Raw genomic sequence first — 71,281 nt, 5'->3', positions numbered from 1 at the left:
CTCAGCAATTTCCTCTCCAGCCTCCTTCAGTATTCTGGGGTAGATCCCATCAGGCCCTGGGGACTTATCTACCTTAATATTTTTTAAGACGCCCAACACCTCGTCTTTTTGGATCTCAATGTGACCCAGGCTATCTACACACCCTTCTCCAGACTCAACATCTACCAATTCCTTCTCTTTGGTGAATACTGATGCAAAGTATTCATTTAGTACCTCGCCCATTTCCTCTGGCTCCACACATAGATTCCCTTGCCTATCCTTCAGTGGGCCAACCCTTTCCCTGGCTGCCCTCTTGCTTTTTATGTACGTGTAAAAAGCCTTGGGATTTTCCTTAACCCTATTTGCCAATGACTTTTCGTGACCCCTTCTAGCTCTCCTGACTCCTTGCTTAAGTTCCTTCCTACTTTCCTTATATTCCACACAGGCTTCGTCTGTTCCCAGCCTTTTAGCCCTGACAAATGCCTCCTTTTTCTTTTTGACGAGGCCTACAATATCTCTCGTTATCCAAGGTTCCCGAAAATTGCCGTATTTATCCTTCTTCCTCACAGGAACATGCCGGTCCTGTATTTCTTTCAACTGCCACTTGAAAGCCTCCCACATGTCAGATGTTGATTTGCCCTCAAACATCCGCCCCCAATCTATGTTCTTCAGTTCCCACCTAATATTGTTATAATTAGCCTTCCCCCAATTTAGCACATTCATCCTCGGACCACTCTTATCCTTGTCCACCAGTACTTTAAAACTTACTGAATTGTGGTCACTGTTCCCGAAATGCTCCCCTACTGAAACTTCTACCACCTGGCTGGGCTCATTCCCCAATACCAGGTCCAGTACCGCCCCTTCCCTAGTTGGAATGTCTACATATTGTTTTAAGAAGCCCTCCTGGATGCTCCTTACAAACTCTTTCCCATCTAATCCCCTGGCACTAAGTGAGTCCCAGTCAATATTGGGGAAGTTGAAGTCTCCCATCACCACAACCCTGTTGTTTTTACTCTTTTCCAAAATCTGTCTACCGATCTGCTCCTCTATCTCCCGTTGGCTGTTGGCAGGCCTGTAGTAAACCCCCAACATTGTGACTGCACCCTTCTTATTCCTTATCTCTACCCATATAGCCTCACTGCCCTCTGAGGTGTCCTCCCGCAATACAGCTGTGATATTCTCCCTAACCAGTAGTGCAACTCCTCCACCCATTTTACATCCCCCTCTATCCCGCCTGAAACATCTAAATCCTGGAACGTTTAGCTGCCAATTCTGCCCTTCCCTCAACCAGGTCTCTGTAATGGCAACAACATCATAGTTCCAAGTACTAATCCAAGCTCTAAGTTCATCTGCCTTACCCGTAATACTTCATGCGTTAAAACATATGCACTTCAGGCCACCAGACCCGCTGTGTTCAGCAACTTCTCCCTGTCTGCTCTGCCTCAGAGCCCCACTGTCCCTATTCCCTAGTTCTCCCTCAATGCTCTCACCTTCTGACCTATTGCTCCCGTGCCCAGTGCTAACCCACTGCGCCGCTGTGCTGCCCCTTGGATCGCCATCCCTGACTGTCAGCGCTGAGGGTGTACCTACACCACAGTGACTGCTGCGGTTCAAGAAGGCAGCTCACCACCACCTCCCCAAGGGTAATCACAGATGGGCAAAGCATGCTGGCCGAGCCAACAACGCCCACGTTGCTTGAATGAATAAAAGAAGACACAAATCCTTTGAAGAGTTTTAAGTCCTGCCAAAAACAGGGGTCATCCAGATGCTAAGAGCGAACCGTCAGCCTGGCTTGGACGGTTGTTGTTTTAAAATGCCATAGGCATCCAACGCAAAGAGTGAGGATGTCTTAAACTCCCCTATCAGCCTGAATCACCTGTTTTGCCCCTTGAACCTGATTATATGGTATTTGGCGGCACAGTGGTTAGCACTGCTGCCTCACAACACCAAGGACCCGGGTTTAATTCTGGCCTTGGGTCACTGTCTGTGCGGAGTCTGCACGTTCTCCCCCTGTGTGCGTGGGTTTCCTCCGGGTGCTCCGGTTTCCTCCCACAGTCCAAAGATGGGCAGCTTAGGTGGATTGGCCATGGATAAATTGCCCACTAGTGTCCGACAAAGTGGGACTATGGGATAGGGCGTAGAATTGGGCCTGGGCGGGTGTTCTTTCAGAGGGTCGGTGCAGACTCAATAGGTTTCTCAGTAACCCACCCAGGCGTCAGTGACCACAGTGAGTCACAAAGTCACGTTAAAATTCTGCCTCCCTCAGGAAGAGTTTTGATTATTCACTTCTGAAAGTATAGTCTGCCTGGTCCCTTGCACCCGATTTTCTCCCACAGTCCAAAGACCCCTGTAGGTACAGTTGATTGGGGAAAATGGCCTCCTTCTGCACTGTAGGGATTAAACGGATTCTGTGGTACCATCAAGTAAAACATCCATTTTTGGGACGGGAAATTAAGGCTGACTTCTAATGTAAGTATCAGCGTATCGTGACTAAAAAGAAGGGGTCAGCTTATACAGTAAGTCCATATTTTCAATGTCACAATGAGGACTTGTCTTATATGCTGTGTGAAGAATACCTACGTCATCATTCATGTTAAAATTTTAGAGCCAATGTTTACTTCTGAGAAGATTAAACTTTTTCTGTAGAAAATGGTATCAATGCAACTAAAGCAGCTTGGAGTCTCTTACACTTAAAGGTTGGGGCCATTGTCGACTTAAAGGGTTAACAGCTAGACAGGTAAGAGCCATGAAACAGCAGATACGCTTACTTTGCTGCAAACATGGGGCTGGGTTCTCCCAAAATGAGACTATGTCCCCATGCCGGCGTAACAACGGTGGAGTTTTACTCCTGAATTTCCTTGGAAAAGGTTAGATGAATTCCTAGCCCTGCAGGGGGCTAGCAGGGACCTCGAGTGGGAATCTCGCAGATTTTGCTGCAGATACGGGTCTTCCAGGTCAGAGGCCGCGCATGTGTGCGGCGACGACCTCCAGCGGCCGCACCGTGCTCCACGGCGGACTCGGACCGCGGAGCCGGACAAAATAAATAAACCCCCCCCCCCCGATCGGCTGCGCGCCCGAGCATCTAACCCCGCACATTTAATTGGCAGCCGGCCACAAGGCCTCCCCTGGTCTCCGATTCGCCCGCCCCCGATCAGGGCGGCAGAGGACCGAGTCCGCAGCCGCCACGCCAGCATCCTGACCGGCAATAAATGGTTAGTTCCACGCCGGTCGGCAGCGGGGGTTTGCTGGACGGGCCACTGCCGTACTCCGCGGCGAAGCCGATTCCGGCGTGAAATTGGATTCTCCGTCCCGATGCCGGCCGCAATTTCGGAGCGGGGCTGCAGGGAATCCAACCCATGATGTCTACACTGATTGCAGAGGATCGCAGTCCAGAGAGATGTTTTGCTTTGGGAGTTAGGGTGAAATTAGTTTAAAAGCATTCAGTGAACCTTGAAGGCCACAACATCATGGGGATGGGTGGAGCTTCAGAAGGTTCTCTGGTTTAAATTTATGTTTGCTGGGAGAGGGAGTTGGTTGCACTATGGACCTTGTGTGGTTGGCAGCTCACAGAGAAGCCTGGAAACTGTTAGCAGGCACCAAGCACTGAGGGCTCAGAGAGGTTCATGGAGCTGTGAAGGTGATGGAAGGTTACTGGTTCTGTCCCAGGCAGTAAGGGCTCAGAAGAAGCCCTGGGAGCCATTTATAGTTCAGTGTACCAGGGAGAATGGAGTTCAGGGATACTTTGAGGCGGTGTCAGCTTAGTGAAGCTAGAGGTCTGCAAAAGAGTTGGAAGTGTGCCAGTAACTAGAGGCAAAGTGTTCCTGTTTGTACATCTCGCGGAACAGTCTCAGAAGAAGAGATTGAACCATTGGGTGGTGAGCAATCATTGAGACAGTCTAGGTCAAAGCATCTTTTGAGGTATTTCAGAGGCTATACCATCAAAAGTGAAGAATCAGACCCTTCCTGAGGGAGGCAGAATTTTAACCCGACTTTGTGACTCCCAGTGGTCACTGACATCTGGCTGGGTTACTGAGAAACCTATTGGATCTGTCTTGGTTGCATCTGCCATTTCATGTGCAGTGTGGTGTGTTCAACCACAGTTTTCCTGCAAATCCATATTGACATCATGTTTATTCTGAATGTTAGGAGAGAGAGGTAGCGTGGAATGTTTTACATTTCTGAATTTCTAAGTGATGCACGATCAATGACCACTAAAGCGAGGTTGTAGTCCAACTGAAGGCTTTAATAAGCTAGATGTTTCCCCCAGCAGCTCAGGTACAGAATGAAGGCTGCTGGGGCGGCACGGGCTCTTATACCCCGCCTAGCAGGGCGGCGCTACCATACATCTTGACCAATAGGAAGCATACAGTTTCTATCAATGGTGTTCCAGCATTACTAGGTACCGTAATACCTCTACTACCACATTCACCCCCTGTTAAAAAAGAGTCCGGCGGGGGTGGTGGCCTGATACTACAAACATGGCAACGTGGTATAATTAGTTATGGAGGTACCGTAATACCTCCATACAGCGTTTTGTAACTATTTACAATTCTAATAACTATTTACAATTTATGATTTAAATTTACAATTTAAAATGAAGCAATCAGTTGATCGGGGGCCCAGGTCGTCCTCTGTGATCGTCGAACCTTCGGTGGTGACTCCAGTGGAGGCTCGGGCGTCTGTGACTCCGGGAGCGTGGGTTCGATCTCCATGGCAGCTTCATCACCCCTAGACGCCGCTGGTGGGGAAAACGGCTGACCTAGGATGTGGTCAGAAAACGGCCTGCGGGGTGTGTCGGTGGGTGGGGGGGCCTAGACGGGGCCGGCGGAAGGACCGATCTTCCTGTAAGGTGCCCTGGTGGAGGGGAGGGTGGGACTGGTGGCTGGGGTGTGCGTGGGGCTCCGGCGGGCACCAGGTCTCGTAGGGAAACCGTATCTTGTCGGCCGTCGGGGTACGCCACGTAGGCATACTGGGGGTGAGCGTGGAGAAGATGGACCCACTCGACCAACGGGTCCGACTTGTGCGCCCGCACGTGTTTACGGAGCAGGATGGGTCCGGGAGCTGCCAGCCAGGTCGGGAGCGAGGTCCCAGAGGAGGACTTCCTGGGGAAGACAAGGAGACGTTTGTGAGGTGTCTGGTTGGTTGTGGTAGAAAGCAGTGACCGGATGGAGTGGAGGGCATCCAGAAGGACTTCCTGCCAGTGGGAGACTGGGAGGTTCCTCGACTGTAGGGCCAGTGGGACGGTCTTCCAGACCGTTCCGTTCTCCCTCTCTACCTGTCCGTTACCCCGGGGATTGTAACTGGTCGTCCTGCTTGAGGCGATGCCCTTGCTGAGCAGGAATGCTGTTGGACAGCGTCTCCCGGCTGCTGCGGCCTGGGGAGGGAGACGGGGGCCCGCAGCCGGCCCAGCAACAGCACCTGGCCGAGCTGGTCAGGCAGCTGAGGGGCCAAAGGCTGTTGAAGGCCGAGAATTTGTCAGATCTTGGAGGCTTGATTGGCATCAGCAACTCCAATCTCCGGTCTGTCAAAACCAGACTTGTAGGGGTTTGCCTGCTGGCTCTGCTGGTAGCCAACAGTCCCACGGGTACGTTCCAGGACCAGCGCATCTCGTGGCTGCGGACTGTGCAACACATAATCCAGTCCCAGGACCCCCAGACGACGATAGAGGTGGCCATCTGGGCGCTGCGCGACCTGGTGGAGCAGCTGTACGAAGAGGCAGAAACCCGACCCGGTCCGTTATGAGTGCCCCGGCGTCGGCCTGCCCCCTGCCCCTGCTGAGCGACAGCGACCCCCTTCTGCGTACTGCGTCTGAGGCAGAGGTTTGCCGCGCTGAGCAAGTGCCTCGCGCTGCTTCTCAGTTCGGGTTTCCCGGTGCCCCTGGAGCTGCCGCTACAGGATGTCTTGATAGAGGTGGCCACGTGGGTGAAGGTCTGTGGGGCTTCGTCCGGAGTCCTGCTAGGATCATTCCACCATTCTGATATCTTATTGGCCAACTTGATCGCTGACGTCACTCCGGCGGCGGGCACGATGAAGCTGCGAGCGGGCAAGCCAGCAGGGGAATGGGGCCCAGCCCCTCAGTTGCAGCAAACGCAGCAACAAGAAGCAGAAGCTGATGGACCCTGAATGACGCTGCGGTGACGGCAGGCCACAAGAATCAAGGCCGTGACCGCCAACAGCCACGTCCGCCTGGCGGCATTGAAAGTCTGCAGCGATGTGCTCCTGTCCTGTGGAAGCTTGGTGAAGGAGGAAACACACAAGAAGCTCCATGAGCTGGTGCTGCCCCTCCTGATCCGTCTGCAGCAGGGCGTGGGCAAGGCGAGCCCCTACCTCCGCGCGGTCTGCCGGAGGGAACTCTGCCGCTGCTCTTCCTGCTGCTGGTTCCCAATTCAAAATGGCCGCCGCCGCTGCATTGCGCCGTCAGAATATTCAGCCGGGGTCAGAACGATGGAGACACCGAGGTCTTGGCTTTTTGCTCAGAAGCATTAGTCATGTGCAACTGCTTGATACACCCGCGGGTTCTGTCTCCTCAATTGCCCCTTAACACCGCGAGCCTGATCGCCGCAGCTTTCAAACCGTCGGCGCCCGACTTGCAGGCGTCCAGCAGGCAACCTCAAGGGCCCACCTTCCACCTGCCTGCCCCTCCTGTCCGGCCGCAGTCTGACCCCCCTGGCGGGCCTGACCTCGCAGGGGCGCTTTGCCAGCCTGCCGGCGCCCGCCCGCTTCCCCTTACCGCTGGCGGCAGCTGGATCGGCGGAAAACCACGCCCCCGAGGGGGAAATGGAGACTGGGGTAGACGCGCAGCAGGACGACGACGACCTGTTCGGGAACGGCGGCCACCGCCCGGTCTCTGTGCGTTACGACAAGGAGGAGGAGTCCGACGTCGAGATCTCCCTCGAGAGCGACTCGGATGACAGCGTCATGATCGTCCCAGAGGGGCTCCTGCTCGAGCGCGGGGACACCCCCGACGCCAAGAAAGAGGAGGTGGAGGAGATCGAGAAGGTGGTGGTCACTTCGCCCCCTCAAAGCCAGGTGCCGAGCGCAGTCCCCGATCAGGCCCAGGCTCCGGCTCCCGCTCCATCTCCAGCACAACCCGTAGCCCAACTTGCGGCCGTCGAAGAGCCGAAGGTGGAACCCCAGGACGGGGACGAAGAGCTAACAGTCCCTCAAGATCAACAGCAGCGAGGATAAAGAAGGGTAGAAATATCCCGAGGATGAGGACGACTATTACGATGATGAAGTGGAGGACTTCCTGGGGAAGACAAGGAGACATTCGTGAGGTGTCTGGTTGGTTGTGGTACAAAGCAGTGACCGGGTGGAGTGGAGGGCATCCGGGAGGACTTCCTGCCAGCGGGAGACTGGGAAATTCCTGGACTGTAGGGCCAGTAGGACGGTCTTCCAGATCGTTCCGTTCTCCCTCTCTACATGTCCGTTACCCCGGGAGTTGTAACTGGTCGTCCTTGAAGTGTTGGGTACTCTGTTACACAAACGAACCAACACGGTTGCGAATGGTACAACGGAGTTTTATTTCAATCATCTATTTACATGGTAAACTGTTGTACTCAGCACATGGTGGATGTCTGAGTGGCCTGCAATGAGCTCTGTGCCCTGAGCCGTCTCCTGCTCCAGTGCCCAGGAAGTGTTGTGTTCCCTGTTTTGTACTGTGTATGCTCTTGCCTGTGATTGGCTGTCGTGTTGTGTGTGTTGATTGGTCCGTTGATCTGTCCATCAGTATGTATGTATGTATGTGCTATGATGTTTACCTGAATATCATGACAGTCCTACTCGAGGCGATGCCCTTGCTGAGCAGGAATTGACGCAGTTCGTCGCTCATAAAGGAGGACCCCCTATCACTGTGTATGTAGGTGGGGAACCCGAACAGTGCAAAGATGCTATGGAGGGCCTTGATGACGGTGGTTGCGGTCATGTCGGGGTAGGGGATGGCGAATGGGAGCTGGGAGTACTCGTCAATCACATTCAGGAAGTACGTGTTGCGGTCGATGGAGGGGAGGGGGCCTTTGAAGTCCATGCTGAGGCGTTCAAAGGGACGGGAAGCCTTTATCAGGTGCGCTCTCTCTGGCTGGTAGAAGTGCGGTTTGCACTCTGCGCAGATTTAGCAGTCCCTGGTGGCTGTCCTGACCTCCTCGATGGAGTAGGGTAGGTTGCAGGTCTTGACAAAGTGGAAAAAGCGAGTGACCCCCGGTGGCAGAGGTCCTCATGGAGGGCTCGGAGGAGGTCTACTTGTGCGGTGGCACATGTGCCGCGGGACAGGGCGTCAGGAGGCTAGTTTAGCTTCCCAGGACGATACAAGATCTCGTAGTTGTAGGTGGAGAGTTCGATCCTCCACCGCAAGATCTTATCGTTTTTTATCTTGCCCCCCTGTGCATTATCGAACATGAAAGCAACCGACCGTCTGTCAGTGAGGAGAGTGAATCTCCTGCCGGCCAGGTAATGCCTCCAATGTCGCACAGCTTCTACTATGGCCTGGGCCTCCTTTTCGAATGAGGAGTGGCGGATTTCGGAAGCATGGAGGGTACGGGAGAAGAAGGCCACGGGTCTGCCCGCTTGGTTGAGAGTGGCCGCCAGAGCTACGTCAGACGCGTCGCTCTCGACCTGTAAGGGGAGGGACTCGTCGATGGCGTGCATCGTGGCCTTTGCAATGTCTGCTTTGATGCGGCTGAAGGCCTGGCGGGCCTCTGGTTGGATCAGGGGACGGGCCTTGTCCGCATAGTTGGGGACCCACTGGGCGTAGTAACTGAAAAACCCTAGGCAGCGCTTCAGGGCCTTGGGGCTGTGAGGGAGGGGGAACTCCATAAGGGGGCGCATGCGCCCAGGGTCGGGGCCTATAACACCATTTCGCACTGCGTAGCCAAGGATGGCTAGGCGGCCGGTGCTAAACACGCATTTATCCTTGTTGTATGTAAGGTTAAGGATCTTTGCGGTCTGGAGGAATTTTCGGAGGTTGGTGTCGTGGTCCTGCTGGTCGTGGCCGCAGATGGTGACATTATCGAGATACGGGAATGTTGCCCGTAAACCGTACCGGTCAACCATTCGGTCATCTCGCGCTGGAAGACCGAGAACCCGTTGGTGACACTGAAGGGAACCCTTAAAAAGTGGTAGAGCCGTCCATCTGCCTCGAAGGCAGTGTATTTGCGGTCACTAGTGCGGATGGGGAGCTGGTGGTAGGCGGACGTAAGATCCACCGTGGAGAAGACCTTGTAATGCGCGATCCTGTTTACCAGGTCGGATATGCGGGGGAGAGGGTACGCGTCCAGCTGCGTAAACCTGTTGATGGTCTAACTGTAGTCGATGACCATCCTATGTTTCTCCCCGGTCTTTACCACCACTACCTGGGCTCTCCAGGGACTGTTGCCAAAATCAATGACCCCTTCCCTCAGTAGCCTTTGGACCTCTGACCTAATAAAGATCCGATCCTGGACACTGTACCGTCTGCTCCTGGTGGCGACGGGTTTGCAATCCGGGGTGAGGTTCGCAAACAGGGAAGGCGGGTCGACCTTGAGGGTCGCGAGGCCGCAGACAGTGAAGGAGGGTATAGGGCTTTGGAGATTACACTGGAAGTCTAAACCCAGGAGTGCGGCCACGAAGAGGTGGGGAAGGATGTAGAGCCGGTAATTTTTAAACTCCCGTCCCTGGACTGTGAGGTTTGCTACACAAAACCCCTTTATCTCTACTGAGTGGGAACCGGAGGCCAGGAGGACTTTTTGATTTACGGGGTGGACGAGGAGAGAACAGCGCCTTAACGTGTCGGGGTGTATGAAGCTCTCCAAGCTCCCAGAGACGATTAGGCAGGACATCTTGTGCCAGTTGATAAATACAGTCGTTGTAGCAGTTGAGAGTGTTCGCGGCCGGGACTGATCCAGAGTCACCGAGGCTAATCTCAGCAGTTGAGTGTTCTCTTCGGGCGGTGTGCGGTCAGCCGAGCTGGGGTCCTGGGGGTTCATCCAAAATGGTGGCTCCCATTGGTTGCACATGGCTTGGGGTGCACAAAATGGCGGCGCCCTACCTTATAACGTGGCATCCACGGGACAAGATGGCGGCGCCTGGGGGCCGCACCATGGCCCTGGAGTAGGAAGATGGCGGCGCCCGCTGGCCGCAGGGGTACCGTGGAGAGGTTTGTGCAGCGCCGTTTTCGCGATGCTCCGCCCCATCCAAAGCAGCATACCCTCCGAGTACGTCGCGCCACGTATCGACGGCCTCAGGACGTTGCCTGAGGCCCGCCCCCCCGATGCTCCGCCCCCGACCGGCCGAGTTCCCGACGGCGCGGGACACGTGTGGTCTCATCCGTCGGGAACGCGGCGTGGCGGCTGCGGACTCAGTCCAGCGTCCCCACAGTCAGGGGAGGGCCGATCGGCGGGCAAGGGGGGGCTTCATCAGGGGCTGGGGCACTGTGGTGGGGTGGTCCGGGGCGCGCGAGCCGGTCGAAGGGGCGGCACTATTTCGCGGGCCGGGTCCGTGGGTGGCCGCCCCCATGTTGCACGGCGCGTTGCTCATGCGTGGCCGTGGACCCGACAATTCTCCGGGGTGTATCGGCAGCTAGAGCCAGGTGCTCTAGGCTGCCTTCTGGCTAGCCCTCAGCAAAACGGGGAATTGGTGGCCATTTTACGCCATTTGTTCTGCCGTAAATCACGCCGTTCCCACGACGGCGTGGGGGACAGAGCCCCAGAATGGGAGAATCCAGCCCCTGGTACCTGATCCTGTAATCTGCAACCTAGTTAATTTCAGTCACCCCAACCATTTAATAATTTCGCACAAGACGCTCACCAATTAAGACAAAAGCAGAATCTTGGACAGTAAATTTCAAATGTAGTTTATTAAAAGGGAAAGGTTTACTCAACAGCTTTAAGACGTTGACGCTTCACAGAAACAAGCTTCTTCTTTGACAGTAATTCTGTTAGCAATTCTGCCTCAGGAGGTTTTTACGAAGTGACTAGCTAGCAAGGAAGAACCCCAGATCCTCTGCTTTTAACCCCTAAAGTACCATGACCTCGTCTTTAATTAGGCTCACTGTAACTTGGTCAATTTTATTACCAAATTAATCCGATTGGGGTCTGTGATGAATGATAACTGTATAACTTTATGTGATGATCCCTTTAAGACCGGGTTTGGAACCCTAGGGGACTCCGCCTCTGGCTCCGCCCCCCCCCCAGGGAACTGTAAATAAGGTAATGTTCAGTGGGCAGCGTGCAGTGAGCACACTTCTCGGCAGCTGTCTGGTTCTCTGCTAATTAAAGCCTTTGAATTATCAATCTTGTCTCTCGAGTCGTAATTGAGGGTATCTCAGGGTCCCAATTGTTATGGTAACCTGCACTCATTATCCCAGGCAAGAGTACATTGGAGCATCACAGGATCCTTAGATCCGATTTTGACCAATTCTCTTTTCATGCAACGGGAGCTTATCTGATTCTGTCTAATCAAGGTGTGGAGGATTCACTGTCAGCACACTTTATCTGCTCATGCATTCCTTTCATAGGCACAACAGCTACAATGGTTAATTAGTGACTTTAAAACAGCTTGACAGATTTTTGAAAATAACCGCTGATTGATTGCCGACTAATTGTCACTCAGTTGATGCTCATTTAACCATTTGTTTCCCACTGGTGACTAATTAATGCAGCAATTCTGATTAATACATTTGATAACTGCCAGTTACAGAATACAAAATGGCTTCTTTGGCCTAATGTTAGTCTCAAAATGGCTTCCTTGACTGTGCCGGTTTGCTGCAATGAATATAAAATGGAAATAACCTCAAAGTAGTCAAGATGTATTTAAACTCACTGCCCAGACCTATTCACACCTCTTGAAAAGAAAATGAAGCCGGCAAAAAAAAAGACAGTTTGTTACAGAAAACAGGCCAGGATTTTATGGCCCCTCCGTGGAGTGCCTCTCCACCCCCACCCCCTCAGCACATATGGCGAACCATTTAAATCTCCATTCAGTCCGGTGGGACAGTAATATTGTCTGGTGGGAGGGGCCATGATCATAAAATTCCACCACCAGAAATATTTTTTAACAAGACTGTTTGTACTCTGTTACTCTGACAGTAAGAGTGAGAATTTAGGTCAGTTGGAAATGGGGTTCTCCTAAAAATTTGAATTTTTGGCAAATTCTCTAGGATATAGATTGGGTTGGGATTAGAATTTGGATTTCACTGGGAGAGATCTCTTTGGAGGTACTGGGAACTAATCTGATATTATAGATTCGAGATCCGAGTCCACACGTGAGTGAGGAAAAAAAATCCTGGACTGGATTCTCCAGTTCCCGAGCTGCGGGTCCACGACAGTGTGCCATTCGCTGGCAACGGGATTCTTCAAGGTTCTACACAGGGCGCATATGACTGGAGCAAGGCTGAGTAGATTTTTTGGAGTGGAGGATAGGTGCGGGAGATGCGCGGGAAGCCCGGCGAACCACACCCACATGTTTTGGTCATGTCTGGTATTGCATGGGTTCTGGGTGGGTGTGGCAAAAGTGATTTCAAAGGTGGTGGGGGTCCGGGTCGAACCAGGCTGGGGGTTGGCTATATTTGGGGTTGCAGATGAGCCGGGAGTGCAGGAGGCGAGAGAGGCCGATGTTTTGGCCTTTGCGTCCCTAGTAGCCCGGCGAAGGATTCTACTTATGTGGAAAGAAGCTAAGCCCCCGGGCGTGGAGGCCTGGATAAACGACATGGCAGGGTTCATAAAATTGGAGCGGATAAAGTACGCACTAAGAGGTTCGGCTCAAGGGTTCACCAGGCGGTGGCAACCGTTCCTCGACTATCTCGCAGAGCGATAAGGGAAAATAGGAAAGGTAGCAGCAGCAACCCAGGGGGGAGGGGGGGGGGGGACTCATTTGGGTCCTCAGGGGTTTTAAGTGTGTGTTTATATATTAGTTATTTATATTTGATTTCACAAAGTTACTATTTTAGTTATTATTTCTGTTGTTTCTTATTTTGTTGTTAGCAGTTGCCGTTAGTTAGCATATTATTTATTTAAAAAACGATCAATGTATATATTATTACAAAGTTGTAAAATGGGAAATTTTTGTTTTTGTTTGATCGAAAAACTTTAATAAAATATATATTTTTTTAAAAAGCAGTAAACCGTGGTTATAATTAGCTTGCAACTGAGCCTGCCTGTGACCGGTACAACAATGAATGCGGCCCCACAGGTCAGCTGCCTTTATACTTCCTGTAAGGGGTGGAGCCATGGGCGAACCCGTACATGCCCCGACATATCCCCCTGTGGGTGAAGCCGTACAATGGCCCATAGGTGGAGCCCACAGGGTTAAACACATAACGTAACACGATATAGCAGTGACATGGCATCACAGTGCACTGGTGAATTAACAGTAGTTCCATTTACCACATTCACCCCCTGTTTAAAAAAAATGAGGTCCGGCGGGGGTGACGGGTTTACAGATTCAGTCGGTCTGGTGCCCGGATCGTACGTTGCAACCGCCGAAGCACTGGTGTTGCAGCCGTTTCGGGTGGCTCTGGAGCTAGGCGTGGACTCCTGGAGCGGCTCTTCCGGAGCTTCATTCCTGTGGACCGGTGCGGCGGGTGGGAGCGAGCCATATCGGGGTAGGGGCGCTGAACATGGGAGGTTGCATAGGGGTAGGGCGCTGAACATGGGAGGTTGGACGGGACCTAGTGTGGGGGATGCAGTAGTGGTCGTGGTGTCGGAGCCTGCGGGCGCCAGGTCCCGGAGGGAGACGGTATCCTGCCGGCCATCGGGGTGTCTGATATACGCATAGTGTGGGTTGGAGTGCAGGAGCTGGACCCTCCCTACCAGGGGGTCGGTCTTATGGCTCCGAACAGGTTTTCGGAGGAGGACTGGGCCCGGTGTCATCAGCCAGGGCGGAAGCGAGGCCCTTGTGGTAGCTCCCCGAGGGAAAACGAACAAGCGGTCATGAGGGGTCTGGTTTGTGGCCGTGCAAAGGTGGGACCTAATAGAGTGGAGCGCATTGGGGAGGACCTCCTGCTAGTGAGAAACCGGGAGATTCCTGGACCGTAGGGTCAGTAGGACGGTCTTCCAGACCGTCGCGTTCTCCCTCTCCACCTGTCCATTTCCCCTGGGGTTATAGCTGGTAGTCCTGCTCGAGGCGATGCCCTTATGAGCAGGTACTGACGCAGTTCGTCGCTCATGAACGACGAGCCCCTGTCGCTGTGGACATAGTTGGGGAAACCGAACAGGGTGAAGACACTGTGCAGGTCTCTGATAACAGTGGGAGTGGTCATATCGGGGCAGGGGATGGCAAACGGGAGAACTCATCTATGATGTTCAGGAAGTACGTGTTGCGATTATTGGAGGGGAGGGGCCCTTTGAAATCGATACGAAGGCGTTCAAAGGGCCGGACGCCTTTACCAGGTGGGCCTTATCTGGTCAATAGAAGTGCGGTTTACACTCCGCACAGATTTGGCAGTCTCTGACTATAGCTTTGACCACCTCGGTGGAGTAGGGGAGGTTGTGGGCCTTGATGTAGTGGGCGAGCCGGGTGGCAGAGGTCATCGCGGATAGCCCGTAGTCGCACATCTTGCGCGCTGGCGCACATGCCGCGGGACAGGGCACCTGGGGGCTGGTTGAGCTTCCCAGGACGATATACTATATCGTAGTTATAGGTGGAGAGTTCGATCCTCCACCTCAAGATCTTGTCATTCTTGATCTTGCCCCACTGCGTATTATCAAACATAAAAGCAACCGATCGTTGGTCGGTGATGAATGTAAACCTCCTACCAGCGGGGTAGTGCCTCCAGTGCCGTACGGCTTCCATGATGGCTTGGGCTTCTTTTTCGACCGAGGAGTGTCGAATTTCAGAGGTGGTGAGGGTGCGGGAAAAGAACGTTCCGATCTGACTGCTTGGTTGAGAGTGGCGGCGAGAGCGACCTCTGAGGCATCGCTCTCCACCTGGAAGGGGGCGGACTCATCCACCGCGCGCATCGCAGCTTTGGCAATGTCCGCCTTGATGCAGTTGAAGGCCTGACAAGCCTCGGCTGCCAGTGGAAAAATGGTGGCCTTAGACAGTGGGCGGGCTTTGTCCGCACACTGGGGGACCCACTGGGCGTAAGGAGAAAAATCCAAGGCCTTGGGACAGTGAGGGAGAGGGAATTGGAGGAGGGGGCGCATACGGTCAGGGTCGGGCCCTAGGACCCCGTTTCCACGATGTAGCCGAGGATGGCTAGCCTGGTTGTGCGGAAAACGCATTTCTCCTTGTAGGTGAGGTTGAGTTTTTGGGCGGTTTGGAGAAATCGGTGGAGGTTGGCGTCGTGGTCCTGCTGATCATGGCCGCAGATGGTTACATTGTCCAAGTACGGAAACGTGGCCCACAGCCCGTACTGGTCCACCATTGCTCGTTGGAACACCGAAACCCCATTCGTGACGCCAACGGGGACCCGGAGGAAATGAAAAAGGCGGCCACCTGCCTCAAACGCCGTGTAGTGGTGATCCTCCGGACGGATTGGGAGCTGGTGGCATGCAGACTTCAGATCTACCGAAGAGAACACGGGGTAGTGAGCGATCTGATTTACCATGTCTGCAATCCGGGGAAGGGGGTACGCATCGAGTTGCGTAAAGCGGTTAATGGTCTGGCTGTAATCAACCACCATCCCGGTCTTGACGACCACCACCTGAGCTCTCCAGGGCTATTGCTGGCTTCTACGACCCCCTCCCGCAAGAGACGCTGGACCTCGGACCTAATGAACGTCCTGTCCTGCATACTATACCGCCTGCTTCTGGTGGCTATTGGCTTACAATCGGCGGTGAGGTTCGCAAAGAGGGAGGGAGGGTCGATTTTTAGGGTCGCGAGGCTGCATATGGTGAGCGGGGGCAGGGGCCCCCCGAATTTAAGAGTTAGGCTTGCACTGAAAATCGAGTCCTAAGAGGAGAGGAGTGCAGAGGTCTGGGAGCACATTTAGTTTAAAATTAGCGTACTCAGCGCACTGGATCGCTAGGGTTGCAGTAGTGCACCCTTGGATTTGCACCGAGTGCGACCCAGAGGCAAGGGAGATAGTTTGTCGCGTCGGGAATATTGGGAGCGAACAACGTCTTACCATGTCCAGGTGAATGAAGCTCTCTGTGCTCCCGGAGTCAAAAAGGTAAGGTGTCTCGTACCCGTTTACCCGGACGGCCATCATGGATCTCCGGAGGTGCTTCGGTCGCGACTGGTCCAGGGTGACCGCGCTGAGCTGGGGGTAGCCGGCGGCGTGATGGGAGGTGCTGGGGCGGCCCCGTGATGGCTGCTGTCCATGTCGTTCGTACATCTCGGGCGGTGTAGCAGATGGCGGCCAAGATGGCGGCCCCATGGGTCGCACGTGGCCGGCCGCGTGGGGGAGGATGGCCAAGATGGCGGCCCCCATGAGTCGCACATGTTGTGCGGAGGCGGATTCGGCAGACACGCTGCCACTTTGCGGGGTCTGCGGGCCTGTGGGTCTGTGGATTGGGTCTGTGAGTTCGAGTTTTTAGACCTGGCCAGGCAGACCTTGGCGAAGTTACTCCAGTTCGCGTTGCGGGCCGGGCAGTGCTGTCGGGCGTGTTGGGACTGGCCGCAAAAATAGCAGGGCAGCCCCCCATGATGGGTGGGTGGCCGCGCAGCACAAACCTGGGGTAGTCTCTGGTCGGAGGCCCACGAGGGGGGTCGCGTGGTCGGCGGGGATCGCAGTAAGGCTCTGAAATGCGACCTCCAGAGAGGTAGTTAGTGTTACCGTGTCCTCTAGGTCCTGGGCCCCTTTTTTGAGCAGGCGCTGTCTTACATAATTCGATCGGACCCCCGCCACGTAAACGTCTCGGATAGCGAGCTCCATATGCTGAGGGGCTGTAACGGCCTGGTAGTTACAGTTGCGCGCGAGGGCTTTGAGGTCGCGTAGGTAGTCATCTAGCGACTCCCCGGGACACTGGCGGCGAGTGGTGAAGATGTGTCACGCGTAGACCTCGTTCACAGGCCGCACGTAGAGGCGTTCGAGTAGTGCGAGGGCCTCTGTATAGGACGCAGCGCCGTCGAGCTGGACAGAAATACGATGGCTCACCCGTGCGTGGAGAAGACTCAGTTTCTGTTCGTCCGTGACGGATGGCGTAGACGACGCGGCGAGATAGGCCTTGAAGCATCGAAGCCAATGTAAAAAAAATTATTTCGCCTCTGCGGCCTGTGGATCGAGTCTATCAGGTTTGAGGGCTGATTCCATCGTAGTATTTTAAGCTGATTAAATTGATGCGACCATCAATTCACTGAGAGACACGTTGAGAAGTAAACCGTGGTTTTAATCAGCTTGCAACTGAGCCTGTCTGTGACCGGTACAACAATGAATGCGGCCCCGCAGGTCAGCTGCCTTTATACTTCCTGTAAGGGGTGGAGCCATGGGCGAGCCCGTACATGCCCCGACATATCCCCCTGTGGGTGAAGCTGTACAATGGCCCATAGGTGGAGCCCACAGGGTTAAACACATAACGTAACACGATACAGCAGTAACATGATATCACAGTGCACTGGTAAATTAACAGTAGTTCCATTTACCACATGTTCATTACAATGTGGTCAACAAATAATGTTGTGCAGGTTAGCACAAATCGTCAGGAGGTGGCTGACTCAGTCAGCGAATGGACACCAGGAAACTCTTCAGGAGTCTTGAGAAATAATGTCAGGAAATTGGTGAGTGGTTTAATAACCAACAGTCACAGCAGAACATTGACAGATTAAACATGCGGAACAGTAGCAGACAGCGTTCGGCATGGGGAAGTGTGAAGCTTGTTAGCGAAGTCTGTTAGCACTGTTGCCTCACAGCGCCAGGGACCCGAGTTCAATTTTGGCCTCGAGTGATTGTCTGTGTGGAGTTTCTCCCCGTGTCTGCGGGGGTTTCCTCCGGGTGCTCCGGTTTCCTCCCACAGTCCAAAGATGCGCAGGTTAGGGGGATTGGCCATGTCACATTGCCCTTAGTGTCCAAGGATGTCTCGGTTAGGTTAAGGGGTTACTGGAATAGGGCAGGAGAGTGGGCTTGAGTGGAGTGCTATTTCAGAGGGTCGGTGCAGACTCGGTGGGCCGAATGGCCTTCTTCGGCACTACAGAGATTCTAAGTCACCCCCTTTGGGTCCGTACCAGCCTCCCCGAACAGGCGCCGGAATGTGGCGACTAGGGGCTTCTCACAGTAACTTCATTGAAGCCTACTTGGGACAATAAGCGATTTTCATTTCATTTCATTTTCAGGAAAAATTGATTGGATTATTTTTTTTCTACAAGACGAGAAGCCAGGAATTGCAAAGCAGCAAAGAGATTTAGGAATTGACACAAGAAATGACTGCAAGTTAGTAGAGGACGGGCACAAATTAAACAATTGAAAAAAACTAATGCTATGTTCGCCATCTCAAACAGATATTTTAAAAATAAATTGAGAGTACCTAATTATTTATTCCAATTAAGAGGCAATTTAGCGTGGCCAATCCACCTATCCTGCACATCTTTTGGGTTGTGGGGGTGAAACCCACGCAGACACGGGGAGAATGTGCAAACTCCACACGGACAGTGACCGAGGGCCGGGATTCGAACCCGGGTCCTCAGCACCGTAGAGCTAACCACTGTGCCACCCTGCTGCCCTTTCTCAAACAGATACAAAGGAACGTGGCTCGAAGGGATGGAAGTTATATTAGATTTCTATATAGTTTTGGATAGAACTAACTTAGAGTTCAGCTCTAGGCAATGCACCTCAGGAAGAAAATGTTGACAGAGAGAGCACAATAGAGTTAGATTGTAAGGGCAGCATTCTCTTCACTATAGAAGATGTTCAAGATGATTAAAGAAGTTGATAGATTTGTTGGAGTGAATTTATTTCGTCTAGTTTAGAAGAATGAGATGTGATCGTATTGAAACGTATAATAATTGACAGGGTGGATTCTGAAAGGGGGCGGGATTCTCCCCTACCCGGCGGGGCAGGGGGTTCCGGCGTAATGGAGTGGCGGGAACCACTCCGGCGTCGGGCCGCCCCAAAGGTGCGGAATTCTCCGCACCTTTAGGGGCCAAGCCCTCACCTTGAGGGGCTAGGCCCGCGGCGGAGCGGTTTCCGCAGACAGGTATAAAGGGCCCGACCCAAGGGAGGATCCGCCCCTTTCAGAAACACAGGGCTAGTGAGCAGCAGCAGCAGACAGAGACAGCTCAGCATTGGCAGCTTACCTTAGCTTCACTGGTCATACCTCTTGACTGTATTATATCTAGTTAAGCTCTGGAAACAGAACGAACCCTCTGAATAAAGTATTTGTGTTAACTGGAAGTCTACAATCTTTATTCAGACTTAGAGAATAACATAAAGGGGAGGTTTGGTCACTGAATATTTTTAACGCTGAGTTAGATACATTTTAGATTGACAAGGGAAGGGGAGGAGACAGGAAAGTAGAATTGAGGCCAACATGAGGTCAGACATGGCTTTATCAAATGGCAAAGAAGGTTTGAGGAGCTGAATGGTCTACTCCACTTTGTGTATTCATCTGATCTGGGGAGACAAGGAAAAAGGGGGCATTAAAATTAGACCGAGGCCACTCAGATGTAAAAGCAGGAAGTACTTCCCAGCTTACAAAGGGTACTGGAAATCTGAAACTCTCTCTCCACCCACCCCCAAAACAAGCTGATGAAGTTGGGGTTCAATTGAGAATGTGAAAGCTGAGGTTGATAGTTTTCTGTTAGTTGAGAGTATTAAGGGGGATTGAACCAAGTGGGTCAATGGAGTTGAGACACAGATCAGCCGTCAGATAATTGAATGGCACAACAGGCTCGAGGGGCTGAATGGCCTCTTCCTGTTCCTCTACTGTGCCCTATTACTGAGTGTGACAAATTATGAGATCGCGCGGGGATCTGAGGAAACAGTCAAATAGTTTGGCTAGAGTCTGAGTCATTGTGTTTAACAATGTGACACTCAAGTGTCACTATTGTGAAAACCCACGTCGAGTGTGACAATCCTCGGACACTAAAACCAATTCAGCCCCATCTCCAAAAGGAGACAGCAGGTAACTGTAAGTACCCATGACCATCTCCTGAGGGAATCCCCTCTGTTAACTGCGAGCATCTCTCCCTCGATCAACAGAGTGACCTCTTTGAAGGTCTCTGCCTCATCCTCGGCACTCGTTCCTCTGCAACTCTCGAACATCTTGCCCACTCCCAGTTGCTCCTGCAGCTCTCTCACGGTCAGTCTGACCCCGGGCTCTTCTGGCTGCATCCGTTTCCTGAAGGCGGCAGAAAAGTCTTTGTCGTACGTCAGCGCGTTCTCCCCCCCTGGGCCCACTTTGTTATTGAGACAGGGGTCATTATTCCGGTGGGGCGGGGAGGTGCAGCAAAGGGCGGTCCAGGCTACCTCGGGCACCATGACCTTGTTCTTCAGCTTGATGTTGGTGGAATTGGCTGAACCCGTCACGACGTACATGGAGCGGCTGGAATTGTAGCATATCTTTGCCAAGTGGAGAACAATAGATTCTGCCTCTTTTGCCCAGTTCACGTTGGCTTCGTGCGTCTGCGGGACTGCATTAGTGAGGGTGCAGGTAGCTGTGGCACTTTCTTTCCGATTAAAGGAATAGGGGTAGAGGTGACCTCGATCATATCCTGAATGCAGGTAATCTGCATCCACTGCTTGATGGTCGCTGGCAGTCCCGTTGCTGCTCATCATTTCAGCCGAGGCGTGGAGATCATCAATCTAAAACCAGCAGAAAATAACACATTAGGAAATAGTCACAATGTCAGAAATGAACGGGAGGGAAAGCTCATTAACCCCAACAAACCTATCCCCCCTTTCACACATTAACCTGACGTTCTCAGCCCATGGCCTCAAAAAAAATGGGGATTAATGGCAGTGACTTATCACTTATTTTCTAATATACTCTTTTATAAAATAAATTTAGAGTATCCAATTCATTTTTTCCAATAAAGGGACAAATCCACCTACCCTGCACATCTTTGGGTTGTGGGGGTGAGACCCACGCAAACACGGGGAGAATGTGCAAACTCCACACAGACAGTGACCCAGAGCCGTGATCGAACCTGGGACCTCGGCACTGTGAGGCAGCAATGCTAACCTCTGTGCCACCGTGCTGCCCTTTCTAATATACTCTTACCGAGCCACACAGATATTGGGATGGTGACCAACCAGTGACGGGGTGTCTCAAAGGAGAGAGAGAGATTAAGTGGATTCAGGGGGAATACTATGCCCTTCTGAACCTGGTTACATTATTTTGTATGTTTAGCTTTCCTCCTCTATTGAGGCAATTTGCAACCTTGACTGTTCCATTTCCTTCCAGTTGCTGGTAGCCATTATATATTTTTTTAAGTGCTGACTGGCGCTCACTGCCTGTCAGTCAAACTTCAAACTGAGGTTAATTTTAGCTCCTGTCAGTGAGCGTGTGAATAGTGAGAGAGAGATGCTCAGATCCCTGGGATCAGTGGTTAGCGTCTTGCCTACTCCGATGATCCTAATTGTGTAGTAATGGAATTTGAAGTGAGTTCAAAGCTCACCCTTCGGTGTCGGGATGCCTGTGGGATCTTGGTTTGTGCTTTGAGAACCACCAAATGGGGTGAAGGGCACTCTCTAAATTCAGGTTCTTACAGTCTCTCTCTCTCTCCTTCCAGAATTTTAAATACTCTTAGAGTAAATTGCCAACAAATAAAATAGTGCAAGTAAAACTCCAACTGTATTTGCCTTGGCGACAAACGAGAGCAGAATTTCCACTAAGCTGTCAATTCTCATTCCCAACCTGACCTCCCAAACAACAACATGGAGGAATGTCAGAAACCTCAGTGATAAATGATGCTCATTGTGATTGTCTTGTGGAGGTCAAAGCGATTGGGGCTTGTCTCTGCTACGAGGTGAACCGTTCAGTCACAATCACTTACCTGTGGCTCATAAAACCATGTTCTGGGTCTCAGCCTCTTAACAACACCCAAGGTGCAGGGGAACCTGTAAGCGGAGTAGACCGGGATGCGCAGGTCCGTCCGGTACAGGGTCACAAAGTGATAGTGGTTCTTGTACCTCTGGCAGATTTTGACCCGGTTTTGAGTGTCGAATCCCTGCGGTGGCACCTTGCCCTGGAAGAACCAGTCGCATTTGCTCAAATCCTGGATCACTTTCCCCTGCACTATCCCGGGATCGAGGACTGGAAAGAGCAGGAATAAGACCAGACTCGGTGTCCCCATGTCCAGACTCCACACAGAATGATATTCCACTCCTGGCCAGTGAGCGAGGGATCTGTTCTGTTTCACTCTCTCCACTGCCCTGGTTTCGCTGTGTTATATTCCACAGAGTAAACCTTGGACTCTGAAATCTAGAGGACGTTCCCAATGCAGCACCCAGTCTCGAGTCCGTCAGCCCGCCCTTTATCTGGAGAGCTGCCAATTTCTGTGACATTCACAACAATTCCCCTTAATATTTCTCTGTAATAATCTGCAGAATAGTTGGGTCCCCGTGACTGAGTTTCTGTTCCTGGTTTCTCTGACGATGTTACACAAGAGCACAGTATTCCTTGCTGTCACAGCTCGAAGTGGTTACAGTAAGTTCACAAATTTTGACAATACTGCATTAAAACCATTAAACGGTGGTTAATGGTTTTTGATGCAGTATTGAGATTAACTCGTTGAAAGAGTGACAATGTCCATTTTGGCAGGAAAGCTGATCGTCAAATGGGGAGAGACTGCAGAGCTCCGAGATGCAGAGGGATCTGGGACTCCTAGTGCATGAATGGTAAGGCTGGTTATGCAGGTGGAGCAAGTCATTCAGAAAGCTAATGGAATTTTATCATTTATTGTGGGAGGAATTGATTACAAAAATAAGGAGGTTGAGTTTCAGTTGTACAGGGAATTGGTGAGACCACATCTGGAGTACTGTGTACAGTATTGGTCTCCTTATTGAAGGAAGGATGTAAATACCTTAGTGCAGTGCAGAGAAGATTTATTAGCCTAATATAATAACCTGAGGGGTATTGGCAGGTGAATAGGAGAGGATGTTTTCTTTTGAGGGAGAATCTACAACTAGAGGGTCATTATTTAGAAATAAGGGGTCGTTCATTTGAGATAGAGATGAGGAAAATATTTTTCTTTCAGAGGGTAGGGGGTCTCTGGAACTCTCTTCCTCAAAAAGCAGCTATGATGTGGAGATTCCAGCATTGGACTTGGGTGAGCACAGTAAGAAGTCTTACCACACCAGGTTAAAGTCCAACAGGTTTGTTTCGAATCACAAGATTTCGGAGCGCAGCTCCTTCCTCAGGTGAATGAAGAGGTGGGTTCCAGAAACACATATATAGACAAAGTCAATGGTGCAAGGCGATACTTTGAATGTGAGTCTTTGCAGGTAATTAAGTCTTTACAGGTCCAGAAGGTGCGACTGGAGAGAGGGATAATCACAGGTTAAAGAGGTGTGAATTGTCTCAAGCCAGGAAAGGGTTTCGCAAGCCCAGGCCAGATGGTGGGGGGTGAACATAATGCGACATGAATCCAAGGTCCCGGTTGACGCCGTACTCACGCGTGCGGAACTTGGCTATCAGTTTCTGCTCGGCGATTCTGCGTTGTCGCGCGAGCTGAAGGCCACCTTGGAGAACACTTACCCGAAGATCAGAGGCTGAATGCCGTTAACTGCTGAAGTGTTCCCCGACTGGAAGGGAACTTTCCTGCCTGGCGATTGTCACGCGATGTCCGTTCATCCGTTGTCGCAGCGCCTGCATGGTCTCGCCAATGTACCACACCTCGGGACAGTGAAAAGGCAGTGAAAGCGGAGTCTTAGAATACTTTTAAGGCCGAGCCAGATAGATTCTTGATTAACAAGTGGGTGAAAGATTATCCGGGGTGCCAGGAATGTGGAGTTGAGGGACTTCCGTGGCGGCCATGGAGTGGGTGGTCGCACACAGGATGGCTCCTACTTGAAGGCATTGGGTTTGGCCCCTTTTACCCGAGCGTTGGAGTATTTCGACGGTAAAGGGTGTGGAGAGTGGAGGGGGATAAGTTCTTCCCTGGATGGGCATGTCTGCGGGTTATCAAACTTGACAGAAGACAGTGAGAGCCCTGGGGTGTGGGTTGTGGGGGGTGGGTGGGGGTGGGGGGGTGGGGGGGGGGGGGGGGTCACTGATGACGGGAAAGCTGTCAGTCGAGCATTGGTGAGCTTCATTAAGGACGGATTTGGGCAGCAGCGTAAAGAAATGCAGAATAACTGGTCAACGGTGATTGACGGGCAGTGGCACCTCCTTCACGGGACTCTGGAAAGGGTGCAGAAGAGCCTGGAGGTGAAGGGGCGATAATGCTGGAGGTGGAGAAGACGGTGTCAGACCAGAGTGATCTGGGCGTGTCATTGGAGGCAGAGATAGCGATCCTGGGGGACATGTGTAAGACGCTGCGAGCAAAGGAGGGCTAGGAAAATAAGCCCAGGTGGCAAAATCTGCAGATCTGCATATCTGCAGATCATGGACCCGCCGGGAGGAGTGGAGGGAATGAGCAGAGGTGAGCTGGCAAGATGGATACAGAACCGGCTACGTCATAGAAGGCAGAGAGTAGCAATGGGGGGGTGCTTTTCTGATTGGAGGGCTGTGACCAGTGGTGTTCCGCAGGGATCAGTGCTGGGACCTTTGCTGTTTGTAGTATATATAAATGATTTGGAGGAAAATGTAACTGGTCTGATTAGTAAGTTTGCAGACGATACAAAGGTTGGTGGAATTGCGGAGAGCGATGAGGACTGTCAGAGGATACAGCAGGATTTAGATCGTTTGGAGACTTGGGCAGAGAGATGGCAGATGGAGTTTAATCCGGACAAATGTGATGTAATGCATTTTGGAAGGTCTAATACAGGTAGGGAATATACAGTGAATAGTAGAACCCTCAAGAGTATTGATAGGCAGAGAGTTCTTGGTGTACAGGTCCACAGGTCACTGAAAGGGGCAACACAGGGGCCATACGGCATGCTTGCCTTCATTGGCCGGGGCATTGAGTATAAAAATTGGCAAGTCATGTTGCAGCTGTATAGAACCTTAGTTAGGCCACGCTTGGAGTATAGTGTTCAATTCTGGTCACCACACTACCAGAAGGATGTGGAGGCTTCAGAGAGGGCGCAGAAGAGATTTACCAGGATGTTGCCTGGTCTGGAGGGCATTAGCTATGAGGAGAGGTTGAATAAACTCGGTTTGTTCTCACTGGAACGACGGAGGATGAGGGGTGACCTGAATAGAGGCATACAAAATTATGAGGGGCATAGATTGAGTGGATAGACAGGGACTTTTTCCCAGGGTAGAGGGTCAATTACTAGGGGGCATAGGTTTAAGGTGCGAGGGGCAACGTTTAGAGGAGACGTACGAGGCAAGTTTTTTACACAGAGGGTAGTGGGTGCCTGGAACTCGCTACCGGAGGAGGTGGTGGAAGCAGGGACGATAGTGACGTTTAAGGGGCATCTTGACAAATACATGAATAGGATGGAAATAGAGGGTTACGGACCCAGGAAGTGTAGAAAATTTTAGTTCAGACGGGCAGCATGGTCGGCGCAGGCTTGGAGGGCCGAAGGGCCTGTTCCTGTGCTGTACTTTTCTTTGTTCTTGTTCTTTGAGTGCATTGGGCTACGTCACAAGGATGTTGGCCAGGTTGGTGGATGAGAAGGTGCTGGACAAGGCCCCGGATAAATGAGGTGCTCAAGACCTTCTACGAGGGGCAGTATAGGGCCAAGGCGAGGAGAGAGGAGGAGGCCGACATGGGTTGGTTTTTGGATGGGCTGGACTTCTCGGGGCGGGAGGAGTCAGGCACTGGAGGAGCTGCTGGGGCTAAAGGAGGTGATGGAATTATTGGCATGATGCAGTCGGGGAAGACACCGGGGCTGGATGGTTTCCGAGCAGCATTTTATAAGCAGTTTGCGGCAGAGTTGGCCCCCCCACCTTTTGGGCATGTTTAGTGAAGCGGTGGAAAAGGGGGAACTGCCGACTACGTTGGCGCAGGTGTCGACTTCACTAACCCCGAAAGAGGGGAGGCATCCATTGCAGTGTGGGACCTACAGGCCCATTTCGCTGCTAAATACGGACGTGAAGATTCTGGCAAAGGTGTTGGCGAGTAGGTTGGAGGGGTGTGTGCCGGAGGTGGTCTCGGAGGACCAAACGGGGTTTGTGAAGGGGAGGCAGCTCGCGAGCAATATTAGGAGATTGTTGAATGTAATTATGACTCCATCGGGGAAGGCGAAGGCCGGAGGTCATTTTGTCCATGGGCGCGGAGAGGGCTTTTGACTGGGTCGAGTGCAGGTATCTGTTTGAGATTTTGGGCAGATTTGGGTTTGGACCGAGGTTTGTGGCGTGGGTCCAGTTGTTGTAAGCGTCTCCCGTGGCAAGGGTGCGAACGAACAAGACAAACTTGGGGTATTTTGGGTTGCATATGGCGACAAGGCAGGGCTGCCCGCAGCCACCGATGTTGTTTGCATTATCATAGAATCATAGAATTTACAGTGCAGAAGGAGACCATTCGGCCCATCGAGTCTGCGCTAGCCTTGGAAAAAGCATCCTACCCAAGCCCACACCTCCACCCTATCCCTGTAACCCAATAACCCAAGAGCAATTTAGCATGGCCAATCCACCTAACCTGCACATCTTTGGACTGTGGGAGGAAACCGGAGCACCCGGAGGAACCCACGCAGACACGGGGAGAACGTGCAGGCTCCGCACAGACAGTGACCCAGTGGGGAATCGAACCTGGGACCCTGGTGCTGTGAAGCAACAGTGCTAACCACTGTGCTACCGTGCCGCATTGACGATTGAGCCCTTGGCGATGGCACTTCGGGCCTCAGTTTAGTGGTGGGGGATTGTGATGGGGGGTAGGGAGCTGGACGCTGGTGACCTGTTGCTCGTGTCGGACCCGTTGGAAAGCATGGGCAGAATCATCGACTTGTTGGAGAGGTTTGGGGCCTTTTCGAGTTATAAGTTGAATGTCGGGAAAAGTCAGGTGTTTTTTGGTGAATGCTGTGGGGCGGGGGGCAAACATGGGTGCTCTGCCATTTAAAGTGGCAAGGGAGCGGCTTCGGTACCTGCGTATCCAGGTGGGCCACAATGCATAGGTGGAACCTGATGGGGTTGGTGGAGGAGGTTAAGGTGGCACGCATTGAACCTGAAACTGGCGGGGAGGGTGGTGAAGATGAACGTGCTGCCAAGGTTTCTGTTTGTGTGTCAGTCTGTCCCGATCTTTCTCCCCAAGGCCTTTTTTCGGAAAGTGGATGTGCTAATTTGGGAATTTGTGCGTGCAGGGAAGGAGCCGAGGGGGAAGAGAGCTTTGTTGCAAAGGCAGAGGCAGGATGGTGGATTGGCGCTCCCGAACCTGCTGCATATTTCTGAGGGAGTGCTGCACTGGCAGAGGTGCCACCTTCCAGATGAGACATTAATCTGAGGCCTCTCCCACCTGCGTATAAAAGATCCCAAAGTCCAGCGGCAGAGTTCTCTCTGTGTCCTCGCTGGAATGTACTCTCCAACCAACACCTAAAGACGTATTACCTGTTCATTTATCTCATTGTTGTTCGTTAGAACTTCCTGTGTGCACATTGGCTGCTGCATTTCCTACATTACAACACTGACTCATTGGCTGTGAAGTGTTTTGCAACTTCCTGTTATCTAAATGCAGCAACTCACTAAGGTTCCATGACAGCACTTTCCAAACCTACAACCGCTACCACTTAGAAGGACAAGGGCAGCAGACACATGGGAACACCAGCACCTGCAACTTCCCCTCCAAGTCACACATCACCCTGACTTGGAAATATATTGTCGTTCCTTCACTGTCACTGGGTTAAAATCCCGGAACTGCCTCCCTAACAGCATTGTGGTGTACCTACAACACATGGACTGCATCGGTTCCAGATGGCAGCTAATTTTCCATCTTGCCCTCACACTGACCCTCTCGAACTCCTGCAGTGTCCCAGTGGAGCTCAACGTAAGCTTGTGGAACAGTCCATCCTTCAACCGGGCACTTCACAGCCTGAGTTCAACAAGTTCCATAGAATAGAATCCATAGAATCCCTACCGTGCAGAAGGAGGCCATTCGGCCCATCAGATCTGCACCTGCCCTTGGAAAGAGCACCCTACTTAAGCCCACACCTCCACCCCATCCCCGTAAAACAGTAACCCCACCCAACCTTTTGGACACTAAGGGGCAATTTATCATGGCCAATCCACCTAACCTGCACATCTTTGGATTTGTGGGAGGAAACTGGAGCACCCGGAGGAAACCCACGCACACACGGAGAGAACGTGCAGGTTAGGTACTGGGTTACGGGGACAGAGTGGGGTGGATGGGGAGTGTAAATGGGTAGAGTGCTCATTCGAAGGGTCGGTGCAGACTCGATGGGCTGAATGGCCTCCTTCTGCAATGTAGAGATTCTATGATTCTACGGAGAGGAAACCCTGAGGATCAACCTAGGATGTTTGGGATTGGTTTCGCCATCAAGAACAAACTCTTCAACTGACTCGCTGAGCTCCCTGTCGGCATCAACCTGCTCCCAACAGCCAACGGCTGTGCATGACTACACCCCAACCCTCGATGCCCATGGTGGGTCCAAAGGAGGATTCTGCTCCACCCTCGACACCATACTCTCCAACATTCCTAAGGAAGATAAGATCATTTCCTTGGCGACTTCAACGCCAGGGTTGGAAAGGACTCCCAACTTTGGAAAGGAACCATCGGAATGGAAGGAGTTGGGAATTACAACTCCAACGTGGTTTTCCTGCTCACTAAATGCACGTAACACCAGCATCTCATCACTAACACATGTTCTGCCAAATAGACAAGTTCATGTCTTCCTGGAGACATCCACGATCGAAGCACTGGCACATGATCAACTTCATTGTCTCGCGACCAAAAGGATGCCCTCATCACCAAAGTGGAGACCAGTGCAGATGACTGCTGGACAGATACTGGATCATCCACTCCTCCATGTCCATCAAACTCCACCCAGAAGCAGCGGAAGATGACGAAACAGCTCAGAAAAAAGATCAACGTTGAGTAGCTTCAAGAGCCAAACATGGCGCGTGAACTTTCAACAATGTCTTCTCCACATTTTCCAACGTGTCTTTTCAATGGAGTAAAGGAAATCTGGAACGAGGTGAAGGCAGCCATCCTCTCAAGCTGTGAAGAAACCATCGGCTACAAGACCAGGAAACACCAAGACTAGTTTGACAAGAGCGACCATATCATCCAAGACCTCATCAACAAGAAGAGGAAAGCGCTCTGTGCCTGACAAAACAAATAACCAGCAAGGCAAAGAGAGAGCTCATCAATCTGCCACGGTGGAGGTACAAAGAAGAACTCAGGAAATGATGAACAAATGGTGGATGAGAAAGCTAAGGAGCTGCAAATCCTCACCCCCAAGCATGGCAGCCGGGGCTTCTTCACTGCCACCAAGGCAATGTATGGACCCAACAAGGTCTCATAGAACATAGAACATAGAAAATACAGCACAGAACAGGCCCTTCGGCCCACGATGTTGTGCCGAACCTTTGTCCTAGTCTCAATCCGGTGTGGAGTAAGGATGGAGCCCTGTTGAGAGACAGAGAAAACATCGGCCTTCAATGGCGAGAACACCTCAAAGAACTCCTAATCCATGATACAGTCAAAGATGAGGGCGATTTTGAAGAAATCCCCCAATTCCCCATCAAAGATGATCTCGGACTCCCACCCAGCAAGGATGAAGTTGAAGCCGCCATTAAACATGGAAGAATGAAAGAGTCGCGGGAGTGGACGGGATCCCAGTGGAGATTTCCAAACTTGGAGGAGAAGAGATCACCCATCTTCTCCATCAGCTGTTGCTGAAAATCTGGGACAGCGAAACTCCCACCGCATCTCAGGGATGCTGTCATCGCCACCGTCTTCAAGAAAGGAGACAAAGCGGACTGTTGAACTACCGAGGGATTTCCCTACTTTCTATCGCCATGACGATCATCACCTGAATCATTGCTAGCCGCCTTCTCCCAGTCTCTGAAGAAATCCTTCTGGAAATCCAGTGTGGCGTCCGACCAAACAGCGGAAATAATTTTCACTGTTCAACAGCTTCGAGAGAAATACCAGGAGCAACATCAGCCACTCGACATGGTCTTCATCGATCTGACCAATGCTATCGACTCAGTCAACCAGGAAGTGCTATGGGAAACCCTGTCAAAGGCCAGCAGTCCAGAGATATTCATCAACATCCTCCGAATTCTCCACGACAAGATGTGGGTGACAGTGTTCACCGACTGAAATAAAACAAGGTGATCATTGGAGTCACGCAGGGATGTGTCATTACCCCTATACCTTTCCCATCTTCATCACCACCATCCTTCACCTTGTCAAGAACAAGCTTCCCAGTGGAGTGGGCATCGTCTGCAGGATGGACGGAAAACGTTTCAATCTCAACTGGTTGAAATCCAAGAAGAAATCGACACTGACATCACTTGTGGAACTTCAATATGCGGATGACAATGTCATCTCCACTCTCGCAGAAGGGAATCTCCAAGCCATGCTTGACACCTTCACGGAAGCAGAACAAAGAATCGGTCTCTGCCTCAACCTCAAGAAGAACCACAACCCTCCCCAGGGCAAGATCCGGCCTCTCCCTCCATCAAGATCAACAGAGAAACCCTCCCAAACGTGGACCATTTCCCATACTTGGGGAGCCATCTCTCCTCTAAGGCTGACATTGATGCAGAGATCCAACTTCATATACAATCCATGAATGCCTCCTTCAGACGCCTAAGGACGAGAGTCTTTGATGATCCTCGTGTGTAAGGCAGTCGTCCCCCTAACTTTTCTATATGGCTCAGAAACCTGGACTACATACAGACGCCACCTCAATGTCTTGGAGAGATACCATCAACGCTGTCTGAAATGGATTCTCCGCATCAACTGGGAAGACAGGCATACTAACATCCTTGACGGAGCCATGAGCATCAGCATAAAGGCCATGATCATCCTAAACCAACTCCGCTGGGCTGGCCCATATGCTTAGGCTGTCAGAGCCCCAACTGCGAAAACAAATCATCTTCATCCAGCTCAAGGAAGGTTTCCAATCAAGAGGAGGACATAGGGAGCACTTCAAAGACATCCTGAAGGCTTACCTGAAGAAATGTAACATAGTCGTCAATGCCTGAGAGACCCTCGCTCAGAAAAGAGGAACTTACTGGTTGAAGGGACACAATTCTTCGGGGATATCCGACAGCAAGAGGAGGCCCGGAAAAGGAGCCTAGGAAAGGAATACCAGCGATCCAGAGCCAAGGACCAATCCCACCTTCCAGAAACACCTGCCATGTGTGCGGTCGAAGATGCGGCTCTAGGATTGGGCTCATCATTCATGCAAGATCCCACAGAACCCATGACCAGTAATACTGAGTTTCTTGGGTGGACAATAATACCCGTCAACGAGTGATCACCAATGAATTCAGCTTTACTCTTGTTTTGTGTTTGAATGGCAGGTTTTCACCTTCTGCCATTCACACCTCGTCTGGACACATTTTGTGTTTCTTTACTTGTCCCATTACCACTCTCCCTCACTGCCAACTCTTTTGATATTGAATTTCTCCTGTCTTCCAGACTCTGACAGGCCTTCCCTTCTTTTTGGCCTTACTCCCCTTTTGTTTGCTAAATACGATCACGTTTCTCATTTTTCCCAGGGCTGATATCAGTTCATTGACCTGAAACATTGGGGGCTGAATCTTTGGGTGAGGCCTGAGCTCTCATTGCTGGGAACGGAAGCAGGAGTCACATGCTCAGGAAGGTGGGTGGGGGAGGGCAGTGGAGTTAGGGGGGGTGGGTTGGTATTGGTGGGAGGTTAAGAATATAAGTTACGAACATTAGATAATGCTGTTAAAAGGAGGCATGTTGCCAAAGCTTCTTGTCTTGCACTTATCAGGACAAATGCAAGAATGTCAAATTTCAGAGGGAGCAACAATTTACACTACATGAGAAAAGGGTGCTGATTGGTTAGCAAGTGGACTCTGATTGGTTGAGGTGGTACCCCCATTATGAAGAATGCTCCACCAAACCCCTAACCCCCACTTTATTCACACAACTGATACATCCAAGATGGCACTCTCTTGGTACAGCCCCAAAATACTGGCACCTTCTTCACTGCCAATGCCTGTGCTGTTCTTGCCGAGCTAAGATGGTGTTCATGAAGGCTGCCATCCAGAACTAGCACTGAACCCGTACCCTACTTCCTTAGCAGTAGAGGCTGTAAATTTCCATGGTTCCCATGCAATCTTTGGAAATGGTAAAATAGGAGTAAATTGCCTGGATAACAGATTTAATTTACTCCCCACCACATTTGATCGTGAGGCCCTCCCATTACGTCGGCCAACATTCAGAATATGCGGCTGCGACATAAAGACGTCGGGCTTCCATTCTGACGCCTTAAGCTGTGATATTGTGTCACCATTGGGCTAAGAAAACTGAGCCTGTTACCCTCCCCACAGCTGCTGCCAGACCTGCTGAGCGTTTCCAGAATTTTCTATTTTTATTCCGCAGCAGTTTGCTTTTGTCCTTAGAATGGTTTCTACTTGACACAGAATTTCTTTTCTTCTGAATTTCAATGGCAGGTGAAACACCAGCGGTTCATTGATAGTTATTGAATGGTGATAGAATATTCAGCAGATATTGAATGGTGTAAACCCAATTACAAATTGCATTAGTCATCAAAGTGACCTGAAATTCCAAACGCCCATCCCCTGTTTTTGGTTTTGGGTCATTGTACATTGCAACATTGAAGAAATAGGTGGTGAATCAGGGCGGCACGGTGGTTAGCACTGCTGCCTCACACCGTCAAGGACCCGGGTTCGATTCTGACCTCAGGTGACTGTATGTATGGAGTCTGCACGTTCTCCCCGTGTCTGCAGGGGTTTCCTCCGGGTGCTCCGGTTTCCTTCCACACTCCAAAGATGTGCAGGTTAGGTGGATTGGCCATGCCAAATTGCCCCTAAGTGTCCAATGGTTAAGTGGGGTTACAAGGATAGGATGGGGGCAGATCACGTGAGGCGTAACGAGTGAGAGGCTCGTCGTATTCCGAATCAGGCATGTCGATGCCGGTAGATCGCGTCCAATGTTCCCATTACTGAGACTAGTTTTCAATTCCAGATTTTATTAATTGAGTTTAAATTCCCCTTCTGGTGAATGGGGTCAAATCTGACTTGCAGAGGTGGGATAATCTCCCCCTGTCTTGGACGGGACAGTGGACACCCCTGTCTCTTGCCCCTATTCAATGGGAAGTAACCAGAGTTCAGGGCATTCGTATGAACACTGGCTGGGATTGTCCGACCCGGCGCCGGGTGGGAGAATCTCCGGGGGGAGGCGCGAATCCTGCCCTGCCGCCCCGACGCCAGCTTCCCTCTTGTCCGGCGCCGTTTTTCGGGCTCCGGCGGGATTCCCGCTATGCTGGTCGGGGGTTGTTGACGCCGGAGCCTCCGGCGATTCTCCGGGCTGCGATGGGCCGAGTGGCTGTCAAGTTTTTGCCCAATCTCGCCGGTGTGAATTACTCACCTCACACACAGCGGGACCTGGCGGGTAAGTGTGCGGGGACCATCCTGGGGGGGAGGTGGAAGGGGGGGATCTGACCCTGGGGGGGGTGGGGGGGGAGCCCCCACGGTGACCTGGCCCGCGATCGGGGCCTACCGATCTGCGGGCGGGCTGGTTCCGTGGGGGCCTTCTTTCCTCCGCGCCGGGCCCCTGTAGGGCTCCGCATTATTGCCCGGGGTCTTTTGGGGTCCGATACAGTAGTTGAATCCAGGGCCTAAACTTGTGCCCAAATCCAAACCTCCCAAGAACCTTAAACAGATATTCCCACTCCACTCTATCAAATGCCTTTTCGGATCCAAGGGAAACAATTACCTCCAGTTCAGTTACCGAGGAGCGGAAAAGGACAACGTTCAGCAGGCGATGTACATTGGCCGACAATCGCTGACCCTTAACGAAGCCTGTCTGACCCTTCGAGATTACCTTTGAGAGACAGGGCTCCAGCCACAGCACCAGCACTTTGGTAAGTAACTTAACACCCACGTTTAAGAGTGAGATAGGTCGCTATGATCCACACTCTTTTGCGTCTTTGCCTTTCCAGAGTATGTTTTTAAAGAAATGTATTTTATTACAAACTTGTATCAAAGCAGGTTACAGCAAGTAAACACCCCGGGAAACATACTTCCCAACAATCAACTATACAGTTTGTACAGATTTTTCTCCTTTTTCACCCCGGGTCCACCTCCTCCTCCACTATCCTGGCTAAAACCGCGAACACTCCCGCCCAGAATCTTCCCAATTTTTCACAACCCCAAAACATGTGCGTGTGATTCGCTGGCCCCCGCCCACACCTCTCACACTCATCTGCTACCCCCTGAAAGAACTCACTCATTCTCGCCGGAGTCATATGCACCCTGTGCACCACCTTAAACTGTATCAGGCTCATCCTTGCACATGAGGAGGTCCTGTTTATCCTTCGCAGTGCCTCACTCCATACTCCCCAATTGATCTCCATTCCCAACTCTACTTCCCATTTCTCCTTGATCTTCACCACCCGCTCACCTCCCTGCTCCCCCAGCCACTTATATATATCCCCAATTATCTTTCTAGAGCATCAAGGGGATAGAGAGGCCTGCGTGAGGGTAGAGGGCAATGAACTCTGGGATAAGGAATCATTAAATATATTCAGAATTAAAGGTACTGACTGCTCTGCAAGCCTCTTATGACATTCAATGGGGAAGCCATCCGGGCCAGGGGCTTTATCAGTCTGCATTAACCCAATGCATTTCATGATTTCCTCTGGGCCCAACGGGGATTCCAACTCCTCGCTCCTCTCCACCTCCACCACTGGGATGGATAGGCTGTCCGAAATGTCAGTCATGAACAATCACTCAACCAGAGGCTCCGATCTATAGAGACCCCGATAGAACGATTCAAAAACCGCATTAACCTTGGGGGGGGGGGGGGGGGGGAACCAGGCTGCCGCTCGAGTTACGTACCTGGACGATCTCCCGGGAAGCCACATGTCACTACGGCTGGTGAGCTTAAAGGCAACTGGCCTTCTCCCCGTATTCATAAAACATGTCCCTCGAGCGTCACAGCTGACCCACTTCTCTGTCTGTTCACAATAGCTCGAATTGACTCTGCAGCTTTTTCCTGCTTGCCAACAACTCCGGGGTATGGGCAAGTGGGTACTGATGGTCCACCTCAAGAATGGAGCTCACCAATCTCTGCTGCTCCACCCTTGCCATCTTCACCATGAGCGCTTTATAGGAGGTAATCTCCCTCCCTGAGGACCACCCTGAGGGCCTCCCACAGCGTGGAAGGTGAGTTTAACTCACTTTCATTACATTTATATATTTCTCAGTGGCAATGGTCAAGCGATCACAAAATTTCTTGTTTGCTGAAAATGCTGTGTCCAATCTCCATAGCGGACGCTGGGCAGGACCTGACTCTCGGGCCAAATCAACAAAGTGAGGACATGGTCCGAAATCACAATCGCTGAGTAACTAGCACCCACCGCAGAAGGGAGAAGAGTATCATCCACAAACTTGGCAATAGTACATTCACTTCCCTCGTCCAAGTCATTAATATATATTGTAACTAATTGTGATCCCAGCACGGACCCCTCTGTCACTCCACTAATAACAGGTTTCCATCCTGAGAATGCCCCTCCTATCCCATCTCTCTGGGTGTGGTCTGACAAAAAACAGTCTCTTTCTGGGCGGGATTAGCAGGGACACCTCTGTCGAATGTTATTTTTTTCGGCCCTCAGCGAGAACGCCCCGCCAAGGCAGTCGCATTTTCTGTTTCGCTCGTCAGCACGGGAGAGAAATTAAGTGGCGGCCCAATCTCTCGACCCCCTCCCCCAACATGACCCCCAGACCGCACCAATGCCCAAACTCCAAGCTCACCTGGTTGGGGTGTCCTCGAGACCCGTCCCCCCCGCCACCCCCACCTCCCTCCCCCGCACCCTACATCATATGGGCAGGGAACCTCCAAACCCCATCCCCAATGCTGGCCAACCTGGGCACCTTGGCACTGCCAACCTGGCGCTGCCTGGATACCCAGATGCCGCTGCTACGGCGTGAGGCTAGCAGTGCCATAGTGCCTGGGTGGCTTCAGCAGTGCCTGGGTGCCACCCTGCCCTGAGGCCTCCGATCGCCTGGGAGACATTCCCATGTGCCGTTTTGTCTTTTCCCTTTTTGTGGGGACCAGTGCTCAACGACATCCGGCTGGGGTCTCCTCGATGAGGCCAGTAGATCCTGGAAGCTGGTTAGATCCGGTGTAAACATAATTCAGTGGGCTGTTAAGCTCATTTAACTATGCAAGTCTGGATCCTACCAGGATTCATATTGCGAGATCTCGTTAGATCTCGCGGGGTGTAACGCCGTTGGGGTTCCCAGAAGAGGCCTCTTACAGGATCTGCTGGCCCCGTCCCGTCCCAATTTTGGTGGGACGCAGACAGTAAATCGCACCCTTTGTCTTCTATCAGTTAGCCAATCCCCTATCCATGCTATTAGAATACCCCCAACACCATGGGCTCTTATCTGGAAAGCTGGAACCAGTACGCACAACGGTTAATATTTCCGGGCAAACAATATCACCGAAAACGAGCGCCAGATGGTCATATTGCTCACCGCCTGCGGCCCGCATACGTTTGGGGTGATTAGGAGCCTTACGGACGCCGCTGCGCCGGACACCAAAACATTTGATGAACTTGTGAATATAGTGGGGCAACATTTTAACCCAACCCCATCCATGATAGTCCAGCATTACCGGTTTAATACCGCTGAGAGGACCCCTGGAGAATCCCTTGCTGATTTTCTATCCAGGCTACGCAGGATTGTGGAGTACTGTGACTATGGTGAGACCTTGTCAGAAATGTTACGCGACCGTTTGGTTTGCGGTATTAACAATGCAGCCACCCAGAGAATGTTGAGCCAACATTGACTTTTCAACAGGCCATTCAAATAGTATTGTCCCGAGAGCGCAGAACGAGGAGTGCAGGAGCTACAGGGAATGGAAGTGCATGCCTTGGGGCGCAACCCCTTCCGTCCGAAAACGTCCCCCCGCACTCCTGCGGTACCTCGGGCGAGGCGACGTCCGGACCGACGCCAGTGGCCGTCGGACATTCCTCCCCGAAGGGAGCCTTCTCCAGAACCAATGGATGAGGAGCCATGTCCGTGTCAGACTTGTAGGCGCCGACCCCGTCGCGGACGCCGGTCCTGGGGGCGCCAGAGGCGCCGTCGTTCCGACCGAAACTGGGACCAGCCCAGGGGCCGTACCTTCCATGTGGATGAACCTGCGGCGACTACTCCTGAGGACGTGGAGACGGAGGACGACTGCCTGCAGCTGCATTGGGTGGCAGCTCCCCGTGTGGCCCCCTTTAAGGTGACAGTACGGGTCAATGGTCACCCGCTTGAGATGGAGTTGGACACAGGCGCAGCGGTCTCCGTGATCGCCCAGAGGACATTCGACCGCATCAAGCAGGGTATACAGACCCTTACATTAACCGACTCACAGGCCAGGTTGGCCACCTACACGGGGGAACCACTGGACATTGCAGGAACTACAATGACCCCTGTTGTTTATGGACGCCAGGAGGGGCGTTTCCCACTTATCGTGGTGCGCGGCCATGGGCCCAGCCTGTTGGGTCGGGACTGGTTTCGCCATTTGCGGTTGCAATGGCAGCACATCCTCCAAACAGTTTCTGAAGGGTTGACTGAGGTGCTAGGACGATACCCAGATGTATTCCAGCCTGGTATGGGGAAAATAAAAGGGGCCGTAGCTCGAACCAGGAGCCACGCCGTGCTATTTCCGGGCGCGCCTGGTGCCTTACGCCTGGCTGGAGAAGTTAGAAGGGGAACTCACTTGTTTGGAGAGTTTGGGTATTATCAGGCCCGTCCGTTTTGCTGACTGGGCAGCACCAATTGTACCTGTAATGAAGCCAGATGCCACAGTTCGCTTGTGTGGCGACTATAAACTTACAGTGAATACGGCTTCCCGACTCGACCGATATCCAATGCCTCGCATAGAGGATCTCTACGCGAAGCTTGCAGTTGGACTCTCGTTCACAAAATTAGATATGAGTCACGCCTACCTGCCGTTGGACCTGGACCCTGCCTCCCGACCATATGTAACGATTAATACACACCGGGGCCTGTATGAATATACACGGCTGCTCTTTGGAGTATCCTCTGCCTGCGCTATTTTTCAACGTGTTATGGAGGGCATTTTGAGAGGTTTACCATGTGTTGCTGTCTACTTAGATGACATTTTGATTACAGGGACGTCGGAGCAGGAACATTTGGAAAATCTGGAGGCTGTCCTTAGATGCTTTTCGGAGGCTGGAGTCCGTTTACGTCGCACAAAGTGCGTATTATAGGCTAAGGAAGTAGTCTACCTAGGTTATCGGGTGGACCGCAAAGGTTTGCACCCCGTCGCAGAGAAGGTGCGCGCAATTCATCAGGCCCCCGCCCCGACTGACACTTCGCATCTTTGTTCTTTTCTTGGTCTTGTAAACTATTTCGGGAAGTTCCTCCCCAATCTGGCAACTACGCTGGCCCCCTTGCACCTTCTGCTAAAGAAAAATCACACCTGGGTTTGGGGTCAGCATCTCGAAAACAAGGACTCCTACATTAGACTCCTATTTATTGACTACAGCTCCGCCTTCAACACCATAATCCCAGCCAAGCTCATATCAAAGCTCCAAAACCTAGGACTTGGCTCCCCACTCTGCAACTGGATCCTCGATTTTCTGACCAACAGACCACAATCAGTAAGAATGAACAACAACACCTCCTCCACAATAGTCCTCAACACCGGCGCCCCGCAAGGCTGCGTACTTAGCCCCCTACTCTACTCCCTGTACACACACGACTGCGTGGCAAAACTTGGTTCCAACTCCATCTACAAGTTTGCAGACGATACGACCATAGTGGGTCGGATCTTGAATAACGATGAGTCCGAATACAGGAGGGAGATAGAGAATCTAGTGGAGTGGTGTGGCGACAACAATCTCTCCCTCAATGCCAGCAAAACTACAGAGCTGGTCATTGACTTCAGGAAGCAAAGTACTGTACACACCCCTGTCAGCATCAACGGGGCCGAGGTGGAGATGGTTAGCAGTTTCAAATTCCTAGGGGTGCACATCTCCAAAAATCTGTCCTGGTCCACCCACGTCGATGCTACCACCAAGAAAGCACAACAGCGCCTATACTTCCTCAGGAAACTAAGGAAATTCGGCATGTCCACATTGACTCTTACCAACTTTTACAGATGCACCATAGAAAGCATCCTATCAGATATGTAATGGTGAGTGGCAGGCTGGAGGGAATGGAGGTCGTGTTGGTTAATGTGTATGCCCCAAACTGGGACGATGCGGGATTTATGAGACGGATGCTGGGGCGTATACCGTACCTGGAGGTAGGAAACTTGATTTTAGGAGGGGACTTTAATACTGTGCTGGACCCGGGGCTAGATAGATCCAGCTCAAGGACCGGAAGAAGGCCGGCAGCGGCCAAGGTACTTAAGGGGTTTATGGACCAAAAGGGGGGAGTGGATCCATGGCGATTTCTTAGACCTAGGGCTAGGGAGTTCTCCTTCTTCTCCCATGTCCATAAAGTGTACTCCCAGATAGATTTTTTTGTTTTGGGAAGGTCGTTGATCTCTAGGGTGGAAGAAGCTGAGTACTCAGCCATAGCGGTTTCGGACCATGCCCCACATTGGGTGGACCTGGAATTAGGAGAGGAAAGGGAGCAGAGAACACTCTGGCGATTAGATGTGGGATTGATGGCGGTTGAGGGAGTGTGTGCAAGAGTGCGGGGGTGTATTGAGAGATACCTGGAGGTCAATGACGAGGGCGAGGTCCCTGTGGGAGTGGTATGGAAAGCACTAAAAGTGGTGGTCAGAGGAGAGCTGATCTCCATTGGGGCCCACAAAAGGAAAACAGAGGCCAAGGAAAGGGAACGATTACTGGGGGAGATTTTAAGGGTGGATAGGGAATTTGCAGAGACCCCGGAGGAGGAACTGTACAGGGAGAGGAGACGACTCCAGACGGAGTTTGACCTTCTGACCACCAGAAAGGCGGAGGTACTGTGGAGGAAGGCACAGGGGAGGAGGTATGAATATGGGGAAAAGGCTAGTCGCCTGTTGGCTCATCAATTGCGAAAGAGGACAGCAGCGAGGGAAATAGGAGGAATTAGAGACGAAAGGGGAGACACGGTGCGAAGGGCAGGAAAGATAAATGAGGTGTTCAAGACCTTCTATGAGGGACTGTATAGGTCTCAACCCCCAGAGGGAGAGGAGGGGATGCGGCAGTCCCTGGACCAATTGAGGTTCCCGAAAGTGGAGGAGCAGGAGTTGGTAGGCCTGGGGGCACCGATTGGGGTGGCTGAGGTTATTAAGGGACTGGGAAGCATGCAAGCAGGGAAGGCCCCGGGACCAGACGGGTTCCCGGTGGAATATTACAGAAAATATGTGGACTTGTTGGCCCCGTTGATGGTGAGGACGTTTAATGAGGCCAGGGAATGTCGATGTCGGAGGCGACGGTATCGCTAATTTTGAAGAGGGTTAAAGATCCGTTGCAGTGCGGGTCCTATAGACCTATTTCATTATTGAACGTGGACGCCAAATTGTTGGCAAAGGTACTGGCATCGAGGATAGAGGACTGTGTCCCGGGGGTGGTGCACGAAGATCAGACAGGGTTCGTAAAAGGGAGACAACTGAATGTTAACGTGCAACGACTATTAGGGGTGATAATGATGCCCCCAGTGGAGGGGGAGGCAGAGATAGTGGCGGCAATGGATGCAGAGAAGGCATTTGATAGGGTGGAGTGGGAGTATTTATGGGAAGTGTTAAGGAGGTTTGGGTTCGGGAACGGGTTTATTAGCTGGGTTAGACTTCTTTATGGGGCTCCAACGGCAAGTGTAGTTACGGGTCGACAAAGATCGGAGTATTTCCGACTATATAGGGGAACAAGACAGGGATGCCCGCTGTCTCCATTGTTGTTCGCGTTGGCAATTGAACCTCTGGCCACGGCGTTGAGAGACTCCAGGAAATGGAGAGGGGTGATTAGAGGGGGAGAAGAACACCGAGTCTCGTTATACGCAGATGACCTATTGTTATACGTGTCGGACCCAGCGGGGGAGATGATAGAGGTTATGCGAATGTTGAGGGAGTTCGGGGATTTCTCGGGGTATAGGCTAAACTTGGGGAAGAGTGAATTATTTGTGATTCATCCAGGGGACCAGAGTAGAGAGATAGAAGGCTTGCCTCTAAGGAAAGTGGAAAGAAACTTCCGATACCTGGGGATTCAGATTGCTAGGAGCTGGGGAACCTTGCACAGACTTAATCTGACACGGCTGGTAGAACAAATGGAGGAGGACTTTAAGAGGTGGGACATGCAGCCTCTGTCGCTGGCGGGCAGGGTGCAAGCAATTAAGATGATGGTCCTCCCGAGGTTCTTATTTGTATTTCAATATCTCCCTATACTAATCACTAAGACCTTTTTTAATGAAATAGACAGGAGCATAACGAGCTTCGTGTGGGCAGGGAAAGTTCCGAGAGTAAGGAGGGGGTTCCTTCAGCGTAGTAGGGACAGAGGAGGATTGGCACTACCGAACTTGGGCGATTACTATTGGGCCGCCAATGTGGCAATGATACGTAAATGGATGATGGAGGGTGAGGGAGCGGCGTGGAAAAGACTGGAGAGAAAGCCCTGTAAAGGGACGAGTTTAGAGGCGCTGGTGACGGCGCTGCTACCGTTCTCACCTAAAAAGTTTACCACGAACCCGGTGGTGGCGGCAACATTGAATATCTGGGGACAGTGGAGGCGACAGAGAGGGGTGCGGGGAGCTCTGGTGGGGTCCCCAATCAGGAACAACCATAGGTTCGGCCCAGGAAGAATGGATGGAGGATTTCAGAGCTGGCACCAGTTGGGAATTAGGAGGGTGGGAGATTTATTTATAGATGGGACTTTTGCGAGCTTGGGAGCATTGGAGGAAAAGTATAAGTTGCCCCGGGGAAATTTCTTGAGATATATGCAGGTGAGGGCGTTTGCTGGACAACAGGTGAGGGAATTTCCGTTGCTTCCGACACAGGGGATTCAGGACAGAGTGCTTTCAGGGGTGTGGGTCGGAGAGGGCAAGGTGTCAGAGATATACCGAGAGATGAGGGAAGAGGGGGAGGAGTCGGTGGGCGAACTAAAAGGAATGTGGGAAGAAGAACTAGGGGAGGAGATAGAGGAGGGTATGTGGGCTGATGCCCTAAGCAGGGTAAATTCCTCTTCCTCATGCGCCAGGCTTAGCCTGATTCAATTTAAGGTGCTACATAGAGCACACATAACTGGAGCAAGATTGAGCAGGTTCTTTGGAGTGAAGGACAGATGTGGGAGGTGTGGCGGGAGCCCGGCAAACCACGCACATATGTTTTGGGCGTGCCCGGCACTGGAAGGGTATTGGAAGGGAGTGACGGGAGTGATTTCGAAGGTGGTGAAGGCCCGGGTCAAACCAGGCTGGGGGTTAGCTCTATTTGGAGTTGCGGATGAGCCGGGAGTGCAGGAGGCGAAAGAGGCCGACGTTGTGGCCTTTGCGTCCCTATTAGCCCGGCGCAGGATCCTACTCATGTGGAAGGAGGCGAAACCCCCCGGACTGGAGGCCTGGGTAAATGATATGGCGGGGTTCATTAAACTGGAGCAGATAAAGTTTGCCCTGAGAGGGTCGGCTCAAGGGTTCACCAGGCGGTGGCAGCCATTTCTCGACTACCTAGGGGAACGTTAGAGGGAAGACAGATGACCAGCAGCAGCAACCCAGGGGGGAGGGGGGAGGGGGGGGCGTTTAGTTTAGTTTATGTCAAAAGATAATGGGGTTTTGTTATTTGTGTATTGTTAAAAATGTACTTTATTGTTACGTCTGCTTTGTAAGAGGGGAAAAATTGTTGTCTGGAAAACATTTTCAATAAAATATATTTTTTTTAAAAAAAGAAAGCATCCTATCGGGCTGCATCACAGCCTGGTATGGCAACTGCTCGGCCCAGGACCGCAAGAAACTTCAGACAGTCATCAACACCGCCCAGTCCATCACACAAACCTGCCTCCCATCCATTGACTCCATCTACACCTCCCGCTGCCTGGGGAAAGCGGGCAGCATAATCAAAGATCCCTCCCACCCGGCTTACTCACTCTTCCAACTTCTTCCATCGGGCAGGAGATACAGAAGTCTGAGAACACGCACGAACTGACTCAAAAACAGCTTCTTCCCCACTGTCACCAGACTCCTAAATGACCCTCTTATGGACTGACCTCATTAACACTACACCCTGTATGCTTCATCCGATGCCAGTGCCTATGTTACATTGTATATGCTGTGTTGCCCTATTATGCATTTTCTTTTATTCCCTTTTCTTCTCATGTACTTAATGATCTGTTGAGCTGCTCGCAGAAAAATACTTTTCACTGCACCTCGGTACACGTGACAATAAACAAATCCAATCCAATCCAATCCAATCCCATTTCTTTAGAAATTTAACCAATTATAGAAAAAAGTACAATCTTGTTTTTACTTTACAAACCAAGACTGTAGAGGAGATGAAGTAACTTGTCAAATATGCACAATGTCACACTATTTCTTACTGGTTCCACTGCATTGCACTATTCAGACATCCAAGTCACCTTCTGCTTCATTCTCACCAAAAGCACTTACTTCCTGGTTTCTAGAGAGTGTCGACACAAAGTGATGACTGTCGGTTTCTTCCAGCGTTCACATATTGACTGGCCTCGGTTAAACACTATTCCGAGAAACCTGGCCTAGCTTCCTCTCACTGTATTCACCGCACTGTATCCACCCCACAAACCACTTCCAGACCAGTACTTCCCATTATGAGAATGCAAACAGACGTTGTGCTGGCCGTTGAAAGGATGGACCAAGTAACCGCAGGTTGCATACTGCCGATCGGTGGCGGGGGACGAGCCGAGCAACACGCAAAGGCCGAGCAATAGGGCGGAGCTCCAAGCTGGTGCCACCACTGTTAGCATCGCGTCCACGTGGACTCCCGTCAGCCCATTCCCCCCCCCCACACAGCTCTGCACATGGTGACCAGCACGCAACCCAGCCTCGTGCCGCCTGCCCCCTCAAACACCGCAACCAATCGGGGACTGCTTGCGGCCAGCATTCTTAAAAGCCGGTCACGGCAGTTGGGAACTTCTTCCCGCCATCAGGAACGCCACAACCCCCCGGGGAAATTTCTTGAGATATATGCAGGTGAGGGCATTTACTAGACAACAGGTGAGGGAATTTCCATTGCTCCCGACACAGGGGATACAGGACAGGGTGCTTTCAGGGGTGTGGGTCGGAGAGGGCAAGGTGTCAGAGATTTACCGAGAGATGAGGGAAGAGGGGGAGGAGTCGGTGGGCGAACTAAAAGGAAAGTGGGAAGAAGAACTAGGGGAGGAGATAGAGGAGGGTATGTGGGCTGATGCCCTAAGCAGGGTAAATTCCTCTTCCTCATGCGCCAGGCTTAGCCTGATTCAATTTAAGGTGCTACATAGAGCACACATAACGGGAGCAAGATTGAGCAGGTTCTTTGGAGTGGAGGACAAATGTGGGAGGTGTGGCGGGAGCCCGGCAAACCACGCACATATGTTTTGGGCATGCCCGGCACTGGAAGGGTATTGGAAGGGAGTGACGGGAGTGATTTCGCGGGTGGTGAAGGCCCGGGTCAAACCAGGCTGGGGGTTAGCTCTATTTGGAGTTGCGGAAGAGTCGGGAGTGCAGGAGGCGAAAGAGGCCGACGTTGTGGCCTTTGCGTCCCTAGTAGCCCGGCGCAGGATCCTACTCATGTGGAAGGAGGCGAAACCCCCCGGACTGGAGGCCTGGGTAAATTATATGGCGGGGTTCATTAAACTGGAGCAGATAAAGTTTGCCCTGAGAGGATCGGCTCAAGGGTTCACCAGGCGGTGGCAGCCATTTCTCGACTACCTAGGGGAACGTTAGAGGGAAGACAGATGACCAGCAGCAGCAACCCAGGGGGAGGGGGGGGGGGGGGGGAGGGGGGGTTTAGTTTAGGTCAAAGATAAAGGGGTTTTGTTACTTGTGTATTGTTTAAAATTTCTGTATTGTTATTGTTGCGTTTGCTTTGTAAGAGGGGAAAAATTGTTGTTTGGGAAAAAATTTTCAATAAAACATTTATAAAAAAAAAAAAAAAAAAAGGAACGCCACAACCGATCGCTCCACGACCCACCTGTGGGTCGCGACCCTGAGTTTGAAAAACCCTGCTCTAAAGGGCCTATGCTAACTTTGGCCTCTCTCTTCCTTTTTAGATATTTAAAGAAGCTCCTACTGTCTGTTTTTATATTACTTGCTACCTTCCCCTCATAATTTATATTCTCCATTTTTATCATCTTTTTGTTCATCTTTTGTTGGTTTTATCCTTAACCTCCTTAGTTACCCATGGTTCATTTGTCCTGTTCCTAGAATCATTTTTCCTAACTGGGATATATTTTTGTTGTGAGTAATGAACTATTTTCATAAATGTTTGCCATTGATGATCAACTGTCGGTTCTGCGGAACTCTTTTCCCAGTCCACTCCAGCCAACTCTGCCCGCGTTCCTTTGTAATTACCCTTATTTAAGTTCAGCACACTTGTTTCTGGCCCAGATTTCTCACTCTCAACCTAAATGCTAAATTCTACCATGTTATGATCACTGTTCCCTAGGGGATATTTTACTCTGAGATTGTTCATTAAGCCTGTCTCATTACACATCCAAAATAGCCTAATCCTGGTTGGATCCACAACATGTTGTTCTAGGAAACTGTCCCAAATACACTCTATTAATACTTCCTCATGGCTACCTCTGCCAATTTGATTTTCCCAATTCACATGAAGATTAAAGTCACCCATGATTAATGTACTACCTTTGTTACATGCCCTCAACATCTCCTGATTTATTCTCTGTTCTACAGTATAGCTACTGTCAGGGAGCCTATAGACTACTCGCACCAATGTCTTCAACCCCTTGTTATTTCTTACCTCCATTCATATGGATTTTACATCTTCCGATCTAAGATTATTTCTTGTTATCACACTAATTTCATCTCGTATTAACAAAGCTACCCCACTGCCCTTTCCTTCCTGCCTGCCCACTGCCACAAAAAGTCACATAGCCCTGAGCATTTAGTTCCCAGCTTTGACCTCCTTGTAATCACATCTCGGTAAATGCTACAAGCTCATACCCATTAATCTCAATTTGTGCGTTAATTCATTTATTTTGTACTGAATACTACATGCATTTAATTCAAGAAACATTAATTTTGTCTCTTTACCATTATTTCCCCTTTTGACCCATTTGAGTGCAGCATGGTAGCACAGTGGTTAGCACAGTTGCTCCCCGTACCAGCCTCCCCGAACAGGCGCCGGAATGTGGCGACTAGGGGCTTTTCACAGTAACTTCATTTGAAGCCTACTTGATACAATAAGCGATTTTCTTTTTTTTTTTCATTTCACAGCTCCAGGGTCCCAGGTTCGATTCCTGGCATGGGTCACTGTCTGTGCAGAGTCTGCATTTTCTCCCTATGTGTGCTTGGGTTTCCTCCGGGTGCTCCGGTTTCCTCCCACAGTCCAAAGATGTGCAGGTTAGGTGGATTGGCCATGCTAAATTTCCTCTAGTGTCCATAAAGGTTAGGTGGGGTTACTGGTTACAGGGATAGGGTGGAGGCATGGGCTTAAGTAGAGTGCTGTTTCCAAGGGCCGGTGCAGATGTGATGGGCTGAATAGCCTCCTTCTGCACTGTAAATTCTATGATTCTATGATTCTATTTGCTGGTTTTATTTATGTTTGGCACTCTGTCCATTCCTGTCGCACTCTGGGTATCATTAGCTATTTAGCTGCCCCGTAATTCTGTCATATCCTTTTGCTTTGTAACTCCGCGTATCCCCTCTACAGAACCTTCCCCACCTCTATTTCGTTTAAAGCCTTCTCTACTTCCCTGGAACACTTATCTCAACACGATTGCGACGTGGACCATCCCTATGGTACAGGCGCCACTTTCCCCAATACTGATGTCAATGACCCACAAACCGATTTCTCCCACACCAGTCTTTGAGCCACGCATTCCTCTCTCTAATGTTTTGTACCCGATGCCAATTTGCACAAGACTCAGGTAATAATCTAGGGATTATAACCTTGGAGGTTCTGTTGTTTAATTGAGTGGCTGGCTCCTCAAACCTCTTTCCTCATTCTACCTATGTCGTTGGGACCGACATGGACTATAACAACAGGATAGTCCCCTCCCATTGCAAGTTACTCTCTAACCCGGAGCCAGATGTCCCGAATCGTCTGGACTCTGGCTCTATGCTGCAGAGAACACTGTCCATCCCCCTCATTATACTGTCTCCTACTGCCACTGGATCCTTATGTGCTCCCCCCCACCCAATTAAATTACTTCCTGAACCACAGTGCCCAGATCAAACAGCTCACCCACCCTGCATGCCCCACTCTCATCCAAACAAGCTGAGCCAATCTCAGACCTGTTGGGACAATTGCGGAGGCTGACACTGCTGCACTCCAGCCCTCTGGACCCCCCCCCCCTTACTTGCCTCAGCTGCTGTCACACCCTTCTGTCCCTGACCACTTTCCAAACCAGAAGAGCCTATCCTAAGGGGTGTGACCGCCTCCTGATACAAAGCGCCCAGGTCACTCTCCGCCTCCCTGATATTTTGCAGTGTCTGCAGCTCAGCCTCCAGCTCATTGGCTCTGAGCCAAGGTTCCTCCAGCCGCAATCCCTTACAGCAGGCAAGCTTTCCCTGGATCACAATGTTATTGCAGAACTCCCACATGCTGCAGCCGTGACGAATCACCTGTCCTTAATGTGGTTAAAATAATTACTTAATTAAATTTTTTTTTTTTTTAGAAATATTTTTATTCACATTTTTACATATTTTCAACAAACCTCCCCCTTACAGAAAAAAGAAAAACAAAGAACACATCAATAAACATCTTACAACTACATCCCGAAATCCCCCAATATACAAACCCCCCCATTAAGCAATCATAAGCACGGTAAAAACCACATAGTACAACCCCCCCCCCCCCCCCCCCCCCCGGGTTGCAGCTGCTGCTGACCACCTCCTAACACTCCGCTTGAAAGTGTAGGAACAGCTGCCACCGCCTGAAGAACCCTTGCACAGACCCTCTCAAGGCGAATTTGACCCTCTCCAGTTTAATGAACCCTGCCATGTCACTGATCCAGGCTTCCACGCTTGGGGGCCTCGCATCTTTCCACTGTAGCAGAATCCTCCGCCGGGCTACCAGGGACGCAAAGGCCAGAATACCGGCCTCTTTCGCCTCCTGCTCTCCCGGCTCGTCCGATACCCCAAATAGTGCTAACCCCCAGCTCGGCTTGTCCCGGGTGTTCACCACCTTAGACACCGTCCTCACAATACCCCTCCAGAACCCATCCAGCTCCGGGCACGCCCAGAACATGCGGGTGTGATTTGCTGGGCTCCTTATTTAAATTATTGACTTATTTATGGTGCGTTTTAGATGTATTATTAAATGCTATTTTAAACCTCAGGAATAGAATAAATCTTAAATACTTACTCAATAAGTTTCATCCTTTTTAAATTAGGTGAATTGGACATTCTGAATTCTCCCTCAGTGTATCCGAGCAGGCGCCGGAGTGTGGTGACTAGGGGCTTTTCACAGTAACTTCATTGCAGTGTTAATGTAAGCCTACTTGTGACAATAACGACTATTAATTAAATCCCTCCCCATCTCTGTAATCTCCTCCAGTCACATAATCCTCTGAGATATCTGTGCTCACCAGGTTGTAGCTTCTTGAGGACCCCAGATTTAAATCACTCCACCGTGGGTGGCTGTGGCTTGAATAGTAAACTCTGGGGTTTCTTCTTACCCCACCCTGTTTTTCTGCCGCGCTTTCCTCCCACATCTCAAAATCTACATTTTTGACCAAACCTTTGGCCATCTGACTCAACATCTTCTTATGCGGCTCGGTGTCATACGTTGGGCGGGATTTTCTGGACGTTCCCGCCACCGGATCCTTCAGTCCCGACGAAGTTGACACCCCCCCCCCCCCCCCCGCAGGTATGTTGACCAACATAAAAGAGGAAAGTTTCTTCGGAGGTAAAAGTTTGAACTGGAGAAGGACTTCTGGTTGTGGCATCTTTGGTGGCTCCAGCCAGAGATGTCATTTTTTTGTCCCTTTAAGCCCAGTTTTTGGGGAAGATTTGTCCGTGAGGAGTTGTGGGAAAGTTTGGGGCATTTGTAGAATGTCAAAAACTGGAAAGAAGAATCCAGGGAAGACAGTGAGCAAACGTCTGCCACCCAGTGTGAGGTGAGGGGTGGACAGATGGTGGGAGAGAGCCCGCTGGATGGGGCTGCGCCCATTACGGTGGAGAAGATGACAGAGGTGATAGCTGGAAATTTGAAAGGTTGTTTTCGAAGCATTTCGAAAAGCATCAGAGGGCGATGATGGCTTTGCTTAAGGCGTGGGTGGGTGTGACCCTTGCCCGGGTGAGAGAGGAGTTGGTGAAAACTTTGACGGCGGTGCTGGAGCAGGGGAGTAAACAAAGGGGATGGAGGAGGCCTTGTCGTGACTCAGTGACCAGTTTACCTCGATGGCTAAGGAGCTGCGGAGGGTGGCAGAGATTAACAGAGGGCAGAGAGCCAAGGTGGAAAACCTGGAGAACAGATCACGAAGGCATAACTTGAGGATCGCGGGTGTCCCTGAAGGGGTGGAGGGTCAGAGATCTACAGAATGCTTAACCAATATGCTAGCGACATTGATGGGGGAGGGGGCAGATGCTTCCCAGTACGAGTTGGACCGGGCCTACTGGTCACTCCGGCTGAAACCAAGGACGAACGAACCACCGAGGGGGGTAACCATTTGTTTCCATAATTTCCATGTGAAGGAGAAAGTGCTGAGTTGGGCGAAGCAGAAGCGCAAGGTGGAGTGGGAAGGCAAGGGTATACACCTATACCAGGACTTGATGGTGGAGCTGGCAAGGAGGTGGGCGGCCTTCGGTCGAGTCAAGGCGGTGCTGTACAAGCGCAATGTGCGGTTTGGTCTGGTCTACCCAGCGAAGCTGCAGGTCACGCACAATGGCAGAGACTATTATTTCGAGATGGCAGCGGTGGAGTTTATGAAGGCAGAAGGACGTGGTTACAGGAGGCCATCTGAGGGTAAAGGACCAGATGAGGCTGAGGAAGGCTGGATGAGCCAGGTGTTCCATTCTGTCTCCGATAGTAGTGGTTTGGAGTTACTTGTTTGCGGTATTGGAGAAGTTTGGGACTGGGTCGAAGTTTGTGGCTTGGGTAAAACTGTTATACAAAGATCCGACGGCTTGTGTGCAGACGAATGATGCACAATCGGAATACTCCCCATTATTTTGGGGAACGAGGCAGGGGTGCCCCCTGTCGTGTTGGCGATTGAGCCCTTGGCGGTGGCGCTGAGGGGTTTCGTCTTATGGAGGGGGATAGTGAGGGGGAGTGGTGCATAGGATACCAGATGATTTGCAGGTGATTTGTTGCTGTACATTTTGGACCCGGGCTCAGCGGTGAGGGTTGTTAGGGAAATATGGGGCGTTTTCGGGGTATAAATTGAATTTAGGGAAGAGTGAGTATTTTGTTGTGTCTTCTCCGGGTGGAGGGGCGAGAGTGGATGGGTTGCCATTTAGGGTAGTGACAATTCACTTCAAGTACTTGGGGGTGCAGGTAGCGTGGGACTGGGTCCGGCTTCGTAAGAATTTCACGAGCCTGGTGAAGGAGGATTTGGGAAGATGGGATAATCTCCCTTTGTCGTTTGCTGGCTGGGTGCAGGCAGTCAAAATGAATATTTTGCCAAGGTTTCTGTTTTTGTTCCTGTGTCTACCAGTCTTTTTGTCAAAGGCATCTTATCGAGGGAAGGATAGGCTGGTCTCGCCGTTTGTATGGGCAGGTAACAAGTATAAGGAAGGCGGTGCTCCAAAAGGGGCGGCAGTCCGCGCAGCGGGGGGTTTGGCCCTTCCGAACCTGCGGAGAAGGTGCCGGGCTGGAGAAAGGAGATGGAGGCTTTGCGGGTGCGGATGGAGGCAGGTTCTTGTGAGGACAGGATCGAGAGTGATGCAGAGGGAATCAAGTTTGTGCCAGGGGGGATGGATGCGAGGATTCGGGGATGGGAAGAGAGTGAGGTGAACAACATGAAGGATCGGTTTTTGGAGGGGTGATTCGCATGTTTGGAGGAGTTGGGGGTATGAGCTGCAGAGTGAGGAGGGCTTCAGGAAGATGCCGGTGCGGAATTTCAAATGAGATGGGGAACGACAATAATGTCAAGAATTCCAACTGATGAAGAAGGTCTAAATAAGAGGTGCTTCGAAATAAAACATAAAATAAATAAGAACAATCATATTTATTTTTAATTGCAACACACTTTAATCACTGTGCATTAAAATAAGTTATTAAAAACAATTGATCCAGATGTTAGTATTGAAATTAGTTAAGAATCTTATTTTGTTTGTATCAAAGCACCTCAATAAAGCATTTCGTTGGAAAGAATATAGATTGATATTTTACCCGTACCCAAGATTTTACACCATCAATTTTGTCAATTAACTCCAATAAATGTATGAATAAAGTCTCCACAAGCAGAGATTTACAAACTCTGGTCATACTAGAATTATAGAATCAGTGCAGACGGAGGCCATTTGGCCCATCGGGTCGGCACTGACCCTCCAAAAGAGCAGCCTACCCAGACTCACACCCTGTCCACCTTGCCCTTTCCCCATAACCCCACCTAACCTGCACATCCCTGGACACTGAGGGCAATTTAACATGGCCAATCCACCTAACCTGCACATCCCTAGACACTGAGGGCAATTCATCATGGCCAACCCACATCACTTGCACATCTTTGGACTGTGGGAGGAAACCGGAGCACCCGGAGGAAACCGACGCAGACACGGGGAGAACGTGCAAGCTCCACACAGACCTACAAGACCGTTGAGATAAACCACTGAAACATGAAGCACTCATATGCAAGTTTTAAAACTGTGACTTTCTTCCACTCCAGGGTTGTGGGTCTTGATGTGACTAAAAATTCGAATGCTGGATCCACACACTGTGCCACAGGGGATTGGCTTGGGGCGTGGGGGTGTTTGTGGGGATCTGTTGGAGAGGTTGCAAATGGTCGGCACCTTTGCAGATGCTTCTTCTACAGTTTGGGCGTCTCGAGCAAGACATTCCCACATATCGGTGGTTGGCTTTTCTCAGAGAGGTTTCGAGGACGCCCCGAAACGTTTCCTCTGCCCTCCTGGTAACCGCCTGCCATGGCGAAGCTCGGAGTAGATAGGTTGTTTGGGGAACCCGAGTCTTGGGCCAGGCTTGCGGATGATGCGTCCTGCCCACTGTAACTGATTAGCCATAGCCAGTCCCCCGATATGTGTCTTTACCTAGCTCCATCTGTGACGATGGCCTTAAAGCTCCCACCATTACTCATTGACCCTTCTACATGGTCGTTTCTAAACTGCAATCCATTCCCTCTGGATAATGATCTGAACCATTGCCTGCCCGGTCCATTGTCATCTTCCTAAAATAACCTAGGATGAAAGGGCTATCATATTTGAAGGGCCGAATGGCCTACTCCTATTTTCTATGTTTCTGTAACACATTACCTTGTTACTGATGGATTCACAATATACTTGCCAATAGCTGCTTTGTTTTGGCACCTTGGGGGTGAAATTGGTGTTGGTGTGAAACAAGGTCATCGTGAGTCGGCAGCGTGTTGTTGAAATCGATGGAGAAGCTGATGGAGTAAGTGTAAAACGGGCTGCTGCGTGTCACTGTGGCAAAGATCTGGAGCCTTGCTGCCTCCTCCATAATATCTTTCCCTACCCACGAATTAACCCAACAGATTAAGTGAATCATGTCACTCCCCCACCCATAATATTTTTAAGCTTTGGTTACCTGACGGGGGGGGCAAATCTGTGGCAAATAAGAGGCAATGACAAATCCATATTAAACATTAACAATGGCTCATTCAGTGTGACATGCTCAGTATTGGGTGCCACACTACAGCAAGGATATTGAGGCTTCATTGAGGTTGCAGTGGATAAAGCACTAGAATTCTGTGCAGAATGAGAGACTTTGGGGCTTTTTACATTAAAGCCACACATTTTCATGGACATAGCTAGAAGTGCAGCACGGTAGCACAAGTGGATAGCATTGTGACTTCACAGCGCCAGAGTCCCAGGTTCGATTCCCCGCTGGGTCACTGTCTGTGCGGAGTCTGCACGCTCTCCCCGTGTCTGCGTGGGTTTCCTCCGGGTGCTCCGGTTTCCTCCCACAGTCCAAAGGCGTGCAGGTTAGGTGGATTGGCCATGATAAATTGCCCTTAGTGTCCAAAAGGGTGAGGATGGGTTATTGGGTTACGGGGATAGGGTGGAAGCGAGGGCTTAAGTGGATCGGTGCAGACTCGATGGGCCGAATGGCCTCCTTCTGCACTGTATGTTCTATGTTCTAAGTGATTAAAATTGCAAAAGAAGGTGACGGGTGAGTAGAAACAAACTGTTTCTGAGAATTGAGGAGCTAGATCGAGGGGCCATTGATAAAAAATTGGATGCAAGAAATTTCATAGAAGTGAGTCATGTGGCCTACTGAGTCTTTCAAAGGGCAATCTGGTTCCTCCCAGTTCCTGGATCTTTTCCTGTTTCTCTGCAATTTTTCTTCCATTAATTATCCATCCAATTTTCTTTTGAAGGTTAATATTGAATCTGTCCCCACCGCTCTATCAGGCAGCTCATTCCGAATCCTAACCACTCGCTGCATAATGCTTTTTTCTGAAGACACCTGTGACTGTTAGGTGAATTGGACATTCTGAACTCTCCCTCTGTGTGCCCGAATAAGCGCCGGAATGTGGCGACTAGGGGCTTTTCACAGTAACTTCATTGCAGGGTAATGTAAGCCTACCTGTGACAATAACGATTATTATTATTCTTCTGCGTCCTTTTCCTTCGAGGCTCTTCAGCGAAGGAAACAACTTCTCTTTTACCAAAGCCCTGGTTTTAAACAGCTCTACTAAATCCCCTTTTGTTCCCAGCTCTAAGCAGAAGAAGGCAGCGATCAATAGGTCTCCAGATATTAGATGGAAAATCCTGCTTCAAACACCACCAAGTAGGCTCCATAATCTTGAGCATATTTACAACTACTTAGATATTTACAGTAGAGGGCACAGGAATGGAGCTGACTCAGTCTTCACCCATCTCTGTCCATCTCTAGACTGACCCTTACTCTGGGCCATGCGCCTTCGTACATTACTGTGTGCATGGCACTGTACTCAATCCCACATTAACCTTGGATTTGCCAGACCCTTATACTGCACTGAAGATATCAAGGGATAGCGGGACAGGGCGGGAAAATGGCGGTGAGGTCGAGGACCAGCCATGTTCTAGCTGAATGGCAGAGCAGGCTCAAGGAGCCCAATGGCCTAGTCCTCCTATTTCCTATGTTCCAGTGTTTGAGAGACACACAAACAGGCCATTCAGCCCTATAGATCCATGCTGGTGTGTATGACCCACACGATTCCTCAGCCAGCCTTCTTCTTCTACCCCTAGCCTCCTATTTCTTTGACGCTACTTCTCCTTGAATGTAACTATTCTATTTATCCTCATCACTCCTTGGGATAGGGAATTCCAAGCTCTAACTATCCACTGCAGAAGAATAATAATAATCGTTATTGTCACAAGTAGGCTTACATTAACACTGCAATGAAGTTACTGTGAAAAGCTCCTCGTCGCCACATTCCGGTGGATAGTATTCTTCTCCATGCCTACCCTATCAAAGACTTAGGCCTCTATCAGCCACCCTTTGATCTTTTATATTGAAAAGACCACCCCCATGTTTCATTTTTCCTGATTATGTTTAAAGAATCTCCATCTTCTCCTTTGATACCAATAATTATTCTTTCATGGGATGTGGGCTTCGCTGACTAGGCCAGGATTTGTTGCCCCTCCCTAATTGCCCTGGAGAAGGTGGTGGGGAGCCGCCTCCTTGAACCGCTGCAGGCCGTGTGGTGTAGGCACACCCACTGTGCTGTTAGGGAGGGAGCTCCAGGACTTTGACCCAGCGACAGCGAAGGAATGGAGATATATTTCCAAGTCAGGATGGTGAATGACTTAGAGGGGAACCTCCAGGTGACGGTGTTCCCATCTATTAAAACTCCTAAAGATGCCAGCACCCCCTACGGTGATACTGGATCAACGATAATTCCAAATCTCATCAGAGTTACGGCGATGGCTGTCAAAGCATTGAATATCTGGGAGATAGATTACAGTGAAATGATGGCAACCCTCATAAATATGGCAGTCGATTGAGCACAGAACCTGGCGAAATTCCTGATGGAATTATCTATTTAAAGTGCTAACCAAATGCGTTAAACAGAAATGGATGTGGATAACCAGAGGTGAGCATATCCCCCAGTCAAACAAGATCTAAATGATTGCTGTGCAAGTGAGATACTGCCATATCTTCAAAAACACCAACACTGGCACTCACCGTAGTTCAAATACTGTCACTTCCTCATCTATAGACACTCGTGGAGATAATATTTTCCCTAGGAATGTTTTCAGACCTCGCTGTTTGAATTGAGAGAGGGATCCCTCTATAGACAGGTAAATCGTCAACATCAGAGGGCCAGTCTAACACTGAAGGGGCAGTTGGAGATCGCACAGCTAGATGTCAACAAATCCAAAATCCTGACCCCCTACCCCCCTCAACCCCACCCAACTGTTGCTTCTCTGACTGCCCCAGGCTCCTGTACACCCACAAAAGGTCATCTTGGCAAATGGACCCTCGTGGATTTTGGAGAGTTTGATGATCCAATATTCTGCGACCTGGTTGGGAAGACCTGGGGCGGGATTCTCCGCCGGCGGGATGCTCCGTTTTGCCGGCAGCCGGGGGGGGGGGGTCTCCCGACGGCGTGGGGCTGCCCCACCCAATGGGAAACCCCATTAACCGGCCGACATAACGGAGAATCCTGCGGCGGGGTGAGACAGAAATGTGGCGCAGCGGGACGGATAATCCAGCCCCTGATTCCCTCGAAGGATAATTCTTTTGAGGTATTAGGCTCCGAGGGAACAGAATCCCGTGAGTCAACGGCTAACTGAGAATCCAATTACAAAGGGTTGCTGTGAAAAGGAATTCATGATTGTTTACACGGCTCGGAACACAAATCTTTCCGAATTGATGAGGAGGTTTTGGCAATTTGCCTCTTGACGCTGTTAAAAATTAAGAGTGGTCAGAATGAGATTGCTGACTCTGTAACAATTTGTATTTTCTGAGATATGTCGCAACAATGAGGTTCCTGGTAATTATTAGCAGCTCGCCCGCGACAAGCCCTGGAGTTTACAGCAGCATCGCAAGGAGGAATACAGCACAGGGACAGGCCCTTCGGCCCTCCAAGATTACCTTGGTGAGATAGAGGATGCTGGTACCTGACCTCAGTTAAGGGTCAGCAGGGTAACCAGCATGGTTGAGCAGGACGCCAAGCACATTTACAGCGAGAACTCCGATGACCGTGACGAAGCCCAGGAAAACCGGGCCGCTGGCCCTGGCGACCTCTATTAGGCTGCTTGTCACCGCTTGCACCATGGCTTGCCCAGGATCCAGGAGCTCGGAATAGACGAACTGTAAGATTCCCACAGCTGCCTCATACCCGAGAGGCCGCAGTGGAGAACTTGCCGTGTTCACTGGATTGATTATCTTATTCTGAATCAACCCTTCCACTTCTTTTAAGATTTGCATTTCATCGCTTTCGCTTGCCCCCCGACAGTTATCAAACAACTTGCGCACTTTCAGTTTTCTCTCCAGCTGCCTCACGGACAGGTGCACGGTGCCCTTTTCAGGTTTCATCGCTTTCATAAAAGCAAAGGAAAAGTCCCGATTGTACCTCAGTACATCCTGCCCCTCTGGTTTCATAATGCCATCCTGACAGGGGTCGTTATTCTGGTCCCGTGGGAAGGTGCAGCAGAGGGCTGTCCACACCAGCCCAGGCACCGAGACCCTATTATTTATTTTGGTTCCTGAGGGATTGGCAGCACCCGTCACCAGATACATGGACCGATCGGACTTGCGGCATATCCGTGCCAACCGCTGGACAATGGATTCTGCCTCCTGATACCAATTAACGTTAGCTGCATGCTCCTCGGGCACTGCGTTGGTGAGGGTACAGGTGGCTGTGGCACTCTCCCACTCATTCAGTGCAAACGGGTAGAGGTGGCCCCTGTCGTAACCCGAGTCGTGGTAATCCTTATCCACTGCCTGTTTCTGACTGGAATGGGCGCTGCTACTTCCCATCGTAGCTCCGGCATTTTGATTATCGATCTGTAATCAACGCAGATAAAACAAAGTGTTAGAGAAATTAAAACTTCACAATGCGAATCATTGTAAAGAGCCATGGGATTATGCTGCAACTGTACAGGACCCTGGTGAGACCACATTTGGAGTATTGTGTGCAGTTCTGGTCACCTCATTATAGGAAGGATGTGGAAGCATTGGAAAGGGTGCAAAGAAGATTTACCAGGATGCTGCCTGGATTGGAGGGTAGGTCTTATGAGGAAAGGTTGAGGGAGCTAGGGCTTTTCTCATTGGAGCGAAGGAGGATGAGAAGCAACTTAATAGAGGTTTATAAGATGATGAGGGGGATAGATAGAGTGGATGTTCAGAGACTATTTCCTCGGGTGGATGTAACTGTTACAAGGGGGCATAACTATAAGGTTTGGGGTGGGAGATATAGGAGGGATGTCCAAGGTAGGTTCTTTACTCCGAGAGTGGTTAGAGTGTGGAATGGACTGCCTGCTGTGATAGTGGAGTCGGACACTTTAGGAACTTTCAAGCAGTTATTGGATAGGCACATGGAGCACACCAGAATGACCGGGAGTGGGATAGCTTGATCTTGGTTTCGGACAAAGCTCGGCACAACATCGAGGGCCGAAGGGTCTGTTCTGTGCTGTACTTGTGATGTTGTACGAATTAAGTAATGGCATGATGGGAAAACTGGTCAACTATTCGGTACAATGTAAGAAAAGCTGATCTAGCCATTGCAATATACCAGACCCCTGTAAGACCGATAAGACTGACTCCGCATAACCTAAAGCATGAATAAGACCAGAGAAGGTCAAGCTATTCCAAAATGCCTGACCTCTGTAATTTCTGATAAGGCTAACTTGTCATAACCCAGGGTGGTATAAATAAGACAAGATAAGGAACGGATGAGTCTCCTCCGACCTTTTAATATTCCATCAAAGGACAAGATAATGGTGTGAGGGATGAGACAAAGGGTCCTAGAAGATCAACAGGTCATGCCTGTTTCATGACATTGCTTACGTTTCTACTTCCGATCGAATTCCTGACTAAGCTGTAGTCACGCAATATTGATAATGATAATGTATAAATACTGAACTGATTTTCTGTAAAAGCGCGGACTTGAGGAGGAATAAGCAGTGGGTACCTACTGCTCTCTGAACTCAAGTTTCAGCCAAAACTGCATGCGGTCTTTTCGTAAATAAAGCCTTGTTATTTTACCATAACAATCTATTGTTGAGTCTTCCTACCACAGTCAAAGAGGCAGGAAAATATTGACTTCTACATACTGTTCTATGTTCTATGTAATCTGATCTCCCAGTGATTGCCGAAATCAATGATTTCTCTGAGTTTGGCCATGATCTCCTAGGATGGTGGATCAGGCTGGAGGGGCCGAATGGACTATTCCTGTGCCTCCGTCCTTCTGTTCAAGAGCTGCAAGCCTCAGTGCACACATTGTCAGCACAACATTTTTGGAAAAATATACTTTACTCGTAAAATACCTGAAAGAAGGTTACAAAACTTTTGAAAATGGCCGTCACAGGAAGTGCAAAAATATTCAAATTTTCTATATAGATCATGGCGCACTCTGAGGTGCTTCAGTCTAATAAAAGGAACATTACAGACATTTTGAAATGGTGGGCAAGGAGTTCCTGATTGTCCATCCCGAATTGCCTTGAAGTGATGACAATGTAGCTGCTACCTGAACAATTACTCAGTGGCCGCTTTAGAGAGGGTGCCGCACGGTCTGAGATCCACTGTGATGGCACATCATGTGGACATTAGTGAAACTGATGTTTTAAAAAAATAAATTTAGAGTACCCAATTCGATTTTTCCAATTAAGGGGCAATTTAGTGTAGCCAATCCACCTAACCTGCACATCTTTGGGTTGTGGGGGCGAAACCCACGCAAACACGGGGAGAATGTGCAAAGTCCACACGGATAGTGACCCAGAGCCGGGATCGAACCTGGGACCTCGGCGCCGTGAGGCAGCAGGGCTAACCCACTGAGGCTGGTTGTTCAGACCTAATTACAGTTTTCTTTTTTGTGGCTGTATGAAACTCCACGTGGGAAACCCAGCTGTTTTTCGTTTCTTTTTTATTCTGTAACTGTTACTTGAAACACCAATAAAAATATTTTCAAAAAAACAGGAAGAGCCAGAATGGATTTCTGAAGGGAAAATCATGATGAACTGACTTGCTGGAGTTTGTTGGGGAGGTGAAAGAAAGGACAACGAGGGTAATAATAATAATCTTTATTGTCACAAGTAGGCTTACATTAACACTGCAATGAAGTTACTGTGACAATCCCCTCGTCGCCACATTCCGGCGCCTGTTCGGATACACTGAGGGAGAATTCAGAATTTCCAATTCACCTAACAGCAAGTATTTTGGGACTTGTGGGAGGAAACCGGAGCACCCGGAGGAAACCCACGCAGACACAGGGAACGTACAGATTCTGCACTGTTGTTGATGTGGTGTACATGGACTTTCAGAAGGCATTCGATAGAGTGCCACACAACAGAGTTGTGAGAAAAGTTATAGCTCATGGAATAAAAGGGACTGGAGCAATGTGGCTATAGAATTGGCTGAATTGATTGGAAACAGAGAGTAATGGTCAATGGATATTTTTCAGTTTGGAGGGAGGTTTGTAGTGAAGTTCCCTAGGGACCCTTGCTTTCCTGATATATGATCTTGGTATACAGGGGACAATTTCAAAGTTTGTGGATGATATGCTGGGGCAGCACGGTAGCCTTGTGGATAGCACAATTGCTTCACAGCTCCAGGGTCCCAGGTTCGATTCCGGCTTGGGTCACTGTCTGTGCGGAGTCTGCACATCCTCCCTGTGTGTGCGTGGGTTTCCTCCGGGTGCTCCGGTTTCCTCCCACAGTCCAAAGATGTGCAGGTTAGGTGGATTGGCCGTGATAAATTGCCCTTAGTGTCCAAAATTGCCCTTAGTGTTGGGTGGGGTTACTGGGTTATGGGGATAGGGAGGAGGTGTTGACCTTGGGTAGGGTGCTCTTTCCAAGAGCCGGTGCAGACTCGATGGGCCAAATGGCCTCCTTCTGCACTGTAAATTCTATGAATACAAAACTTGGAAGTATTGTAAACTGTGAAGAGGACAGTGTAGACTTCAAAATGACAGAGACAGGTTGGTGAAATGGGCAGATACATGGCAGATCAAGTTCAATGAGGAGAACATAAGAACTAGGAGCAGGAGTAGGCCATCTGGCCCCTCGAGCCTGCTGCGCCATTCAATGAGATCATGGCTGATCTTTTCTGGACTCAGCTCCACTTTCCGGCACGAACACCATGGGCGTCATTCTCCGACCCCCCGCCGGGTCGGAGAATGGCCGTTGGCCGCCGTGAATCCCGCCCCCGCCCCCGCCGAAGTCTCCGCTCCCGGAGGGGGCGGGAATCCGGCCGCGCCGGTTGGCGGGACCCCCCGCTGGATTCTCCGGCCCGGGTGGGCCGAAGTCCCGCCCAGAAATTGACTGGTCCCGCCGGCGTAAATCAAACCTGGTATTTACCGGCGGGACCAGGTGGCGTGGGCGGGCTCTGGGGTCCTGGGGGGGGGGGGCACGGGGCGATCTGACCCCGGGGGGTGCCCCCACGGTGGCCTGGCCTGCGACCGGGGCCCACCAATCCACGGGCCGGCCTGTGCCGTGGGGGCACACTTTCCCTTTCGCCTCCGCCACGGCCTCCACCATGGCGGAGGCGGAAGAGACTCTCCCCACTGCGCATGCGCGGGAAACTGACAGCGGCCGCTGACGCTCCCGCGCATGCGCCGGGAAACTGACAGCGGCCGCTGACGCTCCCGCGCATGCGCCGCATTTCCGCGCCAGCTGGCGGGGAAACAAACGCCATTTCCGCCAGCTGGCGGGGCGGAAATCCCTCCGACGTCAGCCTAACCCCTCAATGTTGGGGCTAGGCCGCCAAAGATGCGGAGCATTCCGCACCTTTGGGCCGGCGCGATGCCCGTCTGATTGGCGCCGTCTTTGGCGCCAGTCGGCGGACATCCCGCCGTTGGGGGAGAATTTCGCCCCATAACCCTTAATCCCTTTATTCTTCAAAAAACTATCTATCTTTATCTTAAAAACATTTAATGAAGGAACCTCTACTGCTTCACTGGGCAAGGAATTCCATAGATTCACAACCCTTTGGGTGAAGACGTTCCTCCTAAACTCAGTCCTAAATCTACATCCCCTTATTTTGAGGCTATGTCCTCTAGTTCTGCTTTCACCCGCAAGTGGAAACAACCTGCCCGCATTTATCCAGGGCTGGTTTAGCTCACTGGGCTAAATCGTTGGCTTTTAAAGCAGACCAAGGCAGGCCAGCAGCACGGTTCAATTCCCGTACCAGCCTCCCTGAACAGGTGCCGGAATGTGGCGACTAGGGGCTTTTCACAGTAAGTTCATTGAAGCCTACTCGTGATAATATGCGATTTTCAGTTCATTTCCTAGCTATTCCCTTCATAATCTTACATGTTTCTATAAGATCCCCCCTCATCCTTCTAAATTCCAACGAGTACAGTCCCAGTCTACTCAACCTCTCCTCGTAATCCAACCCCTTCAGCTCTGGGATTAACCTCGTGAATCTCCCCTGCACACCCTCCAGCGCCAGTACGTCCTTTCTCAAGTAAGGAGACCAAAACTGAACGCAATATTCCAGGTGTGGCCTCACTAACACCTTATACAATGATGTGGCAATGCTGGCGTTGGACTGGGGTGAGCACAGTAAGAAGTCTTACAACACCAGGTTAAAGTCCAACTGGTTTGTTTCAATGTCACTAGCTTTCGGAGCGCTGCTCCTTCCTCAGGTGATTGCAGCATAACCTCCCTAGTCTTAAACTCCATCCCTCTAGCAATGAAGGACAAAATTCCATTCGCCTTCTTAATCACCTGTTGCACCTGTAAACCAACTTTTTGTGACTCATGCACTAGCACACCCAGGTCTCTCTGCACAGCATCATGTTTTAATATTTTATCATTTAAATAATAATCCCTTTTGCTGTTATTCCTACCAAAATGGATAACCTCACATTTGTCAACATTGTATTCTATCTGCCAGACCCTAGCTCATTCACTTAGCCTACCCAAATCCCTCTGCAGACCTCCAGTATCCTCTGCACTTTTTGCTTTACCACTTATCTTAGTGTCGTCTGCAAACTTGGACACATTGCCCTTGGTCCCCAACTCCAAATCATCTATGTAAATTGTGAACAATTGTGGGCCCAACACTGATCCCTGAGGCGACACCACTACCTACTGATTGCCAACCAGAGAAACACCCATTAATCCCCACTCTTTGCTTTCTATTAATTAACCAGTCCTCTATCCATGCTACTTCTTTCCCCTTAATACCATGCATCTTTATCTTATGCAGCAACCTTTTGTGTGGCACCTTGTCAAAGGCTTTCTGGAAATCCAGCTATACCACATCCATTGGCTCCCTATTATCTACCGCACTGGTAATGTCCTCAAAAAATTCCACTAAATTAGTTAGGCATGACCTGCCCTTTATGAACCCATGCTGCGTCTGCCCAATGGGACAATTTCTATCCAGGTGCCTCGCTATTTCTTCCTTAAAGTGTGAGGTGATGCATTTTGGTAGGAAGAACATGGACAGACAATATAAAATAAGGGGTAAAATTCTTAAAGTGGGTACAGGATCAGAGGGACTTGGGTGTATATGTGCCCAGATCATTGGAGGTGGCAGGACAGGTGGAGAGAGCAGTTAAGAAATCAAATAGTATTCTGGGATTTATTAATAGGGGCATAGAGCACAAGAACAAGGAGGTTATGATGAACTTATACAAGGCACTAGTTAGACCTCAGCTAGAGTATTGCGACAGTTCTGGGCACCACACTACAGGAAGGATGTAAACGCACTGGAGTTGGTGCAGAAGAGGTTTACAAGAATGGTTCCAGGGGCTGGTTTAGCACAGGGCTAAATCGCTGGCTTTTAAAGCAGACCAGAGGCCAGCAGCACGGTTCAATTCCTGTACCGGCCTCCCCGAACAGGTGCCGGAAATGTGGCGACTAGGGGCTTTTCACAGTAACTTCATTTGAAGCCTACTTGTGACAATAAGCGATTTTCATTTTTTTCATTTTCATGAGAAACTTCAGTCATGAGGATAGATTGGAGTTGGGACTGTTCTCCTTGGAGAGAAGAAGGCTGAGAGGAGATTTGATGGAGATATTCAAAATCATGAGGGAGCTGGACAGAGTGGGTGGGAAACTCTTCCCACTCGGAAAAGGATCAAGAACGAGAGAGGGCATAGATTTAAAATGATTTGTAAAAGAAGCACACAGCGGAGTGGTTGGGTCTGGAATGCACGGCCTGGGAGTGTGTTGGAGGCAGGTTCAATCGAGGGGCTCCAGAGGGAATTGGGCGATTATTGGAATGGAAACAGTGTGCAGGGGTATGGGGAAAAGGCTGGGGAATTGCACCAAGTCACAATGGCCTCCAGGTCGGCGCAACATCGAGGGCCGAAGGGCCTGTACTGCGCTGTAATGTTCTATGTTCTATGTTCCTGCACTGTAACCATTCTGTCAATTCTGTTATTAATACAGCTTTGGCTCTGTGTTTATAAATACTCTGCAGCTAGCGAGTTGGAATCAGTCCCAGGAATGTAGAACGTTGTTGATTCCTGCAGACCTGATCGGAGTGAGAAAGTTTTAGTTCTTGTTTTTTTTGGGGGGGTGGGGTGGGGTGAAGGTACATGAAATGTTTATATCCTAACGTGTCACCTTGTCGGATGAATGGACAGTAATGAGCTAGGACAGACTTGTGTGTGTTGTGGTGGTGGTGGGGGGGGGGGGGGGGGAGAGAGAGAGAGCACAAGGACACATTTACCTGTGGCTCCTGAAACCAGGGACTGGGTCTGTAGCTGTCGCTGCTGCCCAAGCTGCAGGGGTATCTGTAAGCCGAGTAGACCGGGATCCTGTGGTCTGTCCTGTACAGGGTGGCATAGTGATAGTGGTTCTTGTACCTCTGGCAGATCTTGACCCGGCTCCTGGTGGGGAATCCCTGCGGTGGGACCTTATTCTGAAAGAACCAGTTGCAGGTTTGGAAATCCCGGACCACTTCCCCCGGCACCGTCCCGGGATGGAGGAGGGTCAGGAGCAGGAGCAGGAATGATCTCCCTCTCCCCATTGAGCCACAGGATCAATGCTCGCTCCTTCTGTTCCGGTCCCAGCCACACAGCCGCCAGTCCCACTCCACTTCCCCTCAACTTCTTTTCGGAAGTTCCAGCCACTCCGGAGGTTGCTGACACTCCCATTCCCCAGCCCGCAAAACAAAAAAACCGTGACAGGGCTTCCTGCAAACCGAAGCCTCTCCCCCATTATTTCAAACCACACTCACTAATACTCTCCAGATCGAATCCAGACAGGCGCTGCTACTCTCAAGGCTCAGTCCTGTCGGCTGCAGATATTGAGACAAGTTGCAACTGGCACCTGGAAACATTGGAGAACTATTACCAGTCTTCCCAAAGGTTCTTATGTCCATGGGCAAGGAAGTTGGTCCAACAGCCGTGTGCTTGCCCAGGTCAACATGCCCAGCATCATGGCGCTAATCACTCAACACCGATTCCGCTGGGTGGCACACATCATTTTTAAAATTTGTTCTTGGGATGTGGGTGTTGCCCACATTTGTTGCCCATCCCTAATTGCCCTTAAACTTAGCAGCTTTTTATGCCATTACTCAGTGCGGGGCAGTTGAAATGAAATGAAAATCACTTATTGTCACAAGTAGGCTTCAAATGAAGTTACTGTGAAAAGCCCCTAGTCGCCACATTCCAGCGCCTGTTCGGGGAGGCTGTTACGGGAATTAAGAGTCAACCTCATCACTGTGCGGGTCTGGAGTCACATGTAGGCCAGGTGGGGTGAGGACAGCAGATTTCCCTCCCTGACGGACATTAGCGAACCAGATGGGTTTTTACGATAATCGACAATAGTTTCATGGTCATCGTTAGATTTTTAATTTCAGATTTTTATTGAATTCAAATTTCACCCTCTGCCATCATGGGATTTGAACCTGGGACTCTAGAGCTTTACCCTGGATCTCTGGATTACTAGTCCAGTGACATTGCCACTACGCCACCGCCTCCCATCGTTTGTATGCCTGACATCACAATCCCGAGGCAACTGTTCTGCTCGGAACGCGGCCACGCAAGAGACTCCCAGGAGGACATCGGACCTCAAAGCATCCCTGAAGAGGTCAAACATATCTGCGGGGCCCCCCCCCCCCTCCCCCCCGGGGGACCCCGGCCCCTGACCAACCACAATGGAGGAGGTTCATTCGGGAAGGCCCCGAACACAGTGACCCTTCAGAGGTGAAGGTGAGGCATCGTAGGGAGCTCACAAAACTCCAAACAAGCCTCCCTACCCAACCCTACACCTGCCCCGCACCAGGCAGAGTCTGCAGATCACAGGGTGGATTAGCGGCCATCGCAGAGCCCATTGAGCCAGCGTGGGGGCAAGTCACCCTCATCCCGGAGGGCAATTGTTAGATTGTTGTTAAAAACGCAGCTGTAAGAAAGGAGGGACAGAGACCTCACACCTTTCGCAAACCCAGAATGTCCGTTTTCATTTTTTAAATTAAAAAAATATATATTTTATTAAAGTTTTTCGATCAAAAAGAATTTTCCATTTTTACAACTTTGTAACAAAATGTACATTGACCGTTATTTAAATAATATATTAACTAACAGCAAGTGCCAAAAACAAAGAAACAAGAAAAAAAAAGAAATAGTAACACTGAAAAAATAAATATAACCAACTAGCATGTAACAAAACAAAACCCCCCAAAAACCCGAATGCACCCTCCACCCCCCGACCCCCTCCCCCCTGGGTTGCTGCTGCTGCTGCCTTTCCTGTTTTCCCTTATCGCTCTGCGAGATAGTCGAGGAACGGTTGCCACCGCCTGGTGAACCCCTGAGCCGACCCTCTTAGTGCGTACTTTATTCGCTCCAATTTTATAAACCCTACCATGTCGTTTACCCAGGCCTCCACGCCCGGGGGTTTAGCTTCTTTCCACATAAGTAGAATCCTTCGCCGGGCTACTAGGGACGCAAAGGCCGAAACATCGGCCTCTCTCGCCTCCTGCACTCCCGGCTCATCTGCAACCCCAAATATAGCCAACCCCCAGCTTGGTTCGACCCGGACCCCCAACACCTTTGAAATCACTCTTGCCACACCCACCCAGAACCCGTGCAATACCGGTCATGACCAGAACATGTGGGTGTGGTTCGCCGGGCTTCACGCGCACCTCCCGCACCTATCCTCCACTCCAAAAAATCTACTCAGCCTTGCTCCCATCATATGCGCCCTGTGTAGAACCTTGAATTGGATCAGGCTGAGCCTGGCACACGAGGACGAGGAATTTACCCTACTTAGGGCATCTGCCCACAGCCCCTCCTCAATCTCTTCCCCCAGCTCCTCCTCCCATTTACCCTTCAGCTCCTCTACCATCGTCTCCCCCTCGTCTCTCATTTCCCTGTATATATCGGACACTTTACCATCACCGACCCATGCCCCCGAAATCACTCTGTCCTGGATCCCTTGCGCCGGGAGCTGCGGAAATTCCCTCACCTGTTGCCTCGCAAATGCCCTCACTTGCATATATCGGAATGCATTCCCAGGTGGCAACTCGTATTTTCCTACCAGTGCTCCCAGACTCGCGAACGTCCCGTCCAAGAACAAGTCCTTCAGCTTCACAATTCCTGCTCGCTGCCAAGATTGAAATCCCCCATCTATCCTTCCCGGGACGAACCTATGATTGTTCCTTATCGGGGACCACACCGAGGCACCCGTCACTCCCCTATGTCATCTCCACTGCCCCCAAATCTTCAAAGTCGCCACCACCACTGGGTTTGTGGTCTATTTTTTCAGGGAGAACGGTAACGGCGCCGTCGCCAGTGCTTTTAAACTAGTTCCCCTACAGGACGCCATCTCCAGCCTTTTCCACGCCGCTCCTTCTTCTTCCCTCATCCACTTACATATCATAGACACGTGGCGGCCCAATAATAATCACTCAGACTCAGCAGTGCCAGTCCCCCTCTATCCCTACTGTGCTGCAGGAACCCCCTCTTTACCCTTGGGGTCTTTCCAGCCCACACAAAGCTCATAATACTCCTATCCACCTTCTTGAAAAAGGCCTTTGTAATCAGTATGGGGAGGCACTGAAACACGAAAAGAAACCTCGGGAGGACCACCATTTTAACCGCCTGCACCCTACCCGCCAATGACAGGGGCACCATGTCCCACCTCTTAAAGTCCTCCTCCATCTGCTCTACCAGTTGTATCAAGTTAAGTTTATGCAAGGTTCCCCAGTTCCTGGCCACCTGGATCCCTAGATATCGGAAGTCCCTTGCTACTCTCCTCAGCGGCAGATCGCCTATTCCCCTGCCCTGTTCCCCGGGGTGCATCACAAATAGTTCACTCTTTCCCATATTCAATTTGTATCCCGAGAACTCTCCAAACTCCCTGAGTGTCTGCATTATCTCGGGCATCCCCTCCACTGGGTCCGCCACATATAGCAGCAAATCATCCGCATATAATGACACCCGATGTTCCTCTCCTCCTCTAAGCACCCCTCTCCACTTCTTAGAGCCCCTCAGCGCTATGGCCAATGGCTCAATTGCCAACGCGAACAGTAACGGGGACAGGGGGCACCCCTGTCTTGTGCCCCTATGTAATCTGAAATAGTCGGATCGCTGCCTGTTTGTAACCACGCTTGCCACTGAGGCCCCATACAGGAGCTGAACCCATCTGATGAACCCCTCTCCAAATCCAAATCTCTTCAGTACCTCCCACAGGTAATCCCACTCCACTCTATCGAATGCCTTCTCTGCATCTATCGCCACCACTATCTCCGCCTCCCCCTCCGGTGGGGGCATCATCATCACCCCCAGCAACCTTCGTATATTGGCATTCAATTGCCTCCCTTTAACAAACCCTGCCTGGTCGTCATGTACCACCCCTGGGACACAGTCCTCTATCCTTGTCGCCATCATTTTGGCCAGTAACTTGGCGTCTACATTTAGGAGGGAGATGGGCCTGTATGACCCGCACTGCAGCGGGTCTTTGTCTCGTTTCAGGATCAACGATATCGTTGCCTCCGACATCGTCAGGGGTAGTGTCCCCCTTTCCTTAGCCTCATTGAAGGTTCTCGTCAGGAGTGGGGCCAGTAGGTCCACATATTTCCTGTAAAATTCCACCGGGGACCCATCTGGTCCCGGGGCCTTTCCTGCCTGCATGTTCCAGATTCCTTTTACCACCTCCTCCACCTCAATCTGCGCTCCCAGTCCTGTCACCTCCTGCTCCTCAACCCTCGGGAACTCCAACTGGTCCAGGAAATGTATCATTCCCTCTTTCCCCTCCTGGGGTTGGGACTTATACAGCCTCTCAAAAAATGACTTAAACACCCCGTTCACCCTCTCCGCCCTCTGTTCCATCCTTCCCTCCCCGTCCCTGACTCCTCCGATCTCTCTCTCCGCCCCCCTCTTCCTAAGTTGTTGGGCCAGCAGTCGGCTCGCCTTTTCCCCATATTCGTATTGTATTCCCTGTGCCTTCCTCCACTGCGTCTCCGCCTTACCCGTGGTCAGCAGGTCAAAGTCCGTGTGTAGTCTCCGTCTTTCCCTGTATAGCCCTTCATCCGGGGCCTACACATATTGCCTATCCACCCTCAGAATCTCCCCAATCAGTCTCTCCCTTTCTTTACCCTCTTGTTTCCCCTTGTGGGCCCTTATGGAAATCAGCTCCCCCCTAACCACCGCCTTCAGCGCCTCCCATACTACTCCCACCTGGACCTCTCCATCATCATTGACCACTAGGTATCTTTCAATACATCCCCTCACCCTTCCACATACCCCCTCATCCGCCAACAGTCCCATGTCTAATCTCCAAAGTAGGCGCTGCTCCTTCTCCTCTCCTAGATCTAGATCTACCCAATGTGGGGCGTGATCTGAAACGGCTATAGCCGAATATTCCGTTCCTGCCACTTTCGGGATCAGCGCCCTCCCCAGGACAAAAAAGTCTATCCGGGAGTACACTTTATGGACGTGGGAGAAGAAGGAAAACTCTTTACTCCTCGGTCTAGCAAATCTCCAGGGGTCTACTCCTCCCATCTGCTCCATAAAGCCCTTAAGCACCTTGGCCGCTGCCGGCCTCCTCCCGGTCCTAGATCTGGACCGGTCCAGCCCTGGGTCCAGCACCGTGTTGAAGTCTCCCCCCATTACCAAATTTCCCATCTCTAGGTCCGGGATGCGCCCCAACATACGCTTCATAAAACCCACGTCATCCCAGTTCAGGGCATATACGTTCACCAGCACCACCGCCTCACCTTGCAATCTGCCACTCACCATCACGTACCTGCCTCCACTGTCCACCACTATGGTCTTAGCCTCAAACGATACCCGTTTCCCCACCAGTATTGCCACCCCTCTATTTTTCGCATCTAAGCCTGAGTGGAATACCTGTCCCACCCATCCTTTCCTTAATCTGACCTGATCCGCCAATTTCAGGTGCGTCTCCTGAAGCATAACCACATCCGCCTTCAGTCTCTTTAGGTGCACAAATACCCTTGCCCTTTTAATCGGCCCATTCAACCCTCTCACGTTCCACCCATTAAAAGTCTTAAAGCCGCATCAATCAGTACTTCGACCCTTGAAAAGAACATTTTTTATAGACTGTGTTAAATAAATCAAGTGCCAATCGTTAAGACTATCATAGACATGACTGGAAGATTAGTCACTGCAGTAACTAAAATAAAACGGCAGTCAGCGACCAAGAAAAGTTATGGCTGATCCAAATCAAAGTGTAGATTCAGAGCCTTTAGCAGACAGAAAATTACTCCCCACTACATCCAAGGGGGGTGCTGGAATACCAGATGTTTCTGTTGAAGATATGTTGGGGGATTGTAGATCTTTCACTCGTAGACATTTTAACCTATGTGAAACCTCAAAAAAAATTGAATCAAAGTATGGTATCCCCAGAGGACAGTGGTCCTTCAATAATATCAAGAGAGCATGGGGAAAATGCACACGATTACACGGTGCAGAATGTGTAAAATGGTCCCTGGTAATTACGGGACAGATACACAGTCAGCAAGAGACCATTGTTAAAAATAAAAGTGTGAAAGTGTACAAACTCAGCAATAGCATGATGGGAAAAATAGCCAACTTATTTAACCAAGTGTAGGACAGCTGTGTCAGCTACTGCCAAGATCAGACCCTGACAAACTAGACAAAGCTAAGAATCCACACAATTGTATCATACAAGGCCAGAAGAGGGAAGATAGTGCCTGACCTTGTTAAAACCTGATAACAAAGCCACGATCTAGGAATGTCCTAATAACACAACTTCCTCATGACCTAGGTCCATCTGCGTCAAGGCATCATGAGGGCAGAGGTGAAAAACAAAATAGGACCACGTCTTATTTCCTCTAAAAACAAACTACTGCAAATAAGCCGAGTCAGGGTCTTTCCATGACAACATGTTTGATCAGAAGTTATGACTGTATTGACATTTTTGAACAAGGTCTGTTTTTGTAAAATGATACAGCTTGTGTATAAATATTGAACGTTTTCTCCATGTCTTTGCGAGCTTGAGAAAGAATGAGCAGGTTTACCTTAACAGCTCTCTCTCTCTCTAACCTGTAGCCATCTGCATGCAGACTTTGGTCAATAAAGACAAAGTTATTTATTTCGAAACAGAGTTGTAAAGTTGTTTTTTCTCACAGTCTTGAAGTAGGAAAGATTTTAAAAGACGACAAAAGTGATCATCAGCTTCAGTCCACTAAAGACCAACTAATTGCAGTTGTGGAAGAATTGCAAGATGCAAAATCCAAACTTGAGCATTATGATGAAATTAGAACAGATTTGCAAATTAAAACCTCTGAACTCCAGCAGTTAAATGTTCGCAGAATTTCAAAATCAAGTTTTTAAAGTGGAGTCAGAATTCCAAAATCAAGTTTTTAAAGTGGAGTCAAAATACCAACAGTTGCAATTAACTACTGAGCGAAGTGATGA

The 71,281-nt window shown here is 50.6% G+C and overlaps 2 protein-coding genes and 1 pseudogene across 2 annotated transcripts; 1 reads left to right on the top strand and 2 right to left on the bottom strand.

Annotated features, from left to right (window-relative positions):
* Positions 1–5,319: 5,319 nt before the first annotated feature.
* LOC140422385 (proline-, glutamic acid- and leucine-rich protein 1-like) lies at positions 5,320–7,484 on the top strand (annotated as a pseudogene).
* Positions 7,485–19,014: 11,530 nt separating this feature from the next.
* Positions 19,015–22,199, bottom strand: LOC140427785 (endonuclease domain-containing 1 protein-like). Its single transcript, XM_072513442.1, has 2 exons — positions 21,823–22,199; positions 19,015–20,629 (listed from the first exon to the last, which is right to left on the bottom strand). Exons 1-2 carry the CDS (start codon positions 22,120–22,122, stop codon positions 19,910–19,912), a joined length of 1,020 nt encoding a protein of 339 aa, XP_072369543.1. The 5' UTR covers positions 22,123–22,199; the 3' UTR covers positions 19,015–19,909.
* A 29,087-nt stretch (positions 22,200–51,286) lies between these two features.
* On the bottom strand, positions 51,287–64,510 carry LOC140427778 (endonuclease domain-containing 1 protein-like). Its single transcript, XM_072513431.1, has 2 exons — positions 64,105–64,510; positions 51,287–57,267 (listed from the first exon to the last, which is right to left on the bottom strand). The coding sequence occupies exons 1-2, from the start codon at positions 64,402–64,404 to the stop codon at positions 56,389–56,391; spliced, it is 1,179 nt and encodes a 392-aa protein (XP_072369532.1). The 5' UTR covers positions 64,405–64,510; the 3' UTR covers positions 51,287–56,388.
* Positions 64,511–71,281: the final 6,771 nt, after the last annotated feature.

This window comes from Scyliorhinus torazame, chromosome 1 (assembly GCF_047496885.1).
Source record: "Scyliorhinus torazame isolate Kashiwa2021f chromosome 1, sScyTor2.1, whole genome shotgun sequence".
Lineage (NCBI taxonomy): Eukaryota > Metazoa > Chordata > Chondrichthyes > Carcharhiniformes > Scyliorhinidae > Scyliorhinus > Scyliorhinus torazame.
The sequence above is the reverse complement of the archived record's forward strand: the minus strand, read 5'-3'. Positions and strand labels throughout refer to the sequence as shown.

What these genes read in the sequence shown, in the direction of transcription:
- LOC140427778 (XM_072513431.1), bottom strand. Translation starts at nt 64,404, where the DNA reads ATGGGGAGAGGGAGATCATTCCTGCTCCTGCTCCTGACCCTCCTCCAT. An exon ending in CCTGGTTTCAGGAGCCACAG is followed by an intron (nt 57,268 to 64,104) that starts GTAAATGTGTCC and finishes CGTTGATTACAG; the next exon opens with ATCGATAATCAAAATGCCGG.
- LOC140427785 (XM_072513442.1), bottom strand. Translation starts at nt 22,122, where the DNA reads ATGGGGACACCGAGTCTGGTCTTATTCCTGCTCTTTCCAGTCCTCGAT. An exon ending in CATGGTTTTATGAGCCACAG is followed by an intron (nt 20,630 to 21,822) that starts GTAAGTGATTGT and finishes TGCTGGTTTTAG; the next exon opens with ATTGATGATCTCCACGCCTC.